At 42.8% G+C, this 72,089-nt stretch overlaps 1 protein-coding gene and 1 long non-coding RNA gene across 2 annotated transcripts; one reads left to right on the top strand and one right to left on the bottom strand.

Moving 5' to 3' along the window:
- Window positions 1-30,065: 30,065 nt before the first annotated feature.
- Window positions 30,066-36,131, bottom strand: FOXF2 (forkhead box F2). Its single transcript, XM_023253731.2, has 2 exons — window positions 34,552-36,131; window positions 30,066-30,996 (listed from the first exon to the last, which is right to left on the bottom strand). Exons 1-2 carry the CDS (start codon window positions 35,732-35,734, stop codon window positions 30,830-30,832), a joined length of 1,350 nt encoding a protein of 449 aa, XP_023109499.1. The 5' UTR covers window positions 35,735-36,131; the 3' UTR covers window positions 30,066-30,829.
- A 66-nt stretch (window positions 36,132-36,197) lies between these two features.
- Window positions 36,198-44,608, top strand: LOC109499607. The gene is made up of 2 exons (XR_002156950.2): window positions 36,198-36,879; window positions 40,540-44,608. It is a non-coding gene; the product is annotated as an uncharacterized LOC109499607 (long non-coding RNA).
- Window positions 44,609-72,089: the final 27,481 nt, after the last annotated feature.

Below are 72,089 nucleotides of genomic sequence, written 5' to 3' on the forward strand. Positions count from 1 at the left end.
TCTGAAGGAGGCTCCAGGCTCTGAGCTGTCCGCACAGAGCCCAACACGGGGCTTGAACTCTTCAAACCACGAGATCATGACCTGAGCCGAAGTCGAACACTTAACCGACTGAGCCACCCAGGCATCCCTCAGATCATTCTTTTAAGCGCTGCTGGTGTTTTGTTTTTTTTTTTTCCTAACCTAACATGGAAGAATTAGTTACTTAACAGTTCCTTATTCAGAACCGTGATATGTATTTCTTAATAGAATAACTGCAGACATTTGTATTTTCCAGACACTTGGCAGATTATTTCTTTTAATCAGTTCTCTTTCCATTGCCCTCGTTACAAGCTGGTCATTTTAAGTAAAACTACACTAACATTTTTCTTGTTTCTTGAAAATACTATAGAGTTGTTTAGATTTGTTTGTGAAAGCAGATGATATGTATAAAGTAATAACTTCAAAATGTTATCTTACTGATTTTTGTAGTTAATGGTGAGATAGGAATAACAGTTTCAATTTTTTCTGCCAAAGGGAAGGAAGTCCAGAAAGGTTAAGGCATGTGATCTCATAGCTGGAGGCAGCAGAGATGGAGTCTGAACTCATGCTGGCCAACTCCAAGGTCCCGACCCAGTATGCATGGTTGACATTTAAGATGCAGACATTTATCCCAAACTTCCATTTCTTAAATTTTAGTAAGTACCAAATATGAATCACAGAATATTGACATAGTGTTTCATCTATAGTATCAAAAAAAGCCATGGTCTGAATTTTTACTTTACTTTAGTTCCCCCCCACCCCCATTGCTAGGATTCTATGGGGGGAGAAATAGCATTTCTGAAAGAATGTTTTGTGCAGTGGTCAACTGTAGTCAGCCAGCTGTTCACTTTAAGATTCATGAACCCTCCTCACATGGGGGACTTCTAGTCCAGAACAAGTACTCTACCAGTGTGCTTGGCTGGGCCCATCTTCCTGTGTATATGCTCAAGGCACAGCCATTTGCTTTCCACATGCGCTGGCTGGTTGTTTATATTTGAGTACTTAGAGATGGTATAAGTGACACATTCTTTAAAAATAAGACACATGCTGGCATAAAGTCTTCCTGTTTTGTCCATAAGAATAGAGTGCTAAGCCCTGGGTATTATAACACACTTTTTTAAAGCCCCCAAGCCGGAGCGCCTGGGTGGCGCAGTCGGTTAAGCGTCCGACTTCAGCCAGGTCACGATCTCCCGTTCTGTGAGTTCGAGCCCTGCGTCGGGCTCTGGGCTGATGGCTCAGAGCCTGGAACCTGTTTCCGATTCTGTGTCTCCCTCTCTCTCTGACCCTCCCCCGTTCATGCTTTGTCTCTCTCTGTCCCCAAAATAAATAAACGTTGAAAAAAAATAAATAAAGCCCCCAAGTCAAAATCTATAATTTTAAAGAATGTCTTCTTTTATCATGCTTTGTCTCTCTCTGTCCCCAAAATAAATAAACGTTGAAAAAAAATAAATAAAGCCCCCAAGTCAAAATCTATAATTTTAAAGAATGTCTTCTTTTATCTGTGCATATATATTTATATCATATATATACACATATATGTAGCACATATAAAAGATGTTTCAGTGAATTGTGTGTGACTGTGAACAGGTTAGTTAGAATTTTTTACTCAAGTAAATGGTCTTGGCTCTCAGTTTCTCCATAGCTCACTCCTGAAATGCTGTGTGTCCATGGTCAAGACTCTGTGCTCTGGTAAAGACATGCTGAGAAAGGCATGGTCAGTAGGAGTATAAGCACCTTCCTACACTCACTATGATACATGATGGAAAAAAGAATTTTTTTACATAACAAGCTCTCCCTTTACCTGGAAAGAATGTCTGAGCTAATTTTCCTTAAAGTTTTCTTCAGAGACTTTTCTTAAATGCATAAAGAGCTTGGAATTTTGCCCATTGCATTCACTAACTGTGCAACTTTAGATTTGCCTAAACTTTATGTGTTTTAAGCTAAGAGACATGAGGTGATGATTACATGAAATTGTGTGTGCAAAGTCTTTGATGATAAAGTGTACTTAATATTCTACCTGGTGGACAAGGATATTACTATCCTGAGAGAGTGGGTCATAGCAGTGCAGTGTGATTGTCCATGATCAACAGGCAGAGCCAGATTTGGGAACATATTCTTTAATTCCTGAAGTGTTATTACTTACGTGAGAAAGAAATGGATAGATTCTCTTGTCTCCTTCCCAATGACAGGTTCCAGAGGGTCCTTGCTGAAGGGTTGTGGGGAATCATCTCCCAGTGGGTTTTGCGAGGAAGAGCTATGTAGTGCAGGTGGGGGCCTGACGCATTCTTCCTACTGTTCACAAATAGCGAATCCATTTTTGGGTCGGTTCCATGCGAAAAACAACAGTCAATCTTATGTACTGAGATTGATGCAAACAAGGGCATTTTGTTCTTGGCCAAGTGGACAGTGAACAACACTTCATCGTAGTACTCTCTAGCAAACGTTTTTAACAATAGGTATGAAGGTTTCAAGACAGTTTTTCTACAGATTTATTATACAAGCATTTAAAGGTAGAATCAAATTAAACAATTAAATCTAAGATAGCTATGTAGTTCAGATGAAAATGCTTTATAGAGTGGAGCTGGCTAATGGAAACACAGTGGAGTTATCTTATTCGTATATTAAAGAACTGTATTTTGCCTTGTGTAGTAGAACTAGTGTTCTGGCCAAAGAGAAAAGCCAATATTATACCTAAAACCATTTGAAGAAACACAATCCCTAAAACAATAACAACAATTACTCATATGCAATTAAAACTTTAAGTGTTTTTTCATGTTTACAAAAAGTAGACATTTGAGCAGGTAAGGAAAATGAGGGAATCAGATGGGCTAATAGATATCAACTCTGTTTAGTTGCAAGGATTCAGGATTACACATTATCTGGTTTCCCCAGGCAGTGCAAGGGACCATGGCCACAGAATCTCTAACAAGGTGATATACTCTCACATCTATTACAATTGACAAAACTTTAGCTCACACATAATCTTATAAGGAAGGGAAGGCACTCAGGAAAGAACATCTCTTCAACTCAGATCTACCTTCGTCAAAGTCCCTTTTCCCTCTTCTTCACTAATGATGATAATGTACATAAAAGGGTTTTTGAAGACTGCAAACATGAAAATACAGCTTAAATTCTTTCTATGTGATTCCATGGTCTTTGTTTCCTCCTTGCCTCCCCGGATTTGGTGGACCTAACTCCAGCTATTATGCAGTGAAATGCCTTCCTTGTGCACTACACCTTCATTGATGATTTCTGAAATATGACAGTCAAAATTTTGTATTCTAACCCAGAACTCTTTCTGGACTTTCAAAACCATTAATGATGATTGCCAATACTCGTATAGCATGTCGTAAGTACTTTAATGTATTAATTTATTAATCTGTACAGCTACCCATGAAGCAGGTAGTCCTACCAACCCACTTTGTAGATGAGGATGCTGAGGCACAGTGAGGTTAAGTTATATTCTCAAGGTCACGTGGCTGGTAAGTACCAGAACCAGGAATCAAACCAGTATTCACACTCTAAGGCCCAGGTTCTCAACCACTATTCTTTACCATCTTTATTTTTTTTATTTTTTTAATTATTTTTTTAAGTTTACTTATTTATTTTGAGAGAGAAAGAAAGAGAAAGCACAGGGGAGGGGCAGAGAGAGAGGGAGAGAGAATCTCAAGCCTATAGCGTAGCTCAATTTCATGAATGGTGAGATCATGACCTGAGCCAAAATCAGTAGTTGGACACTCAACAGACTTAGCCACCCAGGCACCGCTCTTTACCACCTTTAAATTAAAACTAAATTAAAATTCTAAACTCCATTTCCATATTCTAGTTTGGGTTAGACCAATCTAAATTTAATCCCGCCACCTGTGGGCACAACCACTAGATGGCAGTCAAGACACTAGGTCTGTTTTTCTCCCTCTAGACTGTGCTAAAGCAGGTCAATCAAGTACCAGTGAGTCTTGTCTGCTAGGAAGCAGCCAGCTTTCCAGAAATCACACAGCCCTGATGTCTGTCTTAGCAGTGAGGATGTCTCCAGACTTCCAACTCAAACATTCAGAATTACTTCCGTGTCACAGCTTAGGGCACCAAGCTCAGGGGAAAAATAGCAAAATGCTAGATGTCGAAACCTCAAAAGTAAAGAGTGGATTTAGGAAAATAGCAGTTCTTCAAGGAACCCCAGCCAGAGTGCCTTTTTGATCCATGAAAGGCTGGAAAAAAAGGGCCTGGGTAGAATCTGCGATAAGAAGACACATGGCAATGATTGATCCCTAGGTGAAAAAGATGACATGAATTCAGATCACACTGGTACATTTTATTTTTTTAGTTTTGTTCTATCTTATTATTTTTTTTTAAATTTGTATTTAAATTCTAGTTAGTTAACATAAAGTGAAATATTGGTTTCAGGAGTACAATTCAGTGATTCATCCACATCTTCTTTATCCATTTATTAGTTGATGACATTTGGGCTCTCTTCACAGTTTGGCTATTGTAGATAATGCTGCTATAAACATCCAGGTGTATGTACCCCTTCAAATCAGTATTTTTGTAACCTTTGAGTAAATACCTAGTAGTGCAATTGCTGGGTTGTAGAGAGTAGCTCTATTTTTAACTTTTTGAGGAACTTCCATACTGTTTTCTAGAGTGCACCAGTTTGCATTCCCACCAACAGTGTAAGAGGGTTCCCCTTTCTCTGCATCCTCGCCAACATCTGTTGCTTCCTGAGTTAATTTTAGCCATTCTGACAGGTGTGATCATACTGGTACATTTAATCTACCCCCAGAAGGCTGTTCTTAAAGATCTCTCAAACAGTAGTTCCACCACTTCCAACAAATAACTGTCCAACATCTGACATACCTCCTGTGGTAGATTGCAGCCCCTCTTATTCCCCTACCTCCTGAATTTGGGCTGGCTCTGAGACCTGCTTTGATGATAGATTGTAACACAAGTGATGTTGTGCAAGTTTCAAAACCTAGGTCATTGGGCGCCCTGCACTTCCACCGTTACCCTCTTGGAATGTTCCTGCCACCACAGAGGACAACCTGACTTAGACAAAGCAAGTCATGAGAACCCACATGGAGAAGAGGTTTAGCATAAGGCCCTAGGCCAAAGAGTGAGGCCAATAGACCTGCCCTGGCCAAGATACCAGGTGAGTGCAGCCTCCTAAGAGCCCAGACAACCTCCAGAATTATGAAACATAATATATTATTGCTATAAACCATTTCATTTGCTGCAGCTTGTTACCTGTCATGATGACTGATGCACTTTCCTAAAAAGAAACTCTGCTTGGTGTATTTAAAAGGTAAAGTAGTTTCCCTGCCCCGCAAAACCAACATGACTTAAGTAAGCCTTCCTCTTTGCCTCACTCCCTCACCCCACCAGTCCCCTGGTCCTACATCCTTTCCTAGAATACATAAACCCCCACCCTTCACCTAAGGCAAGCATGTCCTTATTCAGGGCTTTGCATTGACTGCTGCTTCCTCCGGAATGTCCTGCTCCTGGGCTGGCTCCCTCATCCTTCCCACTTCCCTGCTCTCAGTCACTTTGCCTAAGAAGCCCAACCTGCTTCCACCTGAAATGTCTGGACTCCTTCCTCCTATGTATCCCCTTGTCTCTTCCTCTTCCTGCACTTTCTTTTTCTGCATAGTATTCATTGACACGTGACATCTTTATTGCTTTATTTCTTTCTCTGTTTCCCCTCCTGCCCACCCCTCTCTGCCATTAAAATGTAAGCTCCATGAGTGCAGGAATTTTGTCTTTGTTGACTTTGGTGTCCAGTGTCTGGCCATAATAAAAATAATAGCTAAAACCTACAAAGCACGTTCCAAGAGGGTAACGGTGGAAGTGCAGGGCGCCCAATGACCTAGGTTTTGAAACTTGCACAACATCACTTGTGTTACAATCTATCATCAAAGCAGGCCTCAGAGCCAGCCCAAATTCAGGAGGTAGGAGAATGAGAGGGGCTGCAATCTACCACAGGAAGTATGTCAGACGTTGGACAGCCAGGCACGATTTAAGGGCTTTACTTAGTCCACACACACACACACACACACACACACCACATACACATGCACGCACACACACACACACAACTTATGAAGCAAGTGCTATTCTACCCATTTTATAGATGAGGGAACTGAATCATGGGCAGGTTCTACAGTACCTGCCCAGTGACAGAGCTGGAAATTAAACCCAGGCAGACTGGCTCATAGTAGGTACTGTTTAATAAATAAATGAATGAATGAATTTCCTAATTGTCCTGCTGCAACAAGGGTACCTCAGTTTGGGAGGATTCTTTCTGGTAGCCCTTCTTTCTTCATCTATAAAAATGAAATTGCTTTTAGCCTCCTGATATGACAACTTTTTTCCTTTGGCTTTTTAAAAAAAATAGAATTCAGACAATGTTGTAGAGTACAATATGCAAAAGTCAATTGTATTGCCACAAACTGGCAATTAATCTGAAAATGAGATTAATAAAAGTTTAATTTACAAGAGCAGCCCAAGTAATACAATACTTAGAAATAAATTTAACAAATGACATGCAAGATTTGTATCTGAAAACTATAATATATTGTTGAAAGAAATTGAAAAAGATCTAAATCTGGAAAGACACTCCATGTTCATGGTTGAAAGAATGAATATTGTTAAGGTGGCAATACTCTCCAAGTTGAACTACAGATTAAATGCAATCCTTATCAAAATACCAGCCAGCTTTGTTACAGAAATTGACAAGCTGATCCTAAAATTCATATGGAAATGCAAGGCCTGACTTAGGATGGTTAAACGGTCTTGAAAAACAAGAACAAAGTTGCAGGATTCATATTTCCTGATTTCAAAACTTAGTAGAAAGCTATAATAATCAAGGCAGTGTTGTAATAGTATAAGGACAACCATGTAGATCAATGGAACAGAGCTGAGAATCCAGAAATCAACTCTTACATTTATGGCAATTGATTTTCAACAAAGGCGCCAAGACAATTTGATGAGGAAAAGAATAGCCTTTTCACTGAATGGTGCAAAAGATTGAGGTTAAACCCCTTACTTCACACCATATACAAAAATAAAGTCAAAATGGATCAAAGAACTAAATATAAGAGCTAAAATGATAAAATCTTTAGAAGACTTTCATCTTTGGGTTAGGCAAACCCATTTAAAAAAATTTTTTTAACATTTATTTATTTTTGAGACAGAGAGAGACAGAGCACGAACAGGGGAGGGTCAGAGAGAGGGAGACACAGAATCTGAAACAGGCTCCAGGCTCTGAGCTGTCAGCACAGAGCCCGACGCGGGGCTCGAACTCACAGCCCTCACGGACCGCGAGATCACGACCTGAGCCGAAGTCGGCCGCTTAACCGACTGAGCCACCCAGGCGCCCCAGACAAACCCATTTTATCAACGTTTATTTATTTTTGGGACAGAGAGAGACAGAGCATGAATGGGGGAGGGGCAGAGAGAGAGGGAGACACAGAATCGGAAACAGGCTCCAGGCTCTGAGCCATCAGCCCAGAGCCCGACGCGGGGCTCGAACTCACAGACCGCGAGATCGTGACCTGGCTGAAGTCGGACGCTTAACCGACTGCGCCACCCAGGCGCCCCAAGACAAACCCATTTTAGACATGACACCAAAAGCACAAGTGAGAAATGGTAAAATATATAAATTAGCCTTAATTAAAACTTAAAACTTTTGTGCTGCAAACGATAACTTCAAGAAAGTGGATAGACAACCCACAGAATAGGAGAAACTATTTTCAAACCATGTATTTGATAAGGATCTTATAGCCAAAATATATAAAAAAATAACTTAATGATAAGAGTACCCAATTAGAAATGGACAAAGGACCTGAACTGGCGCTTGCTAAAGAAGATATACCAATATCCAATAAACACATGAAAAGATGTTCAACATCATCAGCCATTAGGGAAATTCAGGTCAAAAGCACAATGAAAAAAATACTAAATATACTCTTCACACAAAAAAAAGTTATTCAAAGAATACAACTTTGAAGCTAAACATGGCACATAAATATGTACAGAGGAAAATGTATTAGACTGAGCATTCTTGTTCCTTCATGCATTTTGATCAATTATTTTAAGAAAACATTTTCATCATTAGCTGTTACACTCCTAACCTGAGTTTCTAATAAAATGCTATATTAAAAAAAAAGCACAATGAGATACCATTTCACACCTCATAGGATGGCTATAACCAATATGCAGATACAAGTGTTGACAAGGATGTGGAATAATTGGAACCTCATGAACTTCTGGTAAGATTGTAACATGGTGAGGCCTCTTTTGAAAACCTTTTGGCCGTTCCCTAAAATGTTAACCATAGACTAACCACATGACCCAGAAATTCCAGTCCTATGATATACCCAGGAGAAATAAAATGTGTGTTGACAAAAAATCCTGTATGTGAATAATCATAGCAACATTGTTCATATTAGCAAATAACCCAAATGTCCAACAACTGATGCATGAATAAATAAGTATAGTACATCCACATAATGAAATATTATTCAGCGATAAAAGAATGAATTGACGATACACATTGAAACATAGACAAATCTTGAAAATATTATGCTAAGAGAAGGCAGACACAAAATTCTTTATATCGTGTGATTCCACTTACATGAAATGGTCCAGAATAGACAAATACATAGAGACAGAAACTAGACTAGTGACTGCCTAGGGCTGGAGTGGGAGTTTTTGGGTGGAATGAGGAGTCACTGCTAATAGATACAAGGTTTCTATTTGAGGTGATAACAGTGCTCCAAGACTGATTATGGTGATGGTTGCACACCACTGTGATATACTAAAAGCCATTGAGTTGCATACTTTGTGTGGTAGGTGAATTATATCTTCATAAAGCTCTTAATTTCATTTCAATTAGCTTGTACTTTGCACCAGCCGCCTGGCTCTGTGATGGTCATTTTCACACATTTAAATAATACACTCATAAGCTCCCCCAAAAGGGCAATGATCATCCCCATTTTGAAGATAAGGAAGCTGAGGGTTAGTGTGCTGTTCCCAGAGTCATGCAGCTGCTGTATGGTGAAGCAGAGAATCAGACCCTGGTCTTTAATCTTTCATTTTGAAGTAGCCTGAGTGTGGGGTCTGGAGTCTATCTGTCTGATATGACCCCTATTACAACACTGGGTTCATCAGTTGTGCTCTTGAGCTTCAGCTTTCTCATCCGTAAAATAGGAGTAATAATAGTAGTGCTTATTTCAGATGATTCTTGTGTGGCCTGAAACAATAAATACTGTCAAGTGCCTTCCCTAGCATATGGCAAATAATCACCAGGTATTTATCTTTTGATAGCCTAAATATGGTGACTATTGTTGTGATACTATCTGTTATATCCTCCATATACTTCACTATTTATGTTGTGATATGTGGGTATGTATACCTGAAAACTATGTCCGATGGACTGTTAGTTAACATTTGAAGTGTCCTAATCAGTAGTCCACACTTGAAGGATCCCAATCAAGGATCTACACTCCAGGGCAGAGGTGGGTGAACTACAACTCACTTTTGTAATTAATGTTTTATTGGAACACAGCCATGCCATTCATTTACATATCATGTAAGGCTGCTTTTCTTTTCCAGTCTCAGAGTTGGGTAGTTGCGACAGAGACCATACGTCTTGCAAAGCTGAAATACTTACTATTGGGCCTTTTACAGAAAAAGTTTGCCAACCCTTACTCTAGAAGCAGGCAAGCCCTTCAAATGATAACATTTGAATCTGTACTCAAGAGCTTATTATTTAGAAAAAAATAAGTTAAAATTAATAATCCTGGGTAAATGAGTGGTGATCAAGATATGTGTTAACTGGAAGAACTATAAGACATGAAGCAAAGGACTGTGAGTATAAGGTGAACCCAGAGGTTGACACTTCGAGGGAGCACCTTTGTTGTAGCCTCTGGGTGGCTCTGTGTCCCCATGCCCCCACACTTATGGAGGGTTCTGTTTCTTGATCACACCAGAAAGTGGGCTGACCTGCAGTCAGGGTGCTGTCATCTTGGTCTCAAAGTACACCTTCCATATAGAGTGTTTACTCAGTGTCCTAAAGGGCAGACAGTGGGAACCTCACCAAGCTTATAGCAAACTCAAAGAGGCTTGCTCATAAGTGTTGTGTGGGGAGAGAATTTGGTAGAAATTGGCTTAAAGTAGTTTGACATAATGGCCTGAGTAGTTACTAGGTACCTAGTGCTGTAGGGGAGCATCTTTAAAATGTAAGATATGTTCTCTGCAATCAACTTGCTAACCAGGCTAGCTGAGACCAAAGTGACATGGGAGAAATAAGTAGGGAGCATTCACATGCTTACCTGTATGATGCACGACACATAGAAAATGAAACTTAACTGCCACATGGACACTTGGGTCTGATGAAGGAAATATCCAAGAGGAACTATCCATGCAAGGATGGAGGTGGAGATGAACATGAGGAAAGAGAGGTGACTGGTGAGCAAAGAATGAGAAGTGACAATAATGGTGTAGACAGCACAAGGATATGGAGAGTGAAACTGTGGAGGCCCCCAAAGAAGGCAGAGGTGCTGGATCCTTGAACATCAGAGACCATTGTGGGGAATAAACAGGGTAGGTGATATTGGAAGAAGCCCTAGAAGGCTGTTCTTAGGGCTGACAGGGATAAGAAAGAACAACGAACAAGATGATGATCCCTTTTCTGAAAAACAAACCCTTCAAATGGCCCTGCTGCACCTCCAGTCCCCAAATCCCATCTGGTACTGGATTCTTACTTAGCCTTACAGACATTTCAGAGAAGCACTAGGTCAAGCCTCCAGCATAGCTTTGCTTTTGGATTTTCTTTTTTTTTTTTTCTTAAAAGTTTTTTTTTTATTATTTAGCTTTTCATGTGTTTATATCTGTTCTCCCTTGATGACACAGCAGCAGGACATGGCCTGGAAGCCTAATTCTACCACAGACTTGCTCTGTGGCCAAGCACAGATCATCAACTTCTCTGAGCCTCACTTAGCTCATCTATAAAAACCAGCAGCTAACATCTGCCCCTGGGTGGAAGCAGTATCAGCTAGACTTGGTGCTCTGTAATGATCATTTAGGTGTTTGTAGAAAAGCCAAATGATGACTTTGGACTGGGAGAATGAGTAATGGTGGTGCAGAGCTGGAAGCTGAGTGTTTGAGAAGGAAAGCTGGATTTTGAGTGAAGACACCATCCTTTGTGCCTTGGATGAGGTTTCCTGAGTGCAGCCGAGGTAAGACCTGGGTAGAATGCCTTCAGACAGCTCTCTCCCTGCTCTAGTGGTTGACTTGGGCTTTGCGTAGAGGGGAGGTTTGGAAGGCATTTCACGGTGGTGACTTTCTCATCGCGATGCACCCCGTCCTCCTCAGTGCTGGGAAGCCTGATCCTGATTAGACTTCTCACGGGTGGTCCATCTTCCAAGGCCTCAGGGCTCCTTTCTCTTTGGTGGTGGATGATATTGGCAGGCTTGGTTTTTTCCAACCATGAGAAGCCACATGGGGTAGAAATTTGAGAGTGGCTTTTCTTCACTGTATAGTCAGCATCAACGGCCTTCCTGTTTACGGCAATGGACCCCCAAAACTGCGTGTCCCTGCAGATCCTGGCTGCCTCTCTGACCTGGCCAATGAGAACGTGGAGGCCATGCCATTCCTGAGCATCCCCTCACCCACATGCACTCCCTGAGGCCAACTGATGAAAGTGGCCGGATTATTGTTGTTTCATGCACATTAATGAAAGTTCCTCCTGTAAAAACATTCAACAAATATGTGAGGCACTATAACATGGTGAAAAGAGAGTGGGCTTCAAAGCCTCATAGACTTGGGTGCAATTCCAGGCTGCACCACTGAGAATGGAGATAATAGCTCTGTGTCCTGAGGCAAGTTACTTGCCCATTCTGAAGCTTGTTTCCTTACCTATAAAATCTACCTGATGGGACCAATGGAAAGATGAACGAATATGTATATAAAACACCTACTATTGGATCTAGCACATATAAATGTTAGAGAATAGTAGCTACTATGGAGACAAAAATTATTGTCTATATAAATGTGAAAACTTGTGAATTGTTCATTTTTTTCTTGCCTGGTAGACACTTTTTATCACCGGTATGGGCCAAGGTCCTTTATGACTCCACATAAGCCTGGGATTTTAACAAATCTTGGCATTTGCATGAGGTTGTTTGAACCATACTCCCCCATTTTATTCTGGAACTTGAGATACTTTCTTGGGATTTAAAGAGATTTCTGTTCTTAAAACCATTGAAATAGGCTCTTGTTTTCTGATGTTGAGTTTTATTTTTTTAAATATAACTTATTGCCAAATTAGTTTCCATACAAGACCCAGGGCTCATCCCAACAAGTGCCCTCCTCAATGCCCATCACCCACTTTCCCCTCTCCCCCACCCCCCATCAACCCTCAGTTTGTTCTCAGTATCTGATATTGAGGTTTTTTTTATTTTTTAAATGTTTATTTATTTTTGAAGAAGACAGAGACAGTGTGAGTGGGGGCAGGGCAGAGAGAAAGGGAGACATAGAATCCGAAGCAGGCTCCAGGCTCTGAGCTGTCAGCACAGAGCCCTACACAGGGCTGGAGCTCACAAACCACGAGATCATGACCTGAGCCGAAGTCGGACGCTTAACCAACTGAGCCACCCAGGTGCCCCTCTGATACTGAGTTTTAAAGCCAGGAAGAAATTTAAATATCACCTTGCCCAATTTCTGCTTTTGAGGAGGAGAGGCCCAGAAATGTTAAATGAGTGGCCAGTGAAAGATGAGCAGGAAACCATAATCATTGCTAAACTTATTTAGCATTTACTATGTGCCAGGATATATTTGAAACATTTGACTCGAATGATCTTATTTAATCTTCACAAAGCATGTTTTACAAACATTGTACTGATGAGGGAATAAGGACAGTCGAGTCTTTGGTTTTCCCACTGCAAACACAGCCTCCATGCAGCTTCATGGAAAGAACTTACACACTGTAGGTATGTGCATGTGAATCACTGAAGGCAACTGTCAGTGTTTTATGCTCAGTCTTTTTGTTCCACCAGCTGGGCTGTGGGTCTTGAGAAGGAGCACCAAGAAGTGGTAATTTGCATGTTTTCTGGCCGCCTTGCTAGAACCGTATTGTGATTGGCAATCAAACAGCTGAGGGAGGAAGCATAGCTAGATTCTTATTTAAGTTCACTGTTGCCTGTGAAAACCACACAGCCTGATTCTCACCTCCATTCATAAAATAGATGGAAGGGAATTGTAGAAAGAACTTTGAATTTTAGTCCTTCTCACGCCTGGAGTTAGCCTTAGGGCACTTTGCTGGTCTCACACTCTGTAACACCTCATGGGCAATCCTTACTCAAAGCCTGCACAGCAGGAAACAAAAATAAATCTTTATTTGGTGAAACTCCTGTTTTATAGTCAAGGGTTGGTTGTCTGTATGTCTTCAATAGCAAATCATTTTTGGTGATGGTGGGTCATAAGCTCAAGAGGAAATTGCCTCAGAAGAACAAATACTTAATAAATCGTCTGGGGGGTGGATCAAGCTTTCCTCATCCTAGAGTGAGTCTAGGGGTGGGGGATGGTCTCCTTCAGGGAATAGCAGTAAAATGCCAGTCTACATTCGGGTTTACCAGAGCCAGCAGCAAGAGTGACTCTGCCTCCTCACCCTCAATGTGCAAGTTATTGCTATGAATAATAATCATCCCTGATAGTGTCTGATTAGGGTATCCTAGTTCTGTCTCACATGGTAGTGAGTTACTTGTTTCAAAGGTATAATGGTATAATTTTAATGACAACATCTAAATAATTCAAATAACACTTTCCACCTTCATACTTTCAAGGTTTCCCCCCTAAAGAACTGTTATGCTTTTAATAGCTTCAGGCAAGAATTCTGGGTTGTGGGTCAGGTACAAATCACAGCCCCAATAGTTGATTGTCATTTTTTCCCCCATTGATTTTCAGATTGCTTACACAAGGCAGAACACACGGGCATTACTACTTCTTTACAATTCTATGGGTATTTAGATACTTGTGTTTGTTATATGTCTCCTCTACCAGGCCATGTGCTTTATGAGGGCAAGGACTACGACAATTTTGCTTATCTCTATATTCCCGGGGTCTAGGGTGCTGAAAGAGTAATCAGTAAATAAACATTAGCACTTGAGTGAACTCAACTTATGAATAAATAAACTCACATTTCCAGGTTATGGTAGATACCCTCTATTGTGGGTGCTTGAAGTGGCCAATCTTTTCCCCCTTACTGTAAAGATGGAAATCTCTTTACAGAAGTGTGTGTGCAATACTCCACAGTTACATCCACTTATGATGTGGACTACAAATTAATTCATTTGGATTCAGCATTGAAAACGAACTATTTCATATTCTTAATAATTTAATAATCCTTCAGAAATATTCCTTCCACATGTGTTGGCACCAGGAACCCTGGCCCTAGGGTGTTATAGTGACTTCATTGCTTGTCCAAGAATCTTCCCAGTTTCATCCTCAATTGATACACACTTATATTACTGGTAGATTTCTCTCAGTAAAGATGAGTTCTAATTTATATGTGTGCAAATGTGGTGGACCAAGACATGTTTTACTGGTAAAAATAAGGACTTTCACCAACATCCTTCTTTTGCTTCATTAATATTTCAATATTTTCTCACGTTCAGAGGCCTATGTCCCTTTAATATTATGGAGAATATTCTTTCAAATGTGTTCCAATTATTACAATTGCAAAAATATATGAACTCACATGGAGTTTCTTCTGTTCACCTTTGTTTAGATGCAAAATTATGTACCAAAGCTTTCAAACTGGTAACCTGTTACTTGAATTTTAACCTGCAGATGTGTTTTGCTTAACTGGCACAGTGCTTAAAACATACGAGTCAATATTTAAAATTTGAGATATTTTACATAATAATCTGGGTTTGTGGAAAACCAACATACCTTGTCTCTCCACAACTGGCTCCAGCTGAGCATGGCTTTTCAAAGGTCATGCCTGCTGCAGTTTGTGGGTCCATTTCTGCCCTCCTCACTCCCTCTGTGTCTATTGTTTACATTTCTGGAAATGTTGGATTATAGATTATTTGTTTTCTTTTTTCAAATGTTAATAATGTTTCATTTTTTTGTTACAGCGATGAATGAAAAACAATAGCTTTTGAGGAACTTAGGTTATCGGTTTAAGAATTAATCTGTGTACATTCTTCTTAGTCAAATGGTGCTTCCAGAATTAGTAAAAACTTTAAAACGGAAAAGTAGGAAGAGAAACGAAATGATAGCAATTTAGATTGCCAAAGGCTTTCTTGATCATCTCTTTGTTAGCTAGTTGAGTTATTCTGTGTTTGACTTGTGGTTTCTAGTATTGCCAGATGTAGGAATGCCCTGGAGTGAAGAGGCGGGGAAGCAGCCACGTTACAAACATCTCCTTTTTCATCTGGGGGAGGATGAGCCGTCACTATGCTGGACTCCGTTCGAGTCCTCTGTGGGTTTGTTTTGCCAGAGCTGCATCTGTGTCTGAAATAGATGTGAAATCATGTGAAATGACGATAAACTAGCTGCCATCGAAATGATGTTAAAATCCATGATAAACTCAGGGAACTCTGGGAGAATCATTTCATCAAGAGTCCCTAAAAATTGCTATTATTTGAGGTTTTTATATGTTCAAAGTCACTATGCTTCATGCACAAGAAGTGCTCTGACTAAAAAGCTTCTGAACAATGAAGGAAATTATGAAGAAAACAAAAAGGCAACTTACTGAAGGATAGAATATATTTGCAAACCATATATCTGATAAAGGATTAACATTAAAAATCTGTTGAAAACTCATATGACTCATTATTTAAAAACTCAAATGAGAGAGGCCCAAATGAAAACCATAATGAGATATCACCTCACACCTGTCAGAGTGGCTATTATCAAAAAGACAAAAATAACAAACGCTGGTAAGGATGTGGTGAAAAGGGAACCCTCAGACACTGTTGGTGGGAATGTAAACTGGTGCAGCCACTATGGAAAATGGTATGGAGTTTCCTTAAAAAATTAAAAATAGAACTACCATATGATCCAGAAATTCCACTACTGGGTATGTATCCAAAGAAAATGAAAACATTAATTTGAAAAGACATATGCACCTCTATGTTCATTGCAGCATTATTTACAATAGCCAAGATATGGAAGCAACTTAAGTGTTCATCTATAGATGAAGGGATAAAGAAGATGTGCTAAACACATGCACACACATACACACACACAGAGGAATATTACTTAGCCATAAAAAAATGAAATTTTGCATAAAGGTGAAATAAGTCTGACAGAGAAAGACAAATACCATATGATTTCACTTATATGTGGAATCTAAAAAGCAAAATGAATGAACAAAAATCCCCAAACAGAAACAGACTCAAATACAAAAAACAAAGTGGTGGTTGCTAGAGTCGGGGGTGGAAGATGGGCAAAATAAGTGAAGGGGATTAAGCTATACAATCTTCCAGCTATAAAATATATGAGGATGTATAAAAGATATGGGGATGTAAAGTATAGCATAGGGAATATAGTCAATAATACTGTAAAACTTTTTTACAGTGACAGATGGTAACTAGACTTATAATGGTGATCATTTCATAAGGTAATGTAAATATAAAATCATTATGTTGTACACTTGAAAGTAATAAAAAATTGCATGTCAATTATACTTTTAAAAAGTGCCCTGTGGTTTGCTGAAGTATCCCATCCTTTCTCCTGCTATATAGCGTGGATCCTTTCCTGTTGGCATCCATATTCATGTGAAGCCTCACATTCATGTATTGTATAAATTTGTAGCAAAACAAGGAATGTTTCTTTAGGTAATTTTATTGAGAAGACACTTGTTTGGGCAATGAGATCTTCAGTGATAGGAACTAACATCCATAACCCAAACACACAGAACATTTAATTAGGAGGATACAATGTGGCTACAAAAAAGCATGCTCTCCTTAAAGATCTATAACTCTTTCGGGGTGCCTTGGTCACTCAGTCAGTTGAGCCTCTGACCCTTGATTTCAGCTCAGGTCATGATCTCATGGTTCGTGAGATTAAGCTCCCACAGAGGCTCTGCACTGACAGTGCAAACCCTGTTTGGTATTCACTCTCTTCCAATCTCTGCACCTCGCTTTCTCTCTCCAAATAAATAAATAAACAACAACAACAACAAAGATCTGTAACACTTCTTAAAAAGTGTTGAATCAGTTTTAAAGTTTGATTGACTTTTTTATACCAATAGACCAGTGTTTCTCAGCTTCTGTCAATCTGTATGATATGTTGAGGCAAATGATTCCTTGTTGTGGTGAAGTCCTGAGTACACAGGATGTTTTGAAGCATCCCTGGCCTCTACTCACTAGACAACATTAGCAAATACCCTCCCCCGCACTGTGACGATGAAAACTATCTTCAAAGATGGTCAACTGTCCCCTGGATCCCCAAATTGTACCACTGCTGTAGACCTTCTGAAATCTTTGGATTTTGCCAGAAGCGTTCAAAGTTTTGTCTTCAAAGATCTCAGAAGGGACTTCTAAGTCGGGAAAAGTGTGTGCCTTTGCTGGATGCCAAAGGGCAATGGGCAACTTTCAAAACCAAAGCACAGAGCCAGGTTTCCTTTTCTGTCTCTCTAATATCTTGTTGTATGACCTCAGATGGGTCACTTCATCAGTGTTAACCTCATGTCCTTTTATTAAAATAACAGGAGGTCTGTTTCATAAGGCTAACTGGGGACTAAATGAGGTAATAAATATAAACTGACTGCTATATTATAGGTACTTGCGCTCTTTTTTTTAAGTTTATTTATTTTGAGAGGAGAGCAGGAAAGGGTGGGGAAGGGGCAGAGAGCGGGGGACAGTGGATCCAAAGTGGGCTCTGTGCTGACAGCAGAGAGCCCTATGTGGGGCTCAAACTCACGAACCATGAGATCATGACCTGAGCCAAAGTTGGTCACTCAACCGACTGAGCCACCCAGGTTGGCTCTTTTCATACTGCCCCTTACACACGCCCCAGTCAGCAACTGCACAGGAACGTCTGTTTTCTCTAAAGCACAACAGTTAGAACAACAGCATCTTGTCTCCACTTGGAGGCAGTCAACTTGCCTGGGACCTTGGCTACTTGGTCCACCCTGGAGAGCTTTTCTCTCCTCAGTCCTGGGTAGATTTGTTTGTTATTTTCTAAGAGGGTAGAGTGAGGAATGTTGTCCCGGCTCACCTGAATGGTAACTGTGATGACTCAGAGCTCCTCCCAGCAGCTGCTGGGCACAGAGAGGGGGCTTGTTGTTACACCCCCACACCCTCCTGAGATTGCCATTTTATAATGCAGTTCGAGGGTTTCTGCATCTACATATAAACAAAGTGTATTTACTTTTCTGATTCTTGTAAGAAAACCCAAAGCCACAAGATCGTGTTTGAAGTTCCAAAACCGATGACTTGAGGTTTCCCTCCCATAGCGCATTCCCCTTGGACCACATGGACACAAGCGGCTACACAGATTGCTGCACTATTCTGGTCTGGTCCCTGAGGATGGGAGCCAGCATCCCAAGGGGACACAGCAGGCTGCAAATGTCCTTGTACTTCCTCTGTTAGTTCTGGAAACCTCACTGAACTTTTAGAGGTGGAAGCACTTTTGTGATCTGCCTTCACCTGCAGTAGGTTACACCAGCGGTTGGAATTCCTTGGCTTCCTGCTCCTCTCTTCTCTTTCTAGATTTTGAATCTTGCTTGGGTAACAGTTCAGGCAGAAAAACTTTTACTCATTTCTACACACTAAAAAAGTGGTTTGTGAGTGCATGTGTGTGTGTTTTAAGGAGATTCACAGCTTTTTTCAGCAAGACCTCTAAGGTCTTATCAGTAAGTGCATAAGAATATAAAGGAAATAACCAACTGGGAAGTTGGAAAAATTCTTACTTAGTTTCAGTACATATTGAAATTATTATGAGGACGTTAAGTTCATTCACATATATATGCTTGTATATGTGTAGACTATCTCTGAGACACACAGAGATGGAAGACCTCTGCCATGCAGGGGCAGTGAAAAGAGGGAGGTTTAGTTTTCTGTTTCTAGCTAGTGGCCTATTGAATGTCTATGATGTGTTTGGTCATTAAAGAATAGAATAAAATTTAGAACATAAAATAACAAAAACACTAAAAAGTGAAGCAAATGCATTCCAAGATACGGAGGGAGAAAAAGAGAGAAAGGTTTAGGCGGCTTGCAGAGATATATTTAACAGAAGAGAGGAAGTCGGGGGTGAGGGAAGGCACGTAGGGCCAGCATGCAAGAGGCATACCAAGGAGAGTTCTAGAGTCATTGGCGGGAGCGGGGGGGGGGGGGGGTGGCGGTGGTGGTGGTGGTGAGAGAGTGGGGGTCGAGTTTAGAAAGTTTTTTGTGACCAGAGCTAAGAATGAGATGTGATCACTTATGTGATTTGAAGTTCATAGATTAGAAGCAAATGGGTGTTTACAGGATGCCCAGAAGGAACAGAAAGTGCCCTTAACAACCTTCCCAGTAAATACATTAGAGAAAATGAAATCGCTGTTTGTTCTAACATCCCTCATCGTGGGCTTCAGCCTAACACTCAAGTGCCACTCACCAGGGCAACTCTACGTGAGTCAGAAGTTCTTTCCTAAATCCTTGGTTGTCTGCTGGGCTGGTGCACTTAGGATGGAGTGTAGAAAAGATGGACTGCATATCTTTGGGTAATCTCTCATGAATGTTATTTCTTAAAAATCTAGCTTTTGATAAGACTTGAACAGCAGAGATTAAGGTTTGATTCTCTGGCAAGAACCTTCGTTCAGACTCTAAATTGCCCATGAGGGGCAGATCCATATACTTGGACGATCAGCCTCAGGCCATGTTGACTCTGCACAGAGCAACATAAAATGATTGGATTTTCCCTCATGTGGAGTGGTACAAAGTAAAAAGTGTTCAGTTTTTTAACCTGTCAAAGACAGACCTCAGAAAACTCCTGACAACATGAAAAAAACCATGCTGTGCTTTTTATCCCTGAAAGGCAGGCAATGCGCCTGGTGCAGGAAGCTTCAATGGTGAGCTGTGTGTTTATACAATCAAATCTCCTTTTACCACAAGTCCTTGCCTCCATCAATATTTTGACTGAGCAAAGCCCACTCCATATCAGTTAATCAGTATCATATCCTGCTTTCCCACGTTCTTCTGTCAATCTAGCTGTGTTCCAAAGATGGGCGTTAGTGTAAATCACAGATCGAGCACTATTATGGTCCCAGAATCCCAGTAAGAGGCAGGCATTTTGCTGTTAAGTCCACACTCCCCATAGGCTGTGAAGTAGTGACAATCACTGCTGCCTTTAGAGCACACAGGGTGCCAAGAGCTTTGAAGGTGCTTACGTGCCAAAGGGAAGCTGAAGAATTCAATCAATCTTTGTAGCCATTTACTGCTTCATATATTACAAAGCAGAATAGATTATGTCTTAATTACACGCTTTTCATTCTAAAAGGCTATGTTCATCTGTGGTGGCCACTAGCAGTTAAATCTATGGAAAACATGTGTCTCATTGCGGAGGTTAATAATGTGTTGGCGATTTTTCCAGGAGCCGAGAACGTTTCTGTAATCATGGACAATTGCTACATTGGCTTTAAAAGAGTGACAGACTGAGTCACTTGACTGTAAACAGGTTGTGGGGAATGTCTGGACTGTCTTGAGTTTCTCATGGTGCTCTGAATGGGAGTGGAGGGAGGGGGCCCCCGGGATTCAGTCCCAGGTCAGGGGCAGAGGAGCTGGGGTCCCTGCAGGGCTGCGGCCAGAGTGCAGGGCTCTCCCACAGGCCCTGACGTTTCCCCTCTCCGAGGAAATGCAGCAGACATTTAAATATTTCCAAACCAAACAAGACACCCTGAAGGATTCTCCTCCTGTGGCCCCATCATCTGCCTCAGGCCGGATTTGAAAATATCAAACAAGGCAGTGACAGAGGCAGCTCCGGGGCTCGGCTAGGAAGAGGACTGGCAGGAAGACAGGACAACAAAGCTTGCCGCCCACCCCGCGCTGGGCTTCTGCCCTGAGATGCAGGGGCTGCTTTTAAAAACTGCAAAGGCAAGAATGCAGGGTGGTCTTCAAGTCTGTTGGATGAGGGTCCCAATCTCCCACCCTTCCTCCAGGGTCCAAAATAACAAGCTGGGGTGGCCTTGAGAATTTGAACATGCCTATCAGTTCTTTTCTCCCTACATTTGCTTTCAGGCTTTCTATACCTTTTTCTTACAATATCCCTGTGCCCTAGTTCCTTCTAAAAAGCGTCTTCAAGCTCTCTCCTGTCCCCAACAGTTAAATCAGGTTTCACATTTTCATCAGGGCCTTGATGTTAAAGGAAATAAAAGTCCTAGAACCAAACCTTCTGTTTCTCTTGTAGTTGACTCTTGTTCCATGAGAATAGAGCCTGCTTTGAAATTCTGGAAAGCCTCATCTAAAGTCAGCACCAAATTTGGAGGGAAAAAAATGAAAGTTGTAACTTTGGTCTTGTTCTGCATATAATTGTTAATAGAATCATGGTTTCTTTCTTTCTTTTGTAATCTTGTTTTCCAAATTAAAATCCCTCAGTGACTCAGCCTCTGCTATGGTCTGAGAAACAAAGAGCCATCAGGAGAGGGGAGGATGGGGAAACTGCAATCCCAGCAAGTGCTGAGCTTCCCTCCTGCTCCCCAGGCTCCCTCTGAGGACAGATCTTGTGTCCCCCAAGCCTGCAGGGGACTTTTAGTTCACTGGAGGACAGGTTGGTGGCAATGATCTCGTGGGAATAGAGTTTGGATCCTTATGTCAGAATCAGTCTGGGTCAGAGTCATCCTAGATGTTGAGAGCTGGCTCTCCTCTTCTCCATGCTTTCCTGAAGTCCCTTTTCAGACTGGCACACACCTTCCAACTCACCTCTTAACAGGACTAGGAGTGTTGCTTTTTCTTGGGCAGAACCAGCTTATACCCAGGGTGGGAAGTTGGTCTGAGGGCAGATCAGGCTGCTCACTGTGGGATCCCAGAGAACCATGCAACCACCAATGGTGTGAGGTCTGGGGGCTGTGCAGATGGTTCTCACCTGGGCCCTTAGGAAAAAGGGTAGGAGTCCTGGAAGCCCCACTGCCTTTGCCTGGCCTCATCAGGGGTCTGTTCCTTCATGTGGGATGAGGATGGGGATGTCTGCTATAGTGTGGGCTGTGCCTTGTGCAACTTATGAGCTTCTTGGACAAATACCCTGACATCTCATGCATTGCTATGGTGGGCATTGTGGACATCCTGGAATACTGGACATGCCTTTCCTTAAGCAAAGCCTCCCCAACTGCAGCTGTCATTCCTTCCTTTCCCTAATGCCCAATTCAGATGTGTGCAGGCAGATGGGTTCAGTTGGGGTTTCAGCCCTCCTAGTTACTAGCTCTGTGCTGGCGAATGAGTTTGCTCATCTAGGAAATGGGTTTAGTAATGCAAACCCTGTAAGACTACTTTAAAGATTGATAGATTATACATGCTGGTCAGCAGAGAATCTGAGTATCCAGTAACCCAGCAGAGCTGCTTCTCCTAACACTGAATGATCATAATACTGTGTTCATAATACTACCTCTTCTCCAGTTAAAAAAGGAAAAAATCTTTTTTCCAGGTCTTCTTTCTCTTTTGGGAGGTGTGATCTTTGTAGGGCCCATTTCTGAGCACTTTGGAGGCTTTGCCCAAGAAAATGTAGACTAGCCAGGGGCTAAGGCTCTCTTACATGCTGGCTATTGAGTATTTTCTAGCTGAAGGAAACAAAATCTAGTTTCCGGGCCACTCAACACTCAAGGCAGTAGATGGAGAGAAGAAGGCCTGCTTCAATGGCCCAGCTATCATGAGCATTCTTCAGAGAGCTTGCTTATTCTAAGTTGTCTTGGGCAGTGGAGAAGGCCCTGGGTTTGGGACCTTAATAAGTCAAGTGTATTTGTGTTCAGCTGTGAGCTTGGTTTATATTTATTATGGGCTGAAAATTGTGTTCCCCAAAAAAAGACATGTTAGAGTCCTAACTCCTAGTGACCTTATTTGGAGATAGGGTCTTTACAGAGGTAGTCAAGTTAAAGTGAGGTCATTAGGGTGAGTGCCAATCCAAAATGACTGGTGTCCTTATAAAAGGGAGTTTTGGGTACAGAGACAGACACACAAGGAAGACGACATGAAGACACAGGGCAGAGATGGTCATCTACAAGCCAAGGAGAGAGGCTTCAGAAGAACCCAACTCTGCTCACACCTTGATTTTGGACTTTTGGCTTCTGAGACTGAGAGAAAAAAACAACAACCTCCTATTGCTTAATTCACCCAATTTGTGGTACTTTGTTATGGTAGCCTTAGTAAAATTATACTTATAATACTTAAAACTATCCTGTGCTCAATTCCTCCGTCTGCATACACTGATAACAGCAACATTTCTTCTCCATTTAGGACTTAGTTGGGACACGGTTTATACATAAAGTGACATCAGGCCTTTTGCAGCTTTCCCATGCCCTGCTCCTATGCTTGTAGAAGACTGAGGAACTATATCTTCACCACCTACATTATGCCAGGAACTAACTGCTTTGTAGCCTTTTAATCATCCCATCAATATTTAAGGTTGGTATCAGTACCCACCTTGCCCAGTTTAGGAAACTGAGCCACCACAAACTGAAGTAATACAGTAAGTGGCAGGGTTAAGATTTTGGAGAAGTCAGCTCTGCCTGCCGCTGACATCTCTGCTCTTCATATACCCCTATGCTCAGTGAACAGGGTATGCTGTTTGGAAAGACATTTTCTTTAGCGTATGTACTCTCTGTGGGAGATGTTTTCAGGTCATGATAAAGAACAGGGTTTTGCCCCTACAGCTTGGAGTGGACTGTTCATGAGCATTCATTTGTCTATATCTCTGCTAGTGAAGACCCAAAGCTGGTGTGCCGTCTTTCATGTGTTCCTGGCTCAGACATTCATTGATTGATTCACATCTAGTTGAGGACTTCCTGCTGGTCACCTGTCTGGTTCCTCTGGAGAGTTGAGACTTGCCTGTAAAGAAGGGACCATCCAAAAGGAAGAGGGTATCTCTCTTGCTCACCACCCCAGTTCTTATCATTGTAAGGATACATCCAGTGTTCAGAGGCTGACAGAATCAGAGCCCACTGGGACCTCACCACTTGGAGGAAAAACTAAAGCACCCTTCAAGCACCATGCCATAAATAACTATATGTTGTTGTCCTGCTGCTCCAGGAAGCACTGTGCATATCTTGGACAACATTGTACTATGCCTGGTTCGAACCTTGTTTATGACTGGGGTGAGGCTCAGTATGGTCTTTGAAAACAAAAGTCACCATTTAATTTAACACAGCCTGTTCTTTACACTTCTGGAATTAAAGGAGGAGAAAGTCCTGCCATTAGCAAAAAGAAACCTCAGAAGGTGAATATTACATAGTTGTAGTCAACTCGGAGACTTGGAAAGATGGCAGGTGTGATAAAATGTCAACCTTTCCTTACTTGGAGTTAAATCACAACTGAATAGAAGACTGTGTGTCTGTGTTCATGTGTCTGTGTGTCTGTGTCCCCTGTGTTTGTGTGCATGTCTGCCCATGTGTGTTTTCTTTAAGCAATGGCTCTGATTCACTTGGCCTTGTCCCCAGTCACAGAGAGGGGTATCTCCTATCTGACACTATGGCTGGACTACTAGTCTTAGTGCACAGGGGCTAGGGACTGCACATCATTACCTTCACTATCACCATCCAATTGCAATATTGACAACTGCCCTGTAGGAAGCCCTGAGCAGGTGAAACCCTGTTTTATCACCTAGATGTCCTAATTGCAGTGACATGCTGAGTGATGCTGTGATTCTGCACAGCCCCAGTTGGCCAGTTCCAGTAGCCCTGAGAGAGGGGTGAGGGCTCTAACATTCCTTGCTTGTCCTTTCACGTGTCTCCTTCCCAACTCATTGCCCATGCCCTCACACTGTATGCCTTCCCCCAACTCAACTTTTCTTCTGGAAAAGAACCTTAGTAAGTGATTACTGTGAAGTTATACCTCATGGCTATGCTGGCCTGTGCTTTCCTTCCCTGTAGGTCTTCCCTGAACACAAAGGAAGAGTCTGAGGCCAGACCTGCCATTCAGCCCAGTGTGCAGGAAGATAGAGTAGGGCTTCACCTGGGGAGTTTTCAAGGCTCCTGACACTTCAGTCCCACCCAGAGATTCTATGTGACTGTGTGGGACAAGTTGGGGCATCTGATTTGCCAAAGCTGTAGGACACACGCTTTATAGACAGAGGAGCCAGTGTAGACACCAGCTAAATGGCTGGGCTGGCCTTTTCTCATCTGCAAACCAACAAGATTGTGTTGATAACACCTTCCACAAAGGATTTCTGTGATATGTAAACAAGGTAATCTTCAATTGTGGTTGTCAATCTTGGCCAGAAGAGTAAAAGCACCATGGAGAACTTTTAAGAACACTGCGGCTCAGGTCTGCCTCCCTAGGAGCCAACTCAGCTGGCTGGGTGGGTGATGGAATGGTCATGAGTGGCTTTCAAAGCTCTCTGTGTCCCTCTACCAGGCACTTGGGCTGTGACCCACTGTGGAGTGTACAAATGCTTCCTCAAGTAATTGCTGAACCCCCAACATGGGAGCATGTCAGCTGATTTGATATCTTGGGAATCCCTGTTCAGACACTAAGTACTGGCCTAGTTACCTAGTAACTAGTATTTCAATCCATTAAAGTGATTCTTTCCTAATAGCAGCTTCTCTCCTTCATCTTGAAGACTAGCCATTGGCGTACATCATCCTGTGGCTCATCCACTCATGATTTACTGATGCCTCAGTCTGCTTAGTGCTGAGGTGAACAGATTAAGGGGAGCCTGGATGACATGAGTTCATGTAGATAGAGCAGAGCATGAGGCTCTGCACACTGAAATGCCCCCCAGAGAAGGGGATGCACACCAGCTGCCTCATTACCCACTGCCAGATGCGGTTCCTGGGCCTTGCCTCCATCTCCTCTATAATAAAAAACAAAGCAAAGATGACAAAGACAGCCTCATGGGCCATGAGAGGGGCACCGTGGAGAAGTGCTTAGGAAATGGGAATGAAATGTCCTAGATAAAGTCCAAATGACAACAGCCAGAGCATCCAGTGATGGGGGATTAATTATTTTCCCTGTAGATGAGGGATTGCGTTCAGGTAGTGGCACATGAAAAGCAACCCCAGTGATCACCAGGAGAGGGAGGGGGAGGAGGTTTTCCTCTACCCACTCTGGGGCCAAACCCTATCTAATTCAAAGCAGTTTGTGATGCTGGAGGTGCTCTGCCAGTTCTTCGAGGTGGTATGGTACAGTCTGGGGGCCCAAGCCACCGACTGGCTCTGGCCGAGGCTCCCTGGGTCTCTTTCTATCTGTAAGACAGCAACTCCCAAGCTGGGAAAATAAGATGTGTTCTATTTGGGGGATGGGGGGGGATGTTGTTGAGGACATAGCCTCCACACTGCTCTCAGACCTTCTCTCTCTCTTTCCTGCACACACTATGCCAAGTGGACTGGTGAATCGACACTGGGCTGGACAAGTCCCCCAGGAACTGGAGAGCTGAATATTTATCAGTTGGATTTCTGTGGACTCAGGGCACACTGAACTCCAAAAGCACTTCCAGGACTTTCATTTTTTCCCAAATGATCTTGACACCCATGTGCCGTGGCCCTTTCTGGCCCAATGTCTACATCTGTGGTGTTTTTCCTTGCTCAGATAGTGTTTCATAGAGGCAGGTTTGGTAAAATATATTTCCGTTCTGATAAAATATATTAAAATATATTTCCATTCTAAATAAGTTGGTGCCTGTTTTGAATTAATTCCCATTATGAACAGTAATTAGGTATATATGAATCCACAAGACAGTTTTTCCTTTAGGAAGGAGGTGCTGATTCCATTTAATTCCATACAGTGGCATATATATACTGTGCACCTGAAAAATTTTCCCTGAAATCAGATTTCTACTTTCTAAAATGTAAATCAAGATTATTACCCTAAATTCTCTAGAAGTTGCTGCAGCAGTTCAGAAAACTTGAGCGTGCACAACTAGAGAATTCACTTACTTCCTCAGAATCCAGGCAGAAGCCAAGCAAAACAAGTACATGGGCCTTTCAGTCAATGTCTTGGCATTGCACACTTGGAGAGATAATAGTTGCCTCTGAGGATGGCAGTCTAGCTTCAAAGCTGCTTTGCTAGCTTTGGGACAGGGATTCATGAAATATTTTTCAGAGACTCCTCCTTTCCAGATCTCTCTCTCTCTCTTTTCTGTCTATCTCCTTCCCTTCCTCTATCCCTCCCTCTCTTTCTTTCCCCCCTCTCTGTCCTTCCCCCACCCCATTTCTTACCCCCCTATTTTCTCCCTCCCTCTCCCTCCATCTGTCTGTCTCTCTCCTTCTGTCTCTCTCTTCTCTCTGCCCACCTATGGTTCTGCCTGACCCCTCTGTATCTAGGAATCACTACTTCTATATATGGAAATCACAGCTTCCTTTCTTTGCCTTTTCTGTGTTCCTTAAAAGATTTTATAACTAATAAAGGATTTCCTTTCCTACTTGCTCCAATCACCACCTCCTTCCATTTGGAGAATTTCAACATCCTGGTGTGTGTAAGTACCTAAACTTACTGCTCTACTGAAGCAGGTAGACTTTAGTGTTTCCACCTGACTTTTCTTTGCAAAGTTAACTATAATATAATAAGAGGCCTCAGTGCTTTGGATAAAAATGGGCAGGTTTCTATTTTCAAAATTAGGCTTTGCACTTCCCCAGTAACCAATCACAGAGGTATTTGGGTGTACAAACTATTTTAAAAAATCCCTTTAGATCTTTGCTTAACAATTAATGGACTAGCTTCAATACCTACCCATCTGAACATATAAAATATCTGTGAGACTACCTTCCTAGACCTGTGGTTTTCAAAGTGTGGTCTCTAGACCTGGGAACTTATTAGGAGTATAAACTTTTGAGCCCCTCCCCAGACAGACTGAGTTAGAACCTGGGGGGTGGGCCCAGCAGTCTGTGTCTATCAACCCCTCCAAGTGAAGATTGCCATTGTTCCTGTGTTTGCAACATTAATTCCAGGTTTTTACATGTGATGTCGGGTTTAAAAGATGTGAAATGAGGGCAGCCTGGCTAGCTCAGTGGATACAGCATGCAACTCTTGATCTCAGGGTCATGAGTTCAAGCCCCACATTAGGCGTAGAGCTTACTTAAAAAAAAAAAAAGCGAAATGAACCGAAATCAGAAAACGGAAGTCTAACCCTGCTAGCCATGACCTAGTACACATCTGTAAATAGGAGCAACATCTCCACATTATAGGGATGTGGAAAAGCACAAAATGGGTCAAGTTCTTCCACAGCTTGAAACAACCATGAATAATTGCGTGCCTGGGTCTCCTTGTGCCACTAGGGGGCGCGCTAGCCTTTCCAAAGCAGTCACCCCGAAGAGACTCAGCGTTTTTGTCTTTGAGGTCTTGTCATTCTCTGTATAAACAAGTTACGTTCAAGTGTTTAGGATATAAATTACGACCATGCCGGCTGCCTTGGAAGGAATGTAAACACAGCACTGTGGTCGGAGCAAACTCTGAAACTGACTTCATAATTTATAGCAGGCCCTTGTGTAGTTCAGTATAAAAAGGGAAAAAAAAAAGCCCTATTTAACTGCAAATATGATAATGGAGACACAAAAGACATGTTTAAATCACTGATTAATTTTGGAAAATATAGAAAGGAAACTTAAGGATTAGGAAGACGGTTAAGACTTTTGAAAACAAGATGTTTTACTAATGAAACTGTCTTTGGACTTAAATTTGCTTGGAATACAAAAACCTTCTGTGTGAGATATCTACTGAGTGGTATTAAGTGCCTGGTGACTGGGAGAAAGACCTTTTAGGGCATGAGAAACAAAGGTGAGTTTTCGAAAGCAAAAGCAAAAACAAAACTAAGAGCAAAACACCAGACCCAAGTTGGGAAGGAAAATCCGCAGCTTGATCATGGGTTGAGAACCTCTCTGATACTGCTCAGATTGACTGTTACTGAAACTGCCCATGACTTTGAAGGACTGTTCAGAGGAGGGTGGGCTGACAAGAAGCAAGTCCTGCTGCCTAGTTGGCCTATTTTCTCTCTTTTTAATCCAGAGCTTTACCAGCTCTGCCTATAGCATTCATGATTGGGGAACCTTGGGACATGGAGCAAGGGAAAGGGGCTCTGAAGGAATCCCTGAAGGAGATCCCTTGTTAAAAGAAAGGGGGGAGCATAGGGGACAAGGGAGGAAGGGGAGAGATGTGTGGGGGTTGAGAGCGCTTCTGCTAAGCAGGGTTGGCCAGGCTCTGAATTGGGGGTGGGGACAGACAGCAGTCACAGAACACCTTTTTTTGAGGATGAGTACCTGCTTCTGTTACTCTCCAAAGAAATTAAAAGATCAAATGCTCACAGAACGCCCATTACCTCTCCACAGCCATCCGCCTCTGGACACTTTAGGATCTGACCACCACCCACAATAAAATGTAATCAACAAAACTGTGACTTGAAAAGGGGAAGCTGGTCCTATTCTTTGGATACCACTCCTTTCTTGCCTCCACTGAGCTCACAGGAGCCCAGGCTCAGCCCAGCCCTAGATGGTGACTTTCCACTCTGCCCCATCACTGCCTGCTAGTGGGGAAGAGCAAAGAGCAAAAGGCAAAACTCTCCTTGGCCACAGGAAAGAGAACAAAAGGGGCACGAAACTTGGTTTCCTCAAATCAGACTCTTGCTTTTCATTATCTTGCCTGGTTTTCTCTTAAGTTCCTTTTACCTTCTGGTTTTTGTTTAGCCAGAAAGAGCTAGGGTGAAGGAAAGAAAGAACAGAAGAAGTTCCTTCTTCTCTTTCTCTCCTGAGAAGACCCACAATCAGAACCTGGCCTGTGTTACTCAAGGCACAGACCCCACACCACGTCAATTATACAACTTGGAAAAAAAAAAAAAAAAAACCCCACAGTGTAGAGTTGCATTGCCGGCTGGCAGAGGAGAGAACCTGGTGATCCCAGGACACCAGTGGAGGAAATAGATCCCTAAAACAGCTATTTGTTATATATATTTTATTGAAAAAAATTTTACATCAAAATAGTTTGGCAAACTGTAAAAGTATACATAAGTGCAAATATATCCTTCTTTTAAAATACAAGCAAAGTGTGAGTATACACGAAAATCATAAAAATATCTTTAAAATATGGTGGTAGAAAACAACCTTGTAAAAAAACGTTGTATTGTCACAATACTGAAAACCACTTTCTTAAACTAGACACATTGTTTCTAAATACTTTCTTAATAATGTTCTTTGGCACCTGTATCCAAACTTAGTGTTTGGCGAAACAGAACTCTCTTACTTGGCTAGGCAACAAGATGAGGCTTTCTTGAAGTCTTGTGCTTAGCACTGCCTTTTTGAAAAGCACACAAATTTTCATAGACAAAGAAAAACACACACACACAACTTGCGTTTTTCAGACCCTGATTACGGAAGGTAATGAAGATCCCAGAGTTACATGTTTATGTTTTTCATGTGGTAACTTTTTACCATCTCTGCTAAGAAGTTGAGTTCTCAGTTGGCTCTCCCCCTCACTGGGAGCCTGCACATATTCATATGAGGGGCATTACTTTACCAGGGGCTGTCCTTCTACCAATGGTAGACAAGTATCCATGAACAGCGCTGGCCTGGGGATTCTGGCTAAGTGACTGGTGTGCTACTTACAGCTAGCGCCGTGCATATTGTGGGAGTCCACCTCAGTTACTTCTGCCCTGTGGAGGAAGAGAGCCGAGAGCGGCCTTGGCATGGCCTCCTTCCCCCCATTCACATGACACAGGGCTTAATATCCTGGCAGACGCTCTGGTGGTGGTGATGGTGATAATATGGCCCGCTTGCAGAGGGATGGAAAGAAGAAATGCCATTAAAGTTGAGGACAAAATCTTTTCTGTCGCACACTGGGGTAGAGTGATGCTGGTATCGAGGCAGTCCCACTGAAAGACGAAAGAAAAGAAAAACTCTTCACAAACAGTCTGAGGATGGGGCATATCACTTTTTAAATTTTAACTTAACTCATGCCTTATTTTGATTCAGGGTAAGAAAGGGGTTGATGTGTCCTTTTGTCTATTGTAACAAAACTGGTAGAACAAACCCAATCTCCAGAAGTTTCTCAAAGTTTCAAACTGAGTCCGAGGAGGACTCTGCCATCACTATGTTTTGTTTTGATGTTACCCGCAAAGAGCACGATCTTCCTCTCAACCGAGTTGTAGAGTGTCTGAATTCCCCTATTATTCCTGGAGTCTCACGACAGCTTTAATCGCAGGGGGAGCACCAACACGGGAACCATTTGGCCCACGCTCTCTGATGGGGTCCTTAAACGCAGGGCTCCTGGACCTTGCTGCCAAAGCCCCAGCTGCAGAGGCCAAGTCCCCTGCCCCAGAAACGCCACTGTCGCTCCCACTTCTAGTTTCAAGCCTCCTGTCTTATTTCCCAACTAAGTGGCCCAGTCAGAGTAGCAGGTCACAGCAGGGATTATTCTTTGTCCCAAAAGAAGGTGACAGAAAACAATCCCTTTGCAAGACAAAGGGCCTGGAAGGAAAGTGCAGGTCATCGTAGGTCCTGAAAGTCTCAGGCTTCCTCTAGAGAAGCCCGACTCCAGGGAGCAGATAATGTCCTTCCATAAGCGCTCAGCTGCAGACCCAGACGTCCGGCAGCGCGGGCAGCCCCTGACAGAGCTCCGGGATGGCAGAGGACCGAGACGGCTCTCAGTCCTCTCCGCTGGGGCCGCTCCTCTGCCGAGGCCCTGAGCCCGGCTGTTGGGCGCCAACCCACTGCCGACTTTTGCTTTTGCTTTCTCGGCGCCTCCTGGCCCCGGGGCGCACTGGCCCGCGGTGTCCGCAGCGCGCCGGGGCCCAGACTTCTCCCGGATCGGGTCTGTTTCCGCACCGGGCTGGATTAGACCACTTAACCCGCGTCTTTCCTAGATACCCGTGCCTTATGGCACCATAAATCACACGTTGGTGCCGGGCCGGATTCGATTTTCAAGTGCGTTAAAACCGTTTTCGCCCGCCCGCAGCGTTCGCGCCCTGCTTTCGACGCCTTGGCCTGCCAGCATCCCAGGGCTTACGGAGCCACCAGGCTAAGTGGTCCCTGACTTGGGCTACGTTTGTTGCCCGGTAACATCTATTGTCGCCAACGGCGCGCCGCACTGCTCTCGTAAAGGAGCAATAGGTCCTTGCGCTCCGGTGTGTGCGTGTTGCTCTCTACACACAGGTGCCTTCACCCATCGCGTTACAGCACTTCTCGGTGCCACTTCTATGATCTCAAAATAGCGGGACCCAGAGCTAAAGTCATACCTTAAGACCGAAGGCCGTCGTCAGCTCTTTGATGTGATCAGTGAGGGATAAAAGCCCTAGCTCCATCTTGAAAGGCTCACAGTACTTAACGAGGACTGCGGGGTCTCCCTGAGCACGCGGGCCTTGGCCTCCCTGTCTGGAGTGGGACCGCGGCCCCCGGTGGGTGTGCTGTGTGTGTGTGTGTGTGTGTGTGCGCGCGCGTGTGCGTCTGCTGGGGGAGACCTTCTTGGCCCACAGTCTCTGCCCTGCTGGGCCTCCCGGCTCCTCGCTGGGCCCTAGTCTCTCGGTGGCCCGCGGCCCCGCGGGCGGCGCACTGCTAACCAGGCGTCCTCGAACCCAGCCTGCTCCTGCTGAGCCCCTACCTCCTGTCGACTGGAGGTTGCCAACTAGGGCGGGGGGGGGGGGGGCGGACAGAAGAAAGGGACCGGACCCAGAAGACAAGGGAAGGAGCAAAGCGTCCCGGTAGGCTTTGGCCCAATCCATGGCCTCCCCAGCATCCCTAAGCTGTGCCCAAAGGTCGTGCAAGACTCTCTGGGAAGGTCGCTGCGGGAGGCCGGCGTGCTTTGGTTCCGCCGTTTTCGTTCTCCAAGTGTCCTGTTTCCGGATCCCCGAATTTCTGGGACCTGTGCGTGTGCCCCGATGTACTGGGTGGGGCGAAGGTGGTCTCAAAGAAGAATCATAAGCCTCTTTCTTTTGAGTTCTTTTGTTTTTAATTTTTAGTGTAGTCTCACTGCAGCTGCGAAACCTCGGAATCTGGGTTTAAAGTGAGTAGAGCCTGTGTGGAGAGGGAGAACAGGGAAAGCAAGGAGGGCAACGGGCAGGGCGGGAGAGGAGAAGTGGGCAGGAGAGTGGGGGAGTGGGCGCCGGCCTGGGGTGAGCAGTGATTGACAGCCAGTCCCAGGGGATTAAAAAAAGAGAGAGAGAGAGGGAAAGGTCGTCTGTATTGGTTACTTGTTGAAATTCCCATAAAAATTGAACAAGACTCTGCTCTCAGTGGGTTAAGTCAGGCTAAAATCCTCTCCCGTGTGGTCCTGCCGAGACTGTCTTTGTTTAGTTAACCTCTGAGACCCGCATTTAAAAGGCCTATTTGGGAAATTTCACCATCCAGGGAACCATCTTTTTGCCCATTTCTGGGCTTTCCGTGTCCCTTGAAGCTCTTGTGGTACACTGATTCACAAACATGTATATGTATGCATCATCCTGTGACATATTTTCTAAATGGGGGGAAAGGTAAGTGTGAGCTAGAGCACCATTTGATGGTCAAATTAGCCTGATTTTAATCCACAGGCTGTGGATGCTTCAGAGGGGTTAGTTAATGTGAGAGAGTTTATCTCCACTGTCCCCATAAATATAGCTAAATATTCAAATTACCTCCTCCACCCCATCTCTCCCCCTCCTACCTTTCATCGCCTTTGGCAAGTCAGTAAATTTTCATAATCTTCAACCAACATAATTTACACCAGCAACACAAGTGAAGTCCAAGAGGCAAATATTTCTTGGGGGGGGGCACAATGTGGGCCTCAGATCCTTCTGACCTAGGAAAGACTGGCCTCACCAAGGTTGGTGCTCCGTGTTGGGAGGTAAGGGGCTCCTCAACAGGCTGTTGCCCCTCCCCACTAGAAACACCTCCCTTCTGTGAAAGATCCTGCCCCCCCCTCGCTTTCTTCTCTGCCCTTCCCTCATTTCCCCTCCTCTCGACTCCTGCCCAGTTGCAACCCCTCCCCACCCACACCCTCAAGATACAGAACATCTCCCTTTCTGACGTTTACTTTGGGAGGAAAGCACAGCAAAACAAACTAAACACAGTCACACACAAAGGGAAGCAGATACAGCTCTTTGGCCAGGCTCCCCCAAGAACATTCTGTCTCTCTAAGCTAAGTCGGTCCTGAGACTTGAGACCTGCAGTCCATAGGGTCACCCAGAGACGCTAGGGAGGCAGGCGACTTTGCACCATCCTCTTGGCAGCGCAAATTCTGGAGGCCCAGCTCTTGGCCAAAGCTATGAGAGAAGGCAGTATGACCTCAATCTCTCCCCCTGATGGATAAGGTTCCCGTTCCCCTCAGCACCCGCTCCTCCCAGTGCCTTCAGACCCCTAGGTTTCGGCGACTCCCTGGAAGTTGCAGTAGCCTGGGAGCCCGAAAGCTTAGATAGAGGCGACGCCGCCAGCGGGCCGCTACCGGCTCACTGCGTTACCTGAGAGGTCCTCGCGGGCGTTCTGGTGCAGGTAGCTCTGCTCCAGCGAGTAGGAGGACATGCTCGAATGCAGGCCTGCAGAGGCCGCGGGGTTGCTGCTGGGAGTCAGGGAGGGCGGCTGCTTGAGGTAAGGCGAGGCGCCGGGCGAGCTCCAGTGCGCCGCAGGGCTCGTGTAGGGAGAGTGGCACTCGATGGCGCTTGCCATTGCTGGGGACGAGGGCACTGGGCTGCTGCTGCTGTCCGGGCCGTAGTCCCCTCCGCCGCCACCCCCAGCCGCGCCGACGCCCCCAGGCCCGGCGGGCACAGGGCAACTGGCCATGTAGGTGGAGCCCGGGTTGGGCGACATATGCGGGACGTGGTGGTGATGGTGGTGGTGCGGGTGCGCGTGGCTCGGGGCGCCTGTGCTTGCGTCATAGCCCGCGGGCATCATGTCGAGGCCGCCGTAGCCACCCTGCCCGTGGCAACCGAGCGGCGCCGATGGGGGCGCCTGGAAGTCGAAGCCCTGCGGCAACAGTGAGGCCCCAAAGCCCAAGCCGCTCACTACACGGTGGTACATGGGCTTGAGCGCCTGGCATTTCCGCCTGAAGCCGCGCGGCCGGCGGCGGAACGAGCCTTCCTCGAACATGAACTCACTGGCTGGGTCGATGGTCCAGTAGTGACCCTTGCCGGGTCGCCCGAGGCCCTTGGGCAGCTTGATGAAACACTCGTTGAGAGAGAGATTGTGGCGCACGGAGTTCTTCCAGCCCTGGTAGGCGCCGCGGAAGAAGGGAAAGCGCGCCTGCAGGAACTGGTAGATCTCGCTGAGTGTCAGGCGCTTGCTGGGCGAGCTCTGTATGGCCATGACGATGAGCGCGATGTACGAGTAGGGAGGCTTCTCTGGCCGCCGCAGCCCCGAGCTCGCCTTCTTGGCGCCCCCGCTCCCCGCGCTCGCGCCGCCGCCGCCGCCGCCCGCGTTCTTGCAGGCTGCCGAGGAGGCGCTGGCCGAGTTGGAGGCGGAGGAGGAGGAGGCACAGGAGGCGGAGGACGACGACGAAGACGACGAGGTGGTCTCCAGAGCGGCGGCGGCGGGCGGCGGGCTCATCAAGGCGGCCTGGAGCGCGCCGGGGGCCGGGCTGCACGCGCGGCGGAGCGGGGCCGGCGGCGGGCGCGGCGGGGGCGGCGGCGGCCCGCCCTCGGTGGTCATCTGGGACCCGTGAGCCAGGCCGGGCCGCGGGGGCGGGCCCGGGGCCGGGAGTGGAGGCGCCGGAACGGGGTCGGCCCAGAAGCCCGGCGAGCGCCCTAGACCGCCGCTCGGGCTGCAGCGGTGGCCACTGCGAGCCAGAGCTTCGGCGTTGCCTCCCTCAGCTCCGCTGGGGCTTCTGGCGGCGGCGGCGGCGGCGGCGGGCCGGAGGCAACGCCCGGCGCATCCCTCCCCGGAGCCTCGGGCCCTTGTCTTGCGCAACGGCCTCCGGTCCCGAGGAACCAAAGCGGCCCGGCGCAGGGCAGCTGCGCCCGCGAGCTGGGACCGCGGCAGGGACCTCGGGGACGAGCCCGACGTCTCCCTTCAGGAGCGCTCCTCGCTCTGTCTCTCAGACTTCCTCCCTCCCGCGCCCTCCCCCCGGCCGCCCTCCCTCCCTCGCTCCGTCCCTCCACCCCCACCCCGCCCTGCCCCCTCCACTCTCCGCGCCGCCTTGGGGAGGGAGCGCTCGGCCTCAATGCTCACTCCTCCCCCCTCCCAACCTGGCTGCAGTCTCCAGCTCTTATCTTGCTCCCCTCTCTCCAGGGTTCTCCTCGGCCTTTTAATTCTTCTCTCGGCCACTTTCCCTCTCACCTACCCACCCTCTTTCAAACTGAGGGACTACAGACTCATTCACATTTTGCTAGGACGATCCCCATCCCCAGCAAAACTCGACCACCTATAACTTTATGAAATCTTCTTTCTCGTTGCCCCTTACAGCACCCCTGCCTCTCATCCCCAAAACCAGCCAACCCCTCAGAGCGGACCCACCCATGCTTCTCCTCTCCGTTCTCCTCCCCCTTTCCCTCTGCTCTCTCCTCCGCCCTCCTCTCCCTCCATTCACCCCCACCCGGTCTTCATCCCCCTCCTCATATCCCTCCCACCTCCCCCTTTTCTCCTCCCCCTCCTCCTTCCTCCTTCTCCTCCTCCTCCTCATCCTCCTCCTGTCTCATCCTGGGCCGAATGGTGCGGCCGCTCGTGCTGGTGCTGCCCTCGCCGCCCGCCGGGAGCCTCCTTAGCTGCCTTCCCCCTGTGCCCGCACTGACACCATCTGTCAACTTCATTTAGACATTGCAGCCCTCACCACACGCCAGGGTGTCACACGCCCAAAGGTAAAGTTCCATCCTCTCTCTTTCTGACAGGGCCTGTAAGCTCCGCAACAGTTGCTTAGCAGAGGGCGAGAAGCTGGGGCGCCGCAGAGACTCCCTCCCCGCCCCCCTGTGCCTCCCCCCCCCCCCCGCGTTACTGCGGAGGAGCAATCCTGGAGCAGTTTCAGAACTTTAAGCAGAGAGGTATAGACAGAGAAAAAAACCAAAGTTTAGAGACTCTGGAAACCCAGTCGAATAGGATTCATGTTTGCGTTTGTTTCCACTTCCTTTCCTTTTTCCATCTGATGTTTTGAAAGAAAGGAAAAGAAAAAAAAGGAAAGAAAGAAAAAATGCAGAAAGAAGGCTGACACTGAGTGAGATAAGTAAGATAGCTGTATTTATATTCAGTCCTGAAGGGGTAACTGTCTCTAGATTTACAATCCTTAGTCTCAATGCTGTCCACCAAAAAACTGTGCCATCTTGAAACTACCTTATGTAGGAGAACACTCCACCCCAGTGTGGCCAATTCTTCTCTAAGTAAGAGTCAGGCTGGGAGAGAGGATGTGCCCTCGGGAGGAATCACTTCCAATGAGACCCGACAGTTAGTTATTGGATTACACGTGCAAGGAAATGTAGTCTGACCAGGGACAGGGGCTGGAAGTGGGAGGAGGAGAGCCGGAGGCCTGGGAGCTGGCCTGGCCACACAAGGACTGATGGGGGAGGCCCAGAAGGGAGGTGCTGCAGACCAGAGGACAAAATGGGAGGCTGGGCTGGGCACCCCTCTATGTCTACTCCAAAGGGACTAAGGTGCAAGTATGTGTGCTGGGGAGCCTGGGGGGGGGGGGGTAGGACAAGAGAATCTGAGATTGGTCCGGGATCCAGAGAAAGGCCAGCTGCCAAAAGCCTTGGAACAGAACCGAGGCAGTGGGGTGGCACTAGCTATCTGTGCCCCTGGAGATACTGAATAGAGAATCTGCTCCTGACTGAGTGTGCTGGTGGGGCTGTAGAAGCTGAGGAGAGGGAGGAGTGGGAGGGGGGAAGCTGGGGGCTGGGCTGGGGCTGGCCCCAGACAGTGACCTGAAGTTGAGTGGAAGCAGGCTTTTTCCATCAAACCCTGCCTGGATACCACACACAGAGACCGAGTGTCAGTTTACTGCCCTGAGCCGGGCTCCTTTTCCCTAAGCTCCACAGTAATTAGACAAAGAAAACCTAAATTAGCTGAACAGGCGTCGACAGCTTCCTCCAGAGCACCCCTGGTACCTACATGGGAATGTGTCCGAAAATGGCTTGATTGTAGCCGAGAGTCAGCTAAGAAAACACGGCTAAAATGAACTCAGTTTACCGCTCATTTCCAATAGAAAAAAGAAACAAGTCAGTCTTTTCCGGATGGGATGTTTTGATTGAGTTGGGGTAGGGGTTTTGCAGTTGTTTCTACTTCTAAGAATTTCTTTCTGAGTGACTTGGGAGCATATTTTGGGGATGGATACCCATTTATTCATGGTATTTTTTCTCTTACCCCCCTTTGTCATTTTACATGGAATAATTTAAATGTAAGTAAGTATACATGGTAGGCTCACTACATCAATGCTTTAAATGTCTGAAAAATAATCAGATATAACAGAAACTGGAGTGAGGAGGACACATAGTATCTAAAAGGAATCCCACTGACATAGCCTTCAGTGTGTGTGTGTGTGTGTGTGTGTGTGTGTGTGTGTGTGTGTGTTTAGTGGGAAGAGAATTGGCCCAGATGGAAACATAAGGAAAAGGAAGGCAATCATCTTATTTGTAGGTGGGGGTGATGGACAATAGATTTTTGGAAAATTCAGCAAGCAAGTCAATATCACTGTTGCTGAACCCTCTCTGACTGTCCACACCTAGGAATTCTATGTACATTGGATCTCAGACCCTAAAAGGTTTTAGGACCCAGAGACTGAAGAATAAAAACCACCTACCCTAAAATCCAAGCAGGCTAAAATAGCAGGGATTTTTAAAGGCTCCTTTCCTATCCAATCCAAGTGACAATGGTATCCATTTTACTTAAACTCTTCAAACTTGCAAGAAATACCACTTAGACTTTGCTGAGTGTTACAGGAGGCTAGACAGGTCTTAGAAAGACTGTAGGCATTGTAGTTACAGTTCCAGCCAGGAGCAGCTCAGCTGTCTTGAAGCCTTTTTCTCTCTCCGGGGATCTAAATACTACTCTGCACTCCACAAAAAATATGGAGGTTGGTGACCTTAGTTATCTGAGCAGGAAGAGGCTTTTCTCTGAAATTCTTTCTTGGAGACCCCACTTTTGCCTATGGAAACTTCCCCTGACAGGGACCCCCAAGTCAAGAAATACTAACCCCCGAATTTGTTCATTACAGACTTCACAGGTAGAAGCTTTTCCACTCACATCATGTCACCACCACCTGACCTAGGTACAGTTATCTCCCCTTAGCCATAAAGAGACTGGGGTTCAGAAAGATCAGATGACTCACTGCAAGTCACACCTGGGGAAATAACAAAGCTGGCCTATGGGGGGGGTCTGGGATCCCAATCCAGTGCTGCTTCCACACATTGCAGTGAAACCTCTCAACTTTGTTTTAATTACTGATTTATACAGATCTCCTGGGTAAGAATGCATGCAGTAACAAGTCATGTCAAATTCTTTATCCCTGGCAAGAATATCTGAATTTCTGTTTAGCAGACAGTTTAAGAGGAAAGTTGTCTCTGCAACATATCCTTGCTTAGGACAGTTCCCTCTCTCCGAAGTCCTTTCTTATGGTGGTGAGCTCTTCCTTACTTCCATTGCCTTATAAACAACAAAAATCTAGATTTATTTTTTCTTACTGGAAGGAAAGGTATTATGGTTCGTTAAAATGAATATAGATGAGCCCAGGCTGCTCCTTGCTTAACCAGAAATACAGGGCGTCGAGTGCAACCGCCCTCTGTCCATCCTCCGTGCTCTGACCCTCTTTGGTTGACTGTGTCCGCCTGGGCTGCGGGTTCCTTTCCCGCTCCAAACCCCAAGGCCCCCCCCCCCCCCCCCCCCCCCCCCCGCCTGCTCCTGCGCTGGGGAATGTAAACTTCGGGAAGCTTGGGTTTCTCCGATTTTGTTTTGTAATCGGCGTTTCATTCTAGGAAATCTCTTCATTATTGCGGTTTAAATTTTATGTTCTTAGCATACTTCCTCTGCTTCGTGGGTTTTACATGAAATGGCTTAGACTAAACCAGTTACCCACCGGAGAGACGCATCCGCACCGACACTGTTTACCGCCATCCAAGACCTCTCCTCCTCGGGACACTCTAGCTCTGCTTGCCCCTCCCTTCCTTCCGTCAGCCCGGCCGGAGCAAAGCCTCTTCCCAAATCGGCCTGTAACTGACCACTGTATTCACCCTGTGTTTTGGTACAAAGTTAATGTGTGTAGAGGATTCTCTAGCTCCTGCGAGGCCTTTGTAGATGGGGACGGTGGGAACTCAATGCTGAGGCGCAGGGAGTGTCAGCTTGTTTGAGGAAACCAAGGAAGACCAGGAGCCTGCACGACGCAGAGGCCCCCCTAGAAATTTTAATTTATAGTAGAAAATCTGGCCAGGAGGCCAGGAGGCCAGGAGAAGGCACTCAGGAGAGGGGAACTTGGCAAGGAGGGTTAATGGTGGGAATTTTACACCCTTCTCAGTGTCTGCTCTTCTTCCTCAGTCCAGAAACCCCCAGACCTCCGGGCTTGACTGAACACCAGCCACCCAATTCCAAATGTTTATTTGGATAGATTCTTCCGCTCTCCAAACGCCTGTCCCGGGCAGGGCTTTTAATAGCCACCTTCCTGAGAGATCTGCGGAAAGCCCCCATCTCCTGGGCCTGGAGGTAGACCTGATTTGATACCTGGCTTGGCCTAGTCTGAGGTGCTTGAGGAGGAAGTAAAAAGGGGTCCAATCTTCCAGAGCCCCATATGGCGACTGCACCTCTTCCTGTCTCCACACTTCTCAGATTTCGAGGCCCTAGAGCCCTTCAGTTGGGAGACACAACTTTGGTATACTTCCAGGAAGAGGACCCATCTGCCCTCAGGCCCTGACCCGGGTGCCAGCGCATTGGTACCAGGCAGGGCACCTTGAGAGCTCAAGCGGACCAGTGGACCACCCTTAGGCTTCTTCCACCGCCTACTGAGTTTATGGGTGGGGCTTGAGAAGAAGGTTTCCATCGTAGGCATTGCCATTCCTCCTAAAAGGCAGCTCTGATGCCTGCAGCAACAAGAGAAAAGGGGCAGTGCTGGGAAAGACACAGTCGGTGCGCCCCTCCGACGGGGCAGGAATGAGAGGACTCCCAGCAGCGAAGGAAAATTAGAGAAGCCTGTCCCATACATTCCCAGTGTTGGGAGAAAAAAAGGCAGAAGCAAGTGTGGGTGCTGGTGCCCCTCAGCACGGAAATTTTGCATCCACTTGTGCTGCTGTGAGGGAAGTCCCCATTGATGAAACAAACCAGTGAAGCCAGGGCCTCTCAGGATATTTTGAGCTCGGCATTACTTCTGCGCCCACCTTGCTGTGCCTCCAGCCGCGGGGCCCGCGCGCCCCTTACTCTGTGGCACCACGCTTTTGAGGCGCCCCTCGCCCACTGCTTCTGCCTGTCTAACCAGGCTCAGGAGGAAGGTGGCTGGGCCCCACGCGCTCAGCGCACAGCCAGCCGGGAGGGACAGGACCACCTGGGAGGCGCCCTTGGGTCCGGAGAGGTTAGCCTCAGGCACTGAACGAGGGAGGACGCTCGCGGTGGGCTGCGGAATTCATCAGCCAAACGCGTCCGGAGGTTGCGAGGATTTGTCTCCAACGCCCCCCGACGTAGGAGCTTCGCCGGCCCGCTGTGGGGCGGCAGGTCGGGAGGCGCCCTGGAGGTCCCAACTCAGCCGTGGTCGGTTTTTCTTCACGTGTTTGACTTGTCTCGTCTCCCTTTGCCCTCCCCTCCCCCCAAATAAATAAATATCTCCAAGGGCAGCGAACTCCGCGGGCGCCGGGCCCTGCGCGCCGCGCCGCGATGGATGAACTTCCTGGAGCATCAAAACTCCCCTCCTGTCCTCCCTGCTGAGCTCAGGATATGGGGCGCGCTTGCTTCTCTTCAGAAAAGGAAACGTAGCTCTTCCAAAAATATAAATCAGCGCTGACGTCCAAATATTTCTTTTGTCCTCCAGCATCCTCTGTGGGAATAAATAAAACGTGCTCGGCGCCCAGAGCCTGACTCGGGACCTCAGGCGCCCAGACGCCGCCTTGGAGGAGCTGCCTTTCGGGAGCCCTTCTTGTCATCCATCCCCCATTACTCTCCTCCCTGCCCCCAGACCCCGATCTGGCAGTGGATCCCTGTTTTGGGATGCGGCCTGACCCTTGGTCGTGGAATGAGGACAGCTCGTTGGTAGACCCTGGGGCGCAAAGGACGAAAGGCCCGCAAGGCCAGCACCGGGGGAAGCCAGCGCTCGCCAGTGCTAGGACGGAAGAAGAGACCGGGAAAACACCGGAGACCGTGGCTCTCTGAGAAAGCTGAGGCCTCCTATCCTAGACGAAGCCCCAGAGCTGCCTCTCTAAGCTGGCCTTGCTTTTGAGATTTCCAGTCTTCCCAGGGAGCTAGCAGTCGCCCGTTTCCCTATCGGCATTCAGTAGTCCATGTCTGCGGCCTACACGACCCTGCGTGGGGCATCTCTGAAGGCTGTTGCCCATGAGAAGGAAGGGGGCTTTTCAGCGTCAGAGGCTACCTCATTTCCTTGGCTTGGTTCTAGGTGTTGATCCCATGAAAGCCAAGGGATGGCTTGAGCCAGATCATCCTTACTCCCCACCCTAAATCTCCCTCCTCCAATTTGAGAGAGATGGACAGATTTTGTTTGGGGCTTCGAAAAGAAATCTATAGAAACAGAAGACTCCTAGTGCATCAAGACGGACTGATGTTGGCTCTGGAACCTCCACTTCCTGCTCTCTTGACACCCTGGTGTTGAGAGTCCACCAGCCTTTCGGCTGTCACCCCTCCCTACCCCCAATGAGTCACCCTGCGGCATCCTTGCGGTGAAGCCCAAAAGGGTTCCGTGGCTGAAGGATCCTGGCAAGGAGTCTCCACCTGCCTGGGGCCCATTTGCCCTCTCTCACTCCCTCATACCCTTCCCCTTGGCCGCAAATATTCTTTTCCAGGCCTGGTTCCTCCAGGCCGGGAGGTGGGGGCCGTTTTCCAGCTCCCCCTTCCCCTCTCCAGGGGGGTCTTTATTGATGAGCTGCCTGGAAAAACCCCCGCCCAAAACGTCCCAGAAGGGTTTAGACAATCCATCACCCACCACTTCAAGAATGCTTCCTCCCTTTCAAACACAATCCTCGCACACCAGGCGGGCTGCGGTGGGGAGGGGCGCGCACTTGAAAAGAAAGCAGCTATATAATCAACGTCAAACCATCCCGCAACCTTTCGGAAACAGGGACTCAGGCCAAAAATCTCTCCAAATGATTTACGCGGCCCTCGTCGCCCTCCCCTCCATCCTCTGCTTTGACTCTCCCCTGTGCTTGCCGTCGCGCGGCCGGCACGGCAAACGCATATCCCTACTCTGCATTGAACATCAACACTAAAAGCTTTTCCGTGGCCGTAGTTTGCATTTTAGGAGAAAGCGTTTTTCGTCTTGGGGATCAAGGGGACATACTTTGGGGCCTGGTCAGAGTGCCCTTGCTGGTGGGGAGGAGTGAACTGGGAAGGCTGGGCATGGATTTGTGGAGTCGTCAAATGAGTGTCACCTTCCCCCCCTCCAAAAATCCTTGGATTTTGCGGTGTTGCGGGCTGCGCCTCCCCTTTTCTTGGGTGCAATTGGAGGAAAAGCAGGAGTTCTTTTCATTTCCGCTGGGTGGCGCCAGGCTCTCGGGAATCGTGGTCAGAGAGGCTACCCTGCGCTCCTCCAAAGGCGCAGCTCCCTCTCCCTCACCTGCCCAAGGTTTCTGACGCAGCCACTGAGGTCCAGGCTCCCCGCAGCCGCGTGTCCCAGACCCTAGGTTCCTTCAAAAATTATCGTCTGCCTAGTACTGGGTTGACCATCTTAGGGCACCTTTCCTACCCCCGCATGCCGTTAACATTTAAAGAAGAAAATAAGTTACGTACTTGGCACTGCTCTGTCGAAGTGCGCTCTCCGTGGCAATCATGCTTACGCCATGCTGAAGAAATTCAGGATTCAGTGCAGCTGTTTTGGTTTCTTGAAGCAAGGGGCAGAAGGCTGGGTCTTCATTTGTAAGTTACATACCCGGAGCTCCTGGCGTTTTCCTGACATCTAGTAGAAAAGAGACAGACCACCGAATGTTTGGTGAAGCCAGTTCCAGTCCGCTGTTCAGCAAGGTATCCTGGAGAAGGCACTTTCTTCTGCCTTAGCGTTCTCATCCGTGAAGAGGTTCCAAGAACTCTTTCTCCTCTTCTGGGTCTACAGTGACAGTAATACGACTTTTTGCTTTTATTATTTCTCATTCCTTTTGGCTGAAGAAAGCCAGGCAGCTTCCTAAATTTATGCTGGTGAAAGTCTACGAGATAAGGGGAACTTTGGAGGTCCTGTTGGGGAAGGCTGAATACAAAAGACAGGCGATCAATAGGTAGGAGTGAACTGGGATTCCAGAAAGCCAAGGGAACTAGATTTCGGACCTGAGCCGAAGATGTCAACCACTGGTCTTCCTCTGCAACATGGTATCATAAGGAACTGGTTTTTTCTACTGCAACTGACTTTTATTTTCAAAATTCTAAAAATTAGATTTATATACAATAAAGCACACTTATTTACATGAAAAATTGAGATTTTATTTTTCTTTTTACACTTTTATTTAAAATGAAAAGGCTCATAGTACCCAGAAGTAGAGAGGGTATACAATAAGCTCTCTCTTCAATACCCATCACCTAGATATAACAATTATGAAGATTTTGCCACACTTGCTCCATTTTTCTTTTCTATTTTCATTTTGCTGAAATATTTTAGGGCAAATCCATACATCATGTTTTAAAAGTGCACCTTATTACTCCTAAACACACCCACCAGTTCTAGCTCTTTCATACCTAAAATTATATTTTGGTGCAGACAAGCATACTTCCTTGGGGAAATTGGAAATAGGCTGGAACATTGTTCTGGATGTGTATCTTACAAACAGAACTCTCCATCTTTCTCCCCCCTCCTCCCAAGTGACTTCCAGCCCCAAATATCTAGAGTTTCTCCTGGCTGCTAAAACTGCCAAGTATACAAACTTTCCCTCCCCCACCTTCAATGGGGTTGGGTGAGTACTTTAGCAATAAGCTGTGAAAAGGGGAGTTAACCCCACATTGCTTCCATATATGCATACCAGATCACACATACAGAATTTATCACAAGATCACACGTGGCCTTTGAATATATCTATCCCTATGTATGTGTGTATATGTTTATCCATATAGTATACTATCCATATAGTAGTTTCCAAATCATGTACCCAGACCAGGAAATAATTTTTCATACTATTTGGAAGTGCTTGTGAGAAGATTTTGGGCTAGGGTGGAGGGGGAAAGGGATCCTGGGGGATGGCCCACTGGTTGGTCTGTATCCCCAACCCTCAGTCCACACCAGGACTCTGTACAAATATTTCAGAAATATTTGTTATTGACTTGTCTGATTTTTTCTGCTCCCTCAAATAATATATGTTACCTTTGTTCTTAGCATTTCCCTCATCCTCAGAGCAGATGAATAGTGACATGATGCTCATAGGTGTCTTTAGATTTTGTTTGACAATTGCACCTGCTCCTGATGACCTTGAATAAGTCTGAGCTTCAATTCCTACTCTTTTTTTTTTGTAAAATGGAAATAATAAAAATTTAAAAACAATACGTCCTTCTGTGATGATTACAAAGATGAAATAAAAATTGTAAAAGTACTAACATTTTGACATATACACATTTACACTAATATTTTTGGCCCAATCCAACAAAAGCGCCGTTTAGTCTTAAAGTACTTCTTTAAATTTTAGGCGTACTTGAGAAATTTCCTTCCCTGAGCAATCGCTTATATGCTCCTTGGTTTTGTCCCTAATAAGGAAATGATGGTGGGTCCATTGTCTACAAGTTTAAGTAAGTCCGCCTCTGAGGGCTGGGGTCTCTGCTCTCCGAGTGTGTTCAGGCTGAGGGTGGCGCTGCATGGCTCCACAGTGAACGGCTAATACTCCCTGGGAGTGGGGAAACGTTTCTCTTAGACGGGATCACGCGGCCCCTGGAGGAATCCGACTCTTTCGCAGCACCCGGGCTCAGACGCGCGCCCTCTCAGTGCGGTGGGTCCATGCCCGGTGGCCCGAACAGGGTACTGTGTGGCCACGGTGCGGTGTGTGTGTGTGTGTGTGTGTGTGTGTGTGTGTGTGTAGAGCTGAGCTCTGTCAGAGGAGCTCACTCGAGTGACTACCTCGCGGAAGCTCCCGCTTAATAATGTTAGGTTTTTGAGCGGCCCAAGTCTGTGTGACTTGTTTTGGCTCCTTGGGGGACGAGCCATCAACAGCTGATTTGCACTCGAGGAATCTTTGGTTTTCGAGATCCCGTGAGAAAAGCGTGAAAACGCGGAACAAAAACTTGCCGGCTCGTTGCAGCTTGAGCTGCCAAGGGCGCCTTGCAGATTCCTCGCGGACGTGGGCCGCCAGTACAGCGCCCACGGAGTTTGCTTGTTTTAAGCGGAATTTTCCTCCTTTCCCCTCCATTTCCCGTTTGCAAGAGGCGCAGACTCTGGACGGGCTTGTGTGGTGTGGTGGCAGGCGAAGAACCCTCGCCGTTCACCGTAACCACAGCGCCCGGGCAGCAGCGTGGGTCCCTGCCCTCCTGTATGCCGGCGTACAAAAGGGCCACTGCTCAACACCCCTACTCCACCTCACTGGGCTCTCAAAGCTCTGAGTCTGAAACGTTACCTGCAATTTGAAATACTAAGGTAGTAAATGCTTTCAGTCCACTTAATTATTTTCTGTGTACGCCTCGCCCCACCCTCACCGCCCCAATACACCTTGCACATACCAGTTACCTGACCTTGAGCAAGTTAACTTTATTTTTCCGGACTTCACTTTTGTCATTTCTGTAGTTGGGATGATAATAATAGCTTCCCCCATGGAGTTGCTAGGAGGATTAAACGAAATAATACAAACCGAGCTGTAGAACAGCGTGCGGCACGTCGGGAGCGCTCAACACGCATTGGCCTCAAAACTGGCTGTGCGGATTCCTCTGACCTTGGACGGATTTCGGGTAGCGCGGCGGCAGAGCTTTCTCCCGGTGACTTCCGGTTGTGGTCCGAGGGGCAAAGGCAGAATTGGGCCCCTGCGCGTGTTCCAGCCCCAACCAAACTCTTGGGCTTTGTTTTAGTTTTGAGATGCGATTAAAAATTAAGCGTTAGAAAAGAAGCTGGAAGTAAGTACAAAAAGGCCCCGGTAGGACCTTTGGGCCGAAGGCTCACGCCCGGAGCAGCAGCGCGCGGCGGCCGAGAGGCTTCTAAGAGCGACGGCTAAAGCGCGCTGGGGCGGGTCCATCTCTTCGGGAAGGGGACTTGCGGCTGAAGTACGACTTGGTATAGGGCTACTTCTCCGTGCCTCGGCCCCATCACTCGGTTCGCTTAGTGCGGTCAGATTGCTTGGGGTGCTGGGTGCCTTGGGCAGCGGTGCGCTACTGCGACCCCAAAGTGGGAGTGGAACGGAAACGCAGGGCACAGACAGAGGGCGACAGCCTCAGAAGCTGGGGGTGGAAAGCGGAGAGAGCATTTTCATTTTAGTGCCTTCGACGTTTCCCCTGTATGATCCTTGGCCAGGTTCGTCTCCGTCCAGGACCGGGCTCCAAATACTGCTTGGAAAAGGCAGACAATAAATGGCCATTCCTCGGCTGTCGGCCTTTGCTTGAGATCGGCGTGGTCCTCTCCAGGACAGACGGCCTGAGTACAAAGGGCAGGCTGGCTCCTCCAAGGTCGAAAACGTCCCCCGCAGCGGGACACCAGGGGCAAAACCTCAGGCAGAGCCGCCTCTCTCAGGCACTTTGGCTAGGACGGCGTTCGTTTTCTGGACGCGGCTACTCCGCCGGACCAGGAGGGGGAGGGTAAGAGGGGAAGTGACCTCTTGAACCTCATCAAATGCAAATCCTATAAGAAAATTTTTAAGGAAAGAAAAGCGGAAGGACAGGGAAATGGAGAAACGCGGAGTCCACCTGAGGCTTGAATGGCCTTTTTAGAATTCCAGGCCCCTGGGGCTTGCAGACTTCTCTGCGGTAGACCGAAGATTGGTAATGAACTTTGGATTTTCCCTCAGGAGAGTGAAGCTACCAGCTGACTTCCTCCAATATGCATATTTTACATATATAAACACCTTAGCAGTTTAATAGCCATTTAAACAAATCATTCACATAAAATCTTACTCTTAAAACGATCAGGAACAAAATAGTTTTTCTTTATCCTAGTTCTTCTTCTTCCTTCTTTTCATTACCGTTTTTCATAGCTAAGTTTTCATGTCCCAGTTGGTGGCCAAAGTGTTTTTATATGTAATTTTGCTGTCCGTTTAATTGTAAGGATCCACATGACTTTCCCTATCAGCATGGATTTAGGATAGATTCAGAATTTTATTTTCCCAATTGGAAGGATAATATATTTTTTGGAAAAAACAAATGACCCTTTTGTTTGGCTCTTGTGGGTTGTTAGCTAGGCCATGGGGATGCTAGTGGAGTGTTCCATCACACAATCTTAATGAGAGACTCTGCTGTGACCAGTTCTTGGCTTTAAAAAAGACTGACCTACTTGATGACTCAGATATTCACCTAATTTACTCTCCAAGTCTCTGGAGTTAAAATGTTAAGAATTTGAAAAGCTGTGAGTTTTCATTTGTCAACTTTTCATTAAGCAAAAGAGGAGGCTCATGAAGTTTTTGTTTTTCTTCCCCCATGGAATGGAAATGATGTTTGAAGACATCAAAATATAAACGAAATTTCCCGGACCCATGTCTTGGAAGAAAATGGGTGTGGAAAGTTAAATAGGCCAACAGGGCATATAGGATTTGGAGATGGAGCCTGGGAGAAGCAGGGACTATGCAGGTCTTTTGGACAGGTCTTTTGCTTTTCTGAATAAGGGGGCAGAATGCCTTTGAAGATCTGCTCTGGTGACAGAGAGGGGTAAAATAAAGAGGGTAGAGAGTGACAGATTCTCTTAGGGAGTACTTTCCATTTGAAAAGGCAGGTTTAAGTATCACACATCTGGGGTTGGTTGCTTTCTGTAGATAGAGGGTGTATGTTGGCATTAGGCTGAGGGAATCAGCCTGGCTGAGCTCAGCAAAAAATAGAATATGATAAATGTCTTTTGTTTTTTGGATTCTACCTATGAACACTTCTGCAGTTGGAGCATTCTCAGAAAAGATAAGAGCTTGAAGTCCTTTCCATTTGTAAATCAGTTACAAAAAATGCAGATGAATTGGTGTGCATTTTACGAGCATGGAGATTTAACAGAAAGGAAAATAATGTAGATGCATATAGCAGGTAAATATGAGAATTTGTGTGTGTGTGTGTGTGTGTTGCTTTTTTTTGGCTTTTCATTTTCTAATATCATGGATTATGTGTAAATCCATAGTAATGTGAGAACAATATGTAATTTTGAGTGTCTTGAATTCATTTTAATGTATTCCTGATCCCTTTCTGACTAGGGAATTGTTTCAAGGTCAAGATTTGATTGATGTCTGGACTTCAGACGTCTCAAGTTGGGCAGTACAGGTAACACCCCTTAAAAAATTTTTCCTGGCCTATATTACATATACTTGTCCTTAATTTTTTCATTCCCTTTTCTTATATAATGACTTAGTGTAATTTAACAGCCACCTGACTTTCCTCATTTTTCCATGAGGCACTCCTGGTTTAGTGATATATGTTTCTAGATATGCTGATTGTTTTCATGTTAGTCATAGAGTCACATGAATCCTAAACTCTGTAGGCACTGAAGCCTGACTTCTGGACTAGTGTAGGTAAATGACAGATTAGAGGAAATTCTTACTGAACTCAGCACTATTCAGAGTCATGCATGCCTCTGATTAAGGAATGAAGTGTGACTTTCGTGGTGGAAAGATGACAGTGTTGGGAGCATTTGGTGTAAAAATAAAAAAGCCGAAGAAGGATTTATTTGTGGTCTTTCGGCAAAAGGTCCACTGAAAATCAAAAGTGGTTGGTTGAGTTTTTAATCTACAGTGAAAGGGAACCAAGAGTGTTATCAGTGAGGATGGTTCAGACTGCAAGGAACAGAAATCCTTACCAATACACTAATTGAATTATCTCATGTAACTGGAAATCTTGGTGTAGGGCAGGTTTTGGAGCTGGTTGGGTTAAGAGTCACTGAACTGTTTTTCTACTCTGCTGGCCACAGAATCCACTTCATCCTAGAACTTGTTTATGTTCTAGTTGTAAGATAACATCAGCTGGTGCTGTGGGCTTCACTGTTGGCATTCAAAAGGATATGCATGGGAAAAAATCTTCTCCTCCAACAGTAAGATGAAGTGCTCCCCTCTTCATTTTTTAGGGCTAGTTTACAGCCCATGCTCTCTGGATCTCTGATCTCTGGATCACTTATAGTCTCCAGCAGAGTGTCATTCACACACAAATCATGTAAAGCAATCATAAACAAGTATCATGGGGTGAATTTGGACTACTTAGGCTATCTCCCTGGAACTGTGTTTCCCCTAAGTTACATGATTTCATGTGTCTCACCTATGTCATGGATTAAGAAATGAAATCTGGTTCTTTAGGAAAGAAAGAGGGGGAAATGCAGACAGAATAGAAGGCATGCATGAAATACTTAGGCTAAGTATAAGGAAGAATAATCTAAAATAGATGATTTTGAGTGTGGGGAAAATGTAGCATGAAAGGATATGGAATCTCTTCAATATTATAGGATTCTATTTGTCTGAAATTTTATCTCTGATCCTGTCTGAATATGGGGGCATTGTGGGTAGGAACAAAAGAGAGTGCTTCCTAAAGTTACCATTTTAGAGTTACCTGAGATGCTGCTTGACACACAGATTCAAGGGTCTTATCTCAGAGATTTGTTGTATTTTAGACTGAGGTCTATGGCACTCTATTTTTAAACAGTGATTCATATGAGTCCAGTGTGGCCTGTCAGCTGAGCTCTATTTGGAAACCACTGGTAATGAATACAAAGTAGAAAATTTTTTTTGAGCACAGAAGGAACATTCACAAAAATTGACCACGTTCTAGGCCACAAAGAAAGTCTTCATAAATTACAAAGAATTAGCATCTTATGAACCATATTTGCTCACTCTGAAGCAATAAATTTAGGTGTTTATAAGAAGGACATAAAAAAGATAGGTAAAAAAAACAAGCTTGGGAATATATTTTTAAGAGTATAAAATAATGATTGAGCTAAAAAGCTTATGAAAAATCATGAAGTACTGAGAGCTGATAACAGAGAAAGCGCTCTATGTGCAGCTAAAGCATTACCTAAAGGGACATTTATAGCTTTGAAACCAATGATCAGAAATTAATAAAGATCTAGAGGTGCATGGGTGGCTCAGTCAGTTAAGCATTGCACTCTTGATTTTGGCCCAGGCCATGATCACAGTGTTCAAGGGCCCCATCCCCACCCTGCCCTGTGTCTGACACTGTGAAGCCTGCTTGGGAATTTCTCTTTTTGTCTCTATCTGCCTGTCTCCTTCTTGTGCAGGTGCATGTTTCTCACATACTCTTTCTCAAAATAAATAAACTGTTAAAAGTTAACACAAAAGGTAAAGACTCAGTAATATGTTTCTCATATATAGCATTAAAAAAAAGAAATTAAGAAAGATTGAGAACAAAGAAGCTAATGATTCAACTCAAGAAGCTAGAGTAAGAGTTGTAGGACAATCCAAAGAAAAAATGCATAGTCTGAATTGTTATATAGAAACACCAGAGTCCACACTGGCTAGATTCAGCAGAAAATATACTTACTGAGGGTATTTAGAGTCTGATTTGGAAGGGCTGAAGAGTCAGTTTTGGATGCTGCATTACCAGAACAAAATTGGACCCCACCATAAAACAGACATGGAAAGACCCTTGTGTACTTACTACCACCACTGGGCACCAATAATACCTACCATGGGACTGCAGGGTCTTCTTGACTAATTAATGCCCCCGAGGTCACTCTGGCTAGAAAGGAGTTTCTTCATTCCGTGTGTGGCACCTGGTTTCTCATGTTGCTCTTTCTTAAATGCAAGTCTCACATGAGTGAGTCTGATTGGTAGGGTCTAATTCTCAAGTATGAAGCCTAGCTAAGGGAGTTTGGGAAGGTGAGTTTCTGGCTTGCACCTTGGGACACAGGACACATCATATAGGAAACTCACAAGACGTGAATTTGGGCAGGTGCATGGAAAATATCTTCTGCATTCAAGAAGGAAGAAGATCATAAAGATAATAGCAGAAACCAATGAAATGGATAACTACCCTCTACAATATTGAGATATTTTACAGAACCAAAAGATGCTTCTCTGAAAACAGTAAGATATACACATTTCTGATGAGATTCACAAAAACATTGATGTTATACCCACATACTCTCTCTTTCCCTGCCCTTCTCCCTCTTTCCACTCCACTTGCATGCACGCATGCACACACAGACACAGACATACACCCCATACCAGGAAATAGCTAAAGTGTTTATAATTTATAAACTAATAATTCTTCACTAACTCAGGATGCAGAGTCAGACAATGATTGGAGGAGTCTGACTCAGATGACTGTCCCTGGGTTGCTGGGGATAAGAGAGGTTCTAGCTCCTCCCCTGATGATGGATTGTCAGGCAACCTCCCAATAAGACTATACACAATAGGGACTATCCCAAAGGGGCAGCCAGCAAATAACAAGTGTCTAGTACCTGCAATGTAACTTATTTTGTTAGTACCCTCTTTTTAAAATAAAGTTTGTTTGTTTGTTTATTTATTTATTTATTTATTTATTTATTTATTTATTTTGAGAGAGAGAGAGAGAGAGAGAGAGAGAGAGTGAGCCTGAGCAGGGGAGGGACACTGACAGAGGTAGAAAAAGAATCCCAAGCAGGCTCCACACTGACAGTGCACAGCCTGATGCTGGGCTCAAACTCATGAACCATGAGATCATGACCTGAGTCAAGATCGAGAGCTGGATGCTTAAACGACTCAGCCATCCAGGTGCCCCCATATTGAGGATTTTAGTATCCTCTTACATAAATGGATCCAGACAGAAAATTAATATGGAAATATCAGACTTAAATGATACATTATATGAGATGGACTTAACAGATATTTATAGAATATTCCACCCAAAAGCAACAGAATTCACATTCTTTTTGAGTACACATAGAACATTTTCCAAGATAAGTCATATGTTAGACCATGAAACAGGTCTTACTAAATTTAAGAAGATTGAAATATTAAGTATCTTTTCAAACTACAATGGTATAAACTAGAAATTAGTTACATAAATAAAACTAAAAAATTCACAAATATGTGGAGATTAAACAACATGCTACTGAGCAGTCAATGGGTCAAAGAAGAAATCAAATGAGAAATAAAAAAATAACTTGAAACAAATGTAACATAACAAAACTTATGGGGTGCAGCAAAAGCAGTTCTGAAAGGGAAGTTCATAGTGATAAATGCCTACCTCAAGAAACAAAAAAGTCTCAAAAACAACCTAACTTTATACCTCAAGGATATAGAAAAAGAATGAACAAAACCCAAAGTTAGAAGGAAAGAAATAAAGATTACAGCAGAAATAAGTGAATAGAGATTAAAAAACAGTAGAAAAGATGAAAGTAAGAGCTGGTTCTTTGAAATGATAAACTAAGAGAAACCTTTGTTTAGGCTCACAAAGAAGAAAAGAAAGAGGACTCAAATAAGTAAAATTGGAAATGAAAGAGGAGATGTTACAATTAATACTACAGAAATAAAAGGATCACAAGAGACTACAATGAGCAATTATATGCCAACAGATTGGACAACCTGGGAGAAATGGATAAATTACCAGAAACGTACAACCTACCAAGACTGATTAAAGATGTAATAGAATATCCAAATAGACTATTACAAGTAAGGAGACTGAATTGGCAATCAAAAACCTCTCCCCAGACAAAAGTCTAGGGCCAGACAACTTCATTGAAGAATTTTACCCAACAGTCAAAGAAGAATTAACACCAATCTTTCAGAAACTCTTCCAAAAAATAGAAAAGGAGGGAACTTTTCCAAATTCATTTTATGAGACCAGCATTGCCCTGATACCCAAACCAGACAAGGATGCCACACACACAAAAAAATTACAGGCCAATATTCCTGATAGACTTGGATGCAAAAATTCTCAACAAAATATTAGCAAACCACGTTCAACAATTCATCAAAAGGATCATATATCATGAGGAAGAAAAGGTCATACATTATGATCAAGTGGGATTTATTCCAGGGATGCAAGGATGGTTCAACTTTTGCCAATCAGTCAGTGTGATACACCACACTAACAAATGAAGGATACAAATGACAAGATCATCTCAACAGATGCAGAAAAAGCACTTGACAAATTTAACACCCATTTAGAATAAAAACTCTCAACAAAGCAGGTATAGAAGGAATGTTACCTCAACATAGTAAAAGTCATACATGACAAACTCACAGCTAACATCATACTCAATGACTAAAAGCTGAAAGCTTTTCCTCTAAGATCAGGAAAAAGAAGATAATACCCATTCTTGCCACTTTTGTTCAATGTAATATTGGAAGTCCTAGCCACAATAATCAGAGAAGTAAAAGAAATAAAAGTCACCCAAATTGCAAAGGAAGAAGTCAAACTATCACTATTTGCAGATAATATATTATATATACATATATCATATATATACAGAAAACCGTGAAGACCCCATCAAAAACTATTAGAGCTAATAAACATATTCAGTACAGTTGCAGGATGCAAAATCAATATGCAAATATCTGCTACATTTATTTAGTAATGAATTTTTAGAAATAGAAATTAAGAAAACAATCCCATTTACAATTACATCAAAAAGAATAAAATACCTATAATAAATTTAACCAAGGAGATGAAAGACCTGTATATTAAAAACTACAAGGCATTAAAGATAGAGACTGAAGAAGCCAGAAATAAATGGATAAATATTCTATGTTCATAGATTGGAAGAGCTAATATTGTTAAAATGTCCATCTACACAAAGCAATCTATAGAGTCAATGCAATCTCTGTCAAAATACCAATGGCATTTTTACAGAAATACAACAAAAAATTTGTATAGAATTTTAAAGACCCCAGATAGTCAAAGCAGTCTTGACAAAGAAGAACAAAGCTGGAGGGGCACCTGGGTGGTTCAGTCAGTTAAGCATCCGATTTCAGCTCAGGTCATGATCTCATGCTTTGTGTGTTTGAAACCCACACCAGATTCTGTGCTGACATCTCAGAGCCTGGAGCCTGCTTCGAATTCTGTTTCTTCCTCTCTCTCTCTGCCTCTCTCCCCCTCACACTCTGTCTCTCTCTCTCTCTCAAAAGTAAATAAACATTAAAAAAATTTAAGAAAGGAAGAACAAAGCTGGATGCAGGCTCCATGATTTCAAAGTATATTACAAAGCTGTGGTAATTAGAATAGTATGGTATTGGCATAAAAGCAGACACATAGATCAGTGGAGCAGAATAGAAAGCCCAGACTTAAACCCAATCACATGTGGTCATTAATTTATGACAAGGAGCTAAGAATATACCATGTGGAAAGGACAGTGTCCTCAATAAATGGTGTTAGGAAAATTGGATAGCCACCACGAAAAGAATGAAACTGTGCTACTAAGATATATAGCATACACAAAAATTAACTCAAAATGTATTAAAGACTTGAACATAAGATTTGAAACCATGAAACTCCAATAAGAAAACATAGGCAGTAAACTCCTTGCCATAGGTCTTGGCAATGGATTTTTGAATCTGACACCAAAAGCAAATGTCCATCAATGGATGAATGGATAAAGATGTGGTGTATATATATATATATATATATATATATATATATATATATACACACATATATACATATACATACAATGGAGTATTACTCAGCAGTCAAAAAGAGTGAAATCTTGCCATTTGCAACTATGTGGATGTAACTAGAGGGTATTATGCTAAGCAAAATTAGTTAGAGAAAGACAAATATCATATGACTTCACTCATATGAGGACTTTAAGACACAGAACAGATGAACACAAGGGAAGGGAAGCAAAAATAATATAAAAACAGGGAGGGGGACAAAACATAAGAGACTCATAAATATGGAGAACAAACAGAGGGTTACTAGAGAGGTTGTGGGAAGGGGGATGGGCTAAATGGGTAAGGGGGATTAAGGAATCTACTCCTGAAATCACTGCTGCACTGTATACTAACTAACTTGGTTGTAAATTAAAAAAAATAATAATAATAAAATAAAATAAAATAAATAAAATAAAATAAAAGCAAGAGAAGCAAAAGTAAGTAAGTAGGAGTAAATCAAACTAAAAATCTTCTTCATAGCAAAGGAAACCATTGACAAAATGAAAAGACAACCTACTGAAGGTAGGAAACATTAGCAAATCATGTCTGATGTGGGGCTAATATCCAAAATATATAAATGACTCATACAACTCAACACCAAAACAAAACAAGACAAAACTCCAAAACCCCAACCAAAACCTAAAACCCTAAACCCAAACAATATGAAATAAAAAATGGGCAGATAGTACAGCATAGGGCCTATCGTCAATAGTCAATGGTGTTGTAATAGCATGGTATGGTGACAGATGGTAGCTACACTTGTGGTGAACATAGCATAATGTATCAATTTGTCAAACCACTATGTTGTGTACTGGAAACTAATGTGACATTGTGTGTCAACTATATTTCAATAAAAAGTTTTTAAATGGGCAGACCTGAATAGATATTTTTCTAAATAAAGCATACAGATGGCCAAGAGGTACATGAAAATATGCTTTATATCACTAATCATTGGGGAAATGCAAATTAACACCACAATGAGACATCACCTCACAATGTTAGAATGGCTATTATCAAAATGATTAGAAATAACAAGTGTTAGTGAGGATGTAGAGAAAAGGGAACCTCTGTGCACTATTGGTAAGAATTTAAATTGGTGCAGCCACTATGGGCAACAGTATAGAGGTTCCTGAAAAAATTAAAAATAGAATTACAATATGATCTAGCAATTCCACTTCTGGGTATCTATCTGAAGAAAATGAAAGCACTAATTCAAAAAGATATATGCACACCCTTGTTCATTGCAGCATTGTTTGCAATAGCCAAGATATCAAAACAACATAAAAGTCCATCATAAATGAGTGGATAAAGAAATTGCAGTATAGATATACACTGGACTATTATTCAAACATACATAATGAGAAAAATCCTACCATTTGTGACAACATGGATGGACCTAGAGGGTATATGCTAAGTGAAGTAAGCTACACAAAGAAAGACAAATATCATATCATCTCTCATGTGTGAAATCTAAAAAGAAACAAATAAACAAAAAATACTAAGCTCATAGATACAGAGAAAAGATTGGTGGTTGCCAGGAGTGGGAGGTGGGTAGGGAGTGGGAAAAATGGATGAACTATTTTTGTTTTTAATAAATAAATTGAATGATAATAGTAAACTAGAAATGGATGCTGGATATGAAGTAATCAGCTTCTCAAACAAAGGAGGAAAATATTCAGTGGTAAGATACTCATTTAGCAAATGGAAATATTTTTGATGGACTAGGGAAAATGTTTCAGTGCTCCTGCACATTGTTTCTGCACTGGGCTGAGGAAAGCATACAAATTTTCTTCCGGAAGAGTGGTGTTGAGATTTATTACCATAGATTGGAGAAAAGGGAAGGTATCTATCTTGCTTATCATTCATTCAGGAAATAGTTTTTGAGTGCCTACTATGTGCCAGGCAGAGTTTTGGGTTCTGTAACTTGTATTGTCAGTCTAAGCCAAGTTTTTTTTAAATATGATATTTATTGTCAAATTGGTTTCCATACAACACCCAGTGCTCATCCCAACAGGTGCCCTCAATACCATCATCCACCCACCCCTCCCTCCACCCCCCATCAACCCTCAGTTTGTTCTCAGTTAGGGTTAGGGTTAGGGTTAGGGTTAGGGTTAGGGTTAGAGTTGGCTTTGATGTGGGGCTATCTGCATTCCCCATGCCAGTAGGACCTAAGATATGAGGGTTCTGTCTCTGGTCCCCTTCCACTCTTCCCTTCATCTTTCCTCCCTCCCCCATTTTTCACTTTAGCCATGTTGTGTGTCTGCTGGCTGTAGACACTGGGACCTGCTTGGGCATCTTTCCCCTAGAGACACACATCCTGACCCAACTGTTGGTCAGATGTGGCATAAATATTCAAAATGAAACCAGAGCAGGAAGGCTTTTACTACTCAGGACACAAGATTTTACTTTAAGCAGGAGAAGTCTTTGGAGATAGATTTGGTGGCCCTAGGGAGCTGATGAATGAATGATTACACTTTAGCTTTGGAAACCATTTTTTCACCAACAATTTCCTTGTCTACACGTTTATGAGGCTGTAAATAGTCCTTGTGTGCATAATGAATTCTGACATCATAGGTCTATGGAACTTAAGAACAGCAGCTTAGCCAACACTTTTATTAGCAGTACACCCTGAGGCTGCACAAATTGCCCTTCACCACTCAAACATTCTGTTATAAACCTTACTATAAAATGTTCCCTGGCCTTTCCTCTGTCTTCAGTGAGGCCACTTTTTTCATGGTGCAAGTAATTTCCTCCGCTATGCCCTAAGGATTATTAGGATATTTCACACAAAGTCTGGTGCATATGCATGTCTTCCAATTTGGCTGTGGGGCAAAGCAGTTTTTAAGAGAGGCTGTGTATTCCTAATCTAAGACAGTGACAGAACAAGAGCTAGTTTCTTAGGTCTCTGACAAAGCCTGATGACCTCTATCTTCTCGCTTGCTATTTGTCCCCAACCTAGAACCTCTCACATTTTGGAAATTTTAGTTGAATGAGTGAAGAAAATATAAGTTGAAAGATAAGTGGAGGATATGAGGTTGAAAAAGTTTCAAGGAAACTAGGACTGAAAACTAATAACTTACCCATGAGTGGAGAAACTCTCTTAGAACCAACAATAATGAAAACACACAGGGAGCTGAAATCATCAGATTTTTTTCCATCAAGCTTGGCTTTCCAACTGTAGATGCCCGCTGGCAAATGGATGGAGAGAGTTGGAATGATGAGTTGGAGTTTATAAAAGTGAGTCTTATTGATATCTACAGGGTATTGATCACGAAACTCCCTGTAATTACATGTAAACCACTTAGAATATACACACTGGTTTATTGTGAAGTGAGCATAAATTCCCCTTTCTTCTCCTATACAACTTGATAGTGTTTGTCATTTAAAATATATTTAAAGTCTCTGTTTTGCAATTCCAAGATTATAAAGTGGTCTTTAATCCTCATTTTAAAGTAAAAAATGTGTGCCCAAGGTTCCACCCTTTAAGACAATATCTTTGTGAGGTGTGGACGGGGCAGGCTAGTTTAGGACTAGAAGTGGGGGCATGGAAGCCATGGACACCTGAGTCCTTGGGGTCCCCACTCAACACTGGTCCCAGTGTGTTGTGCTGTTCTTGGGTTGGCTGCCTAACTAGGTCAGGTTTCCCATACTTGTTTCTCCAGAGATGACCACCTGGTGAGGTAAGGGATCACTGGCAATGGGTTTCCACCACACAGTGAAAGGCCTGGAGGCAGCTCCTCTATCTTTGGTCCTGTATTTGACTTCTGATGACACAACCAATGATTGTCATCTAGTGTCTTCTCTGTTCTCTTGACATCCTCGTCTTTGTGCTTCAATCTCTCTCCTGTAAAAAGACTTTGTTTAAAAATTTTTATGTTTTCCAGAATGCCTGGGTGGCTCAGTTGGTTAAGCATTTGACTTTGGCTCAGGTCATGATCTCATGGTTCTCATGAGTTGGAGCCCCACATGGGGCTTGCTGCTGTCAATGCTGAACCAGCTTTGGATCCTCTGTCCCCACCTCTCTGTCTGCCCCTCCCTCATGCTCTCTCTCTTTCTCAAAAAATAAATAAACATTAAAAAATATCCTTATGTTTTCCCATTTTGATTTAGAGAAAACACTGGCTTTTCAAGGTTGTTATTCTAAGACCCAGGGCTGCTTTCCTCATTTTGCTTTTAATACCTTGATGAAAGTTTGCTAAATTCCTTATTTTTAAAAGAATTTCCTCTGTTTCAGAGACAAAGAGAAAAGAACAAAAAACAACCAACCAACCAACCGACAAAAGATCAAAGCTTTCCTCCTTTTCTAGATTATCACAATTTGAATGTGAAAATAAGATTTTCAAATACTTTTTGTGTGGAATAAAATTCAGATGAATAGTCATTTGGCCATCGACCTTCCTCTAAAGCAGAGGGAAGATTCTAGGGGAACTCCACAAGGTATCTGAATTTCCTTCCTTCCTTTTGCCTGGATCTGTGTCTCTGTGATCTGTACATATAAGGTACTGCTGTCCTCTTTCTCTAAGAATATGTTTTGGCTTGGAAAGTCCTGCAAGCTTCGTAGTAGTAGCTTTCTTGGCATCATTAACTCAAGGGCTAAGCTTTTAGCAATCGATCTTGCAGATGAGCCTCTGTGCATTTGAGGTGGCATTTTAACTCACTGCTCATTCAGTACGGGATCCCTTCTGCTCTGAGCCTGGGATGCGCTGGCTGCACTGAGGGTGTTCCCTTCACTTCAGAACCACAGTGTGAACTCTGACTTCATAGCTACTTATATACTGCTGCACAGTCACAACAAGGCTGCAAAACCAGAGCAGACCCAGTAAACTGGGGATCCAAAATATCTGAGATTTCATAGACTTAGTTCCTGAAATAGGGAAGCATTTTTGAAAAAACAAATTTCTTTTCCCTTTTCCTTTTTTTTTTTTAAGTAAAATCTTTTTTCAACTTTCATTGTTGCTGAATAGGTTATCTGTAGGTCAGTGGGTTTCCAGGTTGTTTGCATTTCCTAAAATTGTGCTTTTCCCTGAATGTGGCACAAGAGATTGCAGGCTGTTCAGGACAGCCCACTGAGGCCGGCACAATGCTGCTATTCCTGTTCTCCCTCTGCTCTCAATGGAGGTATTTTAGGGCTCCGTAAGTGTTTAAGAAGAATAAAATCAGCAGACAAGAATCCTGGACATCTTAAGCTTCTGGCCAATTTTGTGGAATATGGAAGAACTTTTTTTTTAAGATCTTTTTTTTTTCATGACCTTTAAGAAGCCGGCTACATTTTGTCGTACTTTTCCTTTTGATGAATCGTTTTCCAGATACAATGTGCGGATGACTTTCAGTTTAGATACACAGGCCATATAACTCCAGATGCAGATGCAGATGTTATGAGTTCATGGAATAGAAGATATAAATGTCCTGACTTTGCTGTATGCCCTGAGAAGCATCCGTTTTGTTTTTTTTTTTCCTATTTAGAGAGAGGGAAAGAAAAAAAAAACCCACACCAGATTTGCTTCATTTCCTGCTTTAAGCACTTATGCTTTAAAGGAGTTCATTTACATATGAAATTGAATCATGTGATAGCATATGTGGGGGAATTTTGACCAAAAAACATTTTCCTTTAATCTGCACAATCTGCTGTGGATTGTGAAAGTGTGAGCTCACACACAAATTACGTATCAGCATGGAAGTCTGTAGTCCATGCATGGCACATTTTAAACTAAACTTTATTGGGTTAGCTACATCATAAATCGGTCCTAAACCACATTCTGAAAATGATACTTTAAAAGTTTATTTAGTTCTCTTGTTTTTAAAATAAGGGCAAAGACATTAAGTAAGTTCACAGAATTATTTTGTTAACACCAAGAAGGTAATTTATGGCTTAATAATTCCATCATGTAATAATCGTTGGGGTCTAATGCTTTGGGGTACTTTGTATGACAATACAAATTTGTTATTTGTTATTATTTGGTTGTTATTATTTGTTATTATGAAATTATAGAATGGATTCAATTCAAAAGAGAATGTTTTGGTTTTACTGTTTTCATATTTGTAATGCTGGTGGATGTACAAGTGAACACTTGGAAAACTTTCATATTTTCAACAAATATATGTTGAACCATTTCTACATGCCAGGAATCTTTGCTAAGTGCTATAGATTTAGAGGTGAATAAGGTAGATGTGTTTGTTCCTTGGCCTACATTGAAAAATTTAAGGAAGCCTAAAGGGATAACAGGAGAGACAGTGTTCTGCACCGCCCCCCCGCTCCCCGCCAATCATATGTTTAAGCCTTAACTTTCAGTACCTTAGAAAGTGACTGTATTTGGAGACAGTGTATTTAAAGAGGTAATTAAGTTAAAACAGGTCATATGGGTCGGCCCTAATCTGGTCAGACTGGTGTCCTTATAAGAAGAAGAGATTAGAACATAAACATAAGGAGAGGGAAGATCATGTGAATCCATAAGGAGAAGACAGTTAGCTATCTATGAGCCAAGGAAAGAAGCCTCAGAAAAATACAACCCTGCTGACACCTTGATCTTGGAATTTCAGTCTCCAGAACTGCGTGGAAATACATTTCTGTTGTTTAAGCAACTAAGTCTGTGGTATTTTGTTATGGCTGTCCTAGAAAACTAATACAGATAGAAAGCTTCCTCACAAAATAGAAAGGCAAATTGTACTTAAGGATAATGGGCCAAATGTCAGCTCACTGTCATCTTGTCATGGGGCCAAATACAATACTGTGCACAAAGCATGTACTAAATAAATGCTAATGCTTTCCCTACGGAGACTGCAATAAACAAGGTGATGCTTCACTGCTGCTTTCACTACCATTTCTTCTAATGCTACTATCTGCAAAACTCCTAAAGAGGGGCCATAATGCCATGTGCTAGACCTTATCCTTAAACCTCTGTTTAAGGACAAAGGAGTAGAGGTGATATTTGATAACAATTCTAAAGAAAACTTATTCTCAGTACTGAAAGATTCTGTTTTGAGAGATGGGAAATTATTTTCAAGTAAGGCAGAAAGGCAGGTTTTGTATTGTGAACACTATTCACATCATTTATTTTTTCAAGGGAATTTGAGTTCCTGCTTTTTAGTCACATTTTTGTCTATGGTAAGTGGATAAATGTGGTTTGCATCATTCAGTGCCTTGGGAATGTCTTACAGGATATTTCTGGAATGGGCAAAGTTCAGCACAGTCTGGAGCCAAACAAAATGTCCCCATTATTGAGCCAATGTAGTTCAAATGTTTATGACCCATCTCCAGAATGGTGTGCATATGTGTGAGGTTGACAGTGCAGTTGAACATATCCTCAGGAACTGAGGGAAAGCTGCAGAAAGGCAAGGATGACGTGTGGGCTGCCCTTGAGTGTCTTTTCTGTTTTGGAAGCCTACAGCTACAGAAGGTCCAACAGCACATGAGTGTTTATGAGACTTTTCCTATTCAAAGAATCAAGACTCCTAAGCCTGGTTAGAAGCCCCTACAACTGTAGGAAAGCCCAGGTTCCCTATGCTTGGGTTTTCTTTCTTCTTTTACCTGGATTCCACCTTCAGGACAAGTTCAATCCAGCATCCCTGAAAAGGCAATCATCCACAACAATGGTTTTCAAAATGTGGTCTGTGGAACCCTGGGGTTCTTGGGACCCTTTCAGGGGGTCTTCAAGGTCAAAACTATTTTCATAATTATAATAAGATAATATTTACTCTTTTTAATATCATCTTCACACAAGTTATTGTGTTTTCAGGAGGCAACATGGCATGTGAAGATGTCATTACTCAGATAGCTAATAAAATGTATGCTAATATACTCTTTCATTCATAGGAATGTACTAAATTAGTGGGATAAATGTGTACATATGTGCATTTTCAGATATTAACTCACTTCTTAGTACTTCTGTGTTCTTACTGGTTATTTCCTGTTATATCTACTATGATCTTCATACACTGTTATTTCAAAACCTGAAGTGTCCTTTACCAGAAACTATTCTTCAAATTATTTACATTGCAAAATATTAAGAATATCTCTCCTAAAATATGTAATTAGATAGAGATGTGAATGTAATTTCTCATATTCAGCATTAATAAAAAAGAAAGCAGCACTAATTGAAAATAAAATGCTTATATACATAGAAAATCCACGAGACTTAACACCAAAGTTAGCACTGAACAGGACATTTAGTATAAAAATAAGGAGGAAAAATATTATTCACTGCGACAAAAGTTATACACAAGGATAAGCAAAATCAAAATAAGCTGTATTTTTGAAAACCATAATATTTTATCAAAGAACAGAATATAAAACCTGATGAATATGGTAATAGTACATGAATGAATGAATGAATGAATGAAGCAATAATTCTTCCTAAATTAAATTCAATTTTAACAAAATCCCATTGGTTTTTAAATTTTCATTTTATTTTTTTATTTCATTTTTTAATTTAAATTTTAGTTAGCATACATTGAAATATTGGTTTCAGGAGTAGAATTTAGTGATAAGTCTAACATCTGTATAAAAAAATAAAGGCCTGAGGCCTGAGATGAAATTTCTGATAATGAAGATTAGTGAGCAGGGTTATACCCTGCATATTATTAAAATTTACTATGGAGGTATGGTGTGATATGAGCACAGGAATAGGCAAATGCATTAGTGGAACAAATTCAAAACTAAAGAGACAGATCCAAGTGTATGAAGGGACTTCTATTTATTTGTTTGTTTGTTTGTTTGTTTGTTCATGGGAGTGAGTGTATGCACATGCTCAGACAAGGGTAAGAGGGAGAGACAGAATCCTAAGCAGGCTCCACGCTCAGTGCAGGAGCCTGGTGGGGGCTTGCTTCCATAATCCTGGGATCATGACCTGAGCCAAAATCAAGAGTCAGACACTCTACTAACTGAGCCACCCAGGCACCCCTGAAGGAATTTTAGTTAATTTTTGCCATATAGTTAATTACAATCTCATATTAATTTCAGGTGTACAATACAGTGACTCAACATTTACGTAAATTACAAAATGATCACCACAATAATTGTAGTTACTACCTGTCACAATACAAAGTTATTACAATATATTGACTATATTCCTTGTGCTATACTTTACATTCCTGTGACTTTTTTAATGTTTATTTATTTTTGAGACAGAGGGAGACAGAGTGCGAGTGGGGGAGGGGCAGAGAGAGAGGGAGACACAGAATCCAAAACAGGCTCCAGGCCCTAAGCTGTCAGCACACAGCCTGATGCAGGGCTCAAACCCAAGAACCGTGACATCGTGACCCGAGCCGAAGTCGGACACTTAACCTACTGAGCCACCCAGGCACCCCCCGCCCCATGACTTTTTTACTGTATAACAGTAAATTTGTACCTCTTAATCTCTTTCACTTATTTTGCCCATCCCCCACTACTTCCTTTCTGGACACCACTTATTTTTTCTTTGTAGTTTTTAGTCCCTTTCTGTTTTGTTTTGTTTGTTCATTTGTTTTGATTTTTTTAGATTGCACATCTGTGAAATCATATGGTATTTGTCTTTCTCTGTCTGACTTATTTCATTTAGCATAGGACCCTTCTAGGTCCATCCATGTTTTCACAAAAGGCAAGATTTCATTTTATTTTTATGGTTGAGTAACATCCCAGTGTGTGTGTGTGTGTGTGTGTGTGTGTGTGTGTGTGTGTGTGTAACACTTTCTTTATCCATTCATCCAAGGTAGACACTTATAGTCTTCTATAGCTTAGCTATTGCAAACAATACTTCAACAAACATGGGCATGCATATAACTATTTGAGTTTGTTTTCATTTTTTCAGATAAACACCCAAAAGTGGAAATGCTATACCATACGGTAGTTCTATTTTTAATTTTTTGAGGAACCTCCTTAGTGTTTCTTGTTAGTGGCCATACCAATGTATATTCTTACTAACAGTACACAAGGGTTCCCTTTCTCCACATCTTCACCAACCCTTGTTATTTCTAGTCGTTTTCACAATAGCCATTCTAGCAGATATAAGGTGATATCTCATTGTGGTTTTGATTTGCATTTCCTTGATGATTAATGATGTAGACCCTCTTTTTATGTACCTGTTGGCCATCTGTATGTCTTCTTTGGAAAACATCCATTTATGTCCTCTGCCCATTTTTTAATTGGATTCCTAGTGTTTTAGTGTTGAGTTGTATAAGTTCTTTACACACACACACACACACACACACACACACATATATGTATACATATATGTATATATATTATGTATACATATATGTATATATATGTATATATATATATAATGTTAATCCTTTATTGGATATATTATTTGCAAATGTCTTCTCCCATTCAGTAGGTTAACTTTTCATTTTGTTGACGATGTCCTTCACTGTGCAAGAACTGTTTAGTTTGAAGTAGTACTATTTGACTACTTTTGCTGTTGTTTCTTTTGCTTTTGGTGTTAAACAGAAAAAAATCATCGCCAAGATCTATGTCAGGGAGCTTACTGCCTATTTTTTTTCTAGGAAATTTGTCGTTTCAGGGGTTACATTTTAATCTTTGATCCATTTTTTTAAATGTTTATTTATTTTTGAGGGAGAGAGAGGGTGAGTGGGGGAGGGACAGAGGTAGAGGGGAAAAAAGGATCTGAAGCCAGCTCCATGCTGACAACAGAGAGCCTGATGAGGGGCTTGAACTCACCAGCTGTGAGATCACAACCTGAGCTGAAGTTGAACACTTAACTGACCGAGCCACCCAGGAGCCCCAGTCTTTGATCCATTTGGAGTTTATTTTTGTACATGGTGTAAGAAAATGGTCCAGTTTTATTCTTTTGCAGGTTTCCAAATATAGTTATTGAAGAGACTGTCTTCTCCTCATTGTATATACTTGCTCCTTTGTTACAGATCATTTGACTATATGAGCATGGATTTTATTTCTGGACTCTCTATCCTAGTCCATTGATATATGTATCTGTTTTTATGCCAATACCATACTGTTTTGATTACTATAGTTTTGTAGTGTAGTTTGAAATCAGGTCGCATACTACCTCCAGCTTTGTTCTTTTCTCAAGATTGCTTTGGCTATTTGGGGTCTTTTGTGGTTCCATTTTATGGTTATTTATTCTATTTCTGTGAATAATACCATTGGAATTTTGATAGGGATTACAATCAATGTATAGATTAATCTTGGTAATATAGACATTTTAATAATAGTAATACTTCCAATCCATGAACACAGTGTATCTTTTTATTTATTTGTGTTGTCTTCAATTTCTTTAATCCATGTCTTACAGGTTTCAGAGTAGAGCTTTCACCTCCTTGGTTAAATTTATTCCTAGGTATTTTATTGTTGCATTTATAAGATGCAATTATAAATGGGATTGTTTTCTTAATTTCTCTTTTGATAGTTTATTATTAGTATATAGAAACACAACAGATTTCTGTATATTAATTTTGTATCTTACAACTTCAGTGAATTAATTTGTTATTTCTAATAGGTTTTTTGGTGGAATATTTAGGACTTTCCAATATAATATTATGTCATCTGCAAATAATGACAGTTTTACTACTTCCTTATCAATTCAAATGCTTTTTATTTCTTTTTCTTGTCTGATTGCTCTGGCCAGGGCTTCCAGGGCTAGGTTGAATGAAAGTGACAAAAGTGGGTATTGTTGTCTTATTCCTGGTCTTAGAGGAAAAGTTTTTAGCTTTTTACCATTGAGTGTGATAGCTGTGTGCTTGTCATTTCTGGCCTTTATTATGTTGAGCTGCATTCCTTATATAGCCACTTTGTTGAGACTTTTTATCAATTATTAATGTTTAATTTTGTCAAATGCTTTTTGCAGCATCTATTGACATGGTCATATCATTTTTATCCTTCATTTTATTAATATGACTTATTATGTTGATTTATTGGTGACAGTTGAACCATCCTTGCATCTCTGGAGAAGATTTTACTTGATCATGGTGTATGATTCTTTTGATGTTTTATTGAGTTTTGTTTGCTAATATTTTGTTGAATATTTTTACATCTATGTTTATCATGGATATTGGCCTGTAACTTTCTTCCTTCCTTTCTTCCTTCTTTCCTTCCTTCCTTCCTTCCTTCCTTCCTTCCTTCCTTCCTTCCTCCCTCCTAGTTTCATTTCTTTTCTTTTCTTTTCTTTTCTTTTCTTTTCTTTTCTTTTTTCTTTTCTTTTGTATTTTTATCTGGTTTTTGTATCAGCATAATGGTAACTTGTAGAAATAGTTTGGAAGCATTTCTTTCTCTTCACATTTTTTAGAATATTTTGAGAGGAATAGGCATTAATGCTTTTCTGAATGTTTGGTAGAATGCACCTGTGAAGCCGTCTGGTCCTGAGCTTTTGTTTGTTGGGAGTTTTTTTTTTTTTATTACTGAATCAAATTCATTATTAATAATCACTCTGTTCAGATTTTCTATTTCTTCTTGATTTAGTCTTGGAAAATTGTGGTATCTAGGAATTTATCCATTTCTTCTAAGTTTTCCAATTTGTTGGAGTATAATTGTAGCAGTCTCTTTTTTTTGTTTGTTTTATTTTAATTCCAGCAAAGTTAACATACAGTGTTATATGTAGTAGTCTCTTATAATCTGTTGTATTTCTGTGGTGCTGGTTGTAACTTCTCTTTATTTCTCATTTTATTTATTTGAGCTCTCTGTTTTTCTTTATGGGTTTGATTAATGGTTTACCAATTTTGTTTATTTTTTTAATGTTTATTTATTTTGACAGAGTCAGAGAGAGCAGAAGCAAGGGAGGGGCAAAGAAAGACAGGAGAGAGAGAGAATCCCAAGCAAGCTCTGCCCTGCCAGCACAGAGCCCAATGCGGGCCCAATCTCACAGACCGTGAGATCATGACCTGAGTGGAATTCAAGAGTTGGTCACTTAACTGACTTAGCCACTCAGGCACCCCGATTTTGTTTATTTTTCCAAAGAACCAGCTGTTAATTTCATTGATCTTTTCCACTTTTTTGTCTCTATTTCATTTATTTCCACTCCAATCTTTATTATTTTTTCCCATCTATTAACTTTAGGTTTGGTATGTCCTTTTATTTTTCTGGTTCCTTTAGATGTAAAGTTATTTTGTTTGTTTGAGTTTTTCTTGTTTTTTCTTTTTAAGGTAGATTTGTATTGATATAAATTCCCTCTCAGAGCTGCATTCCTTTTGCTGCACTCCATAGATTTTGGAATATTGTATTTCCATTTTAATTTGTCTCAAGATATATTTTGATATTCTCTTTGATATCTTCCTTGACACATTCATTGTTTAGTAGCATGTTGTTTAGGCTTCATGTGTTTTTGTTTTTGTTTTTGTTTTTGTTTTCCAATTCCTTTCCTTGTATTTTATTTCTAGTTTCACCCTGTGTTGATTGGAAAAGATTTTTGATATGATTTTAATCTTCTTAAATTTATTGAGATTTGTTTTGTGGTCTTACTTGTGATCTATCCTAGAGAATGTTTCATGTGCCTTGGCAAAAATGTGTATTCTGCTGTTTTCAAATGGAATGTTTTCTTTATATCTGTTAAGTCCATCTGGTCTAATGTGTTATTCAAAGAAACCATTTTCCTACTGTTTTTCTCTCTGGTTGATCTATTCATTGTTGTAAGTGGGGTATTAAAGTCCTGTAATGTTATTGTATTACTTTAAATTTCTACTTTTATGTCTGTTAATATTTGATTTATATATTTAGGTGTTCCTATGTTGGGTGAATAGATATTTATTTGTTGGTATAATTATTATATTCTCTTATAGGATTGATCCCTTTATCATTATGTAATGCCCTTCTTTGTATCTTGTTACAGTCTTTATTTTAAAAGTCTATTTTTTTCTGATAAATATTCTACCCCAGCTTTATTTTCATTTCCATTTGTGTGGAATCTTTCCCATTCCTTTCCTATCAGTCTGTGTGTCTTTAGGTCTGAAATGTCTCTTATAGGCAGCATATAGATGGGTCTTGTTTTGTTTTTAATCCATTCATCCACCCTGTCTTTTGGTTGGAGCATTTAGTCCATTTACATTTAATTATTGATAGCTTCATACTTATTGCAATTTTGTTAACTGCTTTTTAGTTGTTTTTGTAGTTCTATGTTCTGAAGGAACTTCATTAATGTTAAAGGTAGCGTGTCATCTTACTGACAGAGAACAAAATTATTTAATAAATAGTGCTGATAAAAGTGGCTATCCATGTGGAAGAAAACAATCATTCATAACACCATAAATAATCATCAACTTCAGACAGTTTAAATATATAAATGTAAAATAAAAAACTAAAATAAGGTATTAAAAATAGTTGTATAATATCATGATAAAGATGACATCCAAAGCAATATAAGAAATGCATAAATATAAAGGAAAAATTGACAGGTTTAATTATATAATTATATAAGTACTAAAAAGCTTCAGTAATGAAAGGAAGAAACCTAACACGATCAAAAGATAACAGTATTAATTACAATAGGGTAAATACAATTTTATATGTTATTAAGAAAAAGACAATCTAAATTTGTTAAATAATTTAGTGAAAAAAAATATGGAAAAGTATATATAAAAATGTTCAATGCCGCTAAAAGTCAGAGAACAATAACACAACATTGTCTGCCATCATTTGTCAAAAGAAAAGAAAAGAAAAGAAAAAAAAAACAAAGAAAAGAAACATCAAGTTTCCTATACAGAAATACAACAAAAAGTAAGTATACTTTTATTTTTTGTTTCAGTAATATTTTACTTTTTTCTGAAAAAATTTTTAATTTTATAATTAAAACTCACTCTTCTATAATTTATCTACTGGAATGAAATCTATTTATAATATATTTTTGTTACATTTAAGATCGATCATTCGATTGAAAAAGAGAGATTAGAAGATTTGCTTTCTCAAGAGCAACTTCTCCATTTATGTAGAATGGTGCTGTAAAGAATAAATTGATATATCAGGGTGTTCTCTCACTCATGAAAGGAAAATCATAATCCAAAGAAGCTGGCTGAAAATTGAAGTTGAGAAATGAAAATATGATAAAAGCTATTTCCTCCTCAGTCCATAGAATAAGAATTTACATTACTGTGTTTAATGCAATAGAAAAATTTCAAATTATATTATAGTGTCAGTAATATTGTGATATCATTTTTGGACCTACCATTCAGAGTTCAAAGATAAAATAATAGAATATTTTTAAAAATGTTAATGTTTATTTATTTTTGTGTGAGAGAGAGGGCAACAGAGTGTGAGCAGATAGGTAGGGGCAGAGAGAGAGGGAAACACACAATCCAAAGCAGGCTCCAGTCTCTGTACTGTCAGCACAGAGCCCTATGAGGAGCTCCAGCTCACCAACCGTGAGATCATGACCTGAGCTTGAAGTTGGACGCTTCACCCACTAAGCCACTCAGGTGCCCCAAGTAATAGAATATCTTAAACGTAGACATGAGTTCTTTTAAAAACTAAAAATTGTTGGGGCCCCTGAGTGGATCAGTCAGTTAAGTGTCCAACTTCAGCTCAGGTCATGATCTCATGGTTTGTGAGTTCCCGCCCTGCATCAGGCTCAAACCTAAAAATTGCTTGTTACAGCTTTTCAAACTAGAAATGAAAAAGCAACAGGAGCATCTTACAGAATAAATTATATTACATAGTCTGGAAAAGTACACACGATAGCTTAGGGAAGAATAAAGCCTTCCACAGTTGACTTTGTTGAATATCTGCTGGCTGAAAAGTCAGTGAAAGAAGTTGTGGCACTGCCACTTTCCAACAATACTGTAATTTGTGTTAAAGTTTTTGTTGCAAAAATGAAGATTGAATTAATGACTTGCCTGCACAATTCTACTTTTATCTTATAAATGGACATTGGACTTATTGTTTTGCTTGTATTTATCTGGTATTAGATCAGTGATCATAAAAGAAGCCTTCTTTTATGTGAGTGCTGGATTAAAAAAAACCACCTTTTTGAATCTCATGGTTTGTACTGGAACAACTGTGTGGACATTTGCATTCATGGTGACATGGAACTGTACTGTAGTAGCAGTCAATATATTCTTTATACCACACTCACAGTTTTTAAAAAAAAAGTCAGGTTACCTTAAAACTGTCTGGATGAAAAAGTAAATATTATTAATTTAATTTTATGAAATCTCAACCCTGATTTACATATCTCTTACACACTCTGTATGACAAAATGTGAAGTACACATAAATACTTTCTACTGCATATTCAACTGAAATGGAGGATATATCTATATCTATAGTATATGACTATACTCAGCCATCAAAAGAAT

The sequence above is a fragment of the Felis catus genome, chromosome B2 (genome assembly GCF_018350175.1).
Source record: "Felis catus isolate Fca126 chromosome B2, F.catus_Fca126_mat1.0, whole genome shotgun sequence".
NCBI lineage: Eukaryota > Metazoa > Chordata > Mammalia > Carnivora > Felidae > Felis > Felis catus.

Bases quoted from the DNA above. Each gene is read 5' to 3' on its own strand.
- FOXF2 (XM_023253731.2), bottom strand. From the start codon at position 35,734: ATGACCACCGAGGGCGGGCCGCCGCCGCCCCCGCCGCGCCCGCCGCCG. The intron at 30,997-34,551 runs GTAACGCAGTGA...TTCGTCTTTCAG, and splicing joins CGCCCGCGAGGACCTCTCAG to TGGGACTGCCTCGATACCAG.